Source organism: Rana temporaria, chromosome 6, assembly GCF_905171775.1.
Source record: "Rana temporaria chromosome 6, aRanTem1.1, whole genome shotgun sequence".
NCBI lineage: Eukaryota > Metazoa > Chordata > Amphibia > Anura > Ranidae > Rana > Rana temporaria.
This window is the reverse complement of record NC_053494.1, coordinates 90182717-90254805: the sequence shown is the minus strand read 5'-3', so window position 1 is coordinate 90254805 and position 72089 is coordinate 90182717.

The window sequence follows — 72089 nt, the reverse complement described above, 5'->3', positions numbered from 1 at the left end:
AAAAAACGTATGACAGAAAGGTCGTATCGATGGTATAGTCCCACGTGACGTCCAACTGTGGTTAATTTACCTACATCGGAGTCGTATAGGTGATCACCCATCCGTTGCCGAAGTTCCCTAAAAGTCTTCCCCACATAGAAGGCTCCACAGATACAGCTCATGAGGTAAATAATACCCTTAGTGTCGCAGTTGGCAGAAAAGGGGGGGTAAAATTCCCGACCATTCGGCAACAGAAAATGTTGTCCCTCCATCACCCAGGGGCATCTTGGGCAATTGCCACATTTGTAGGTGCCTCGGGGTGATGTGTCGGTCGTGTGTTGTGTGGTATAGTGACTTTGAGTCAGTCGATCCCTCAATGAACTGGCTCGACGAAACACCATCTCAGGTTTTTGTTTAACATATTTCTTTAGGATATTATCCTCGGCAATAATATGCCAATGGGTTTGTAATATATTACGCAGTTCATTGTGGTTGGCCGAATAGGTTGTAATGAATCGTACTGACTCGTGAGAACCTTTTTTAATATTCTTGGAAGGATCATATAGCAGGGAATGCCTAGATCGAAGGCATGCCCTGTTATAGGCCTTCTTTAGATTAGTGTGGGTGTAGCCACGGGCTAGGAGACGGTCGCGTAGTTCATCTGCCTGTCTCTTAAAATCCATTGACAATGTGCAATTTCTACGTAGCCGCAAATATTGGGCAAAGGGGATGCTTCGAATAAGCGGTTTTGGGTGGGCACTGGAAGCGTATAATAAGGTGTTACCCGCTGTAGGTTTTCTATATAAATCTGTGTAGAGTATGCCATTGGCCTGTTTAATGACAGTCAGGTCCAAAAAGGGGACCCGACTCTCATCAAACACAACCGTAAATTTCAAGTTAAAGTCGTTTACATTAAGCGTCTGTACAAATTCAAGTAATAGTTCACTTGAACCTGTCCAAATAATGAACAGGTCGTCTATGAATCGATACCATAACAAGATCTTGTCCATAAACCTGCTATGCATATCGCTAGCATTGAGGAATCGCTCCCATGCACCTAAGTATAGATTAGCGTAGGCTGGGGCACAGGAGGTGCCCATCGCCACGCCTTGAGTTTGTAAAAACAGTTCGTCATTAAAAGTAAAATGATTTTTGGTCAGTATAAATAATAATAGCTGTAAGACAAAGTCCATCAGGGGCCAAGAGGTATTATCCTGTTCATGAAGGAATGAGCCAGCCATCCTGACACCCTGCTCGTGGGGGATGCTGGAGTAGAGAGCCTCCACATCCGTTGTAGCCACGCCCTGACGCGTTTCGTCACTTCCGACTTCAACAGAGGGCGTGGCTACACAGCGCAATCACTGTCCCTTTGTACTCTGTCAACGGCAGGCTATTGGATGAGTTTACCCGCCCCCGGTCCTGATTGGTGCTGCTCCGACCGGATGACCAGGCTAAGCTCAGCCTCGTTGTATAGAGTTCAGAAAAGGGGAAAGTGAAAACGGGGTAATCGAGACATACTGCTTTTTAATATGATCAAAGAGATCGAATAGTGTACATAGAACCACTTGTCCCCACGGGGTCAAGGATCGTTTGTAAACGATCTTTGCAAACGGAAATCTATAAAACTATATTTAATGAGATAACTGTTAAAAGTCACTAATAAAAGAGACGGATGAAGGGGGTGTGTTTTAAAACACAGGCGACAAATCATCCAATCACATCGTGGTGTGGGCGTATCCCAGCTGCATATCAAACCACTGGAAGGTAAATGTGGTGATTGTTGCAAAAGATTTCAAAACACACTATGGAGAAAACAATTGCTTTACAGTGTGATTTAAAGTTAGATGTTTATGCACACATAAATAAACGGTGTCTGTGAATCAGATACATTTTCGACACATGTGTATTATAGTGTGTCAAACATTAGTAGTGAAAGATGCACAGCAACGCACAACGCCCAGGTGAAGCGCAAGCATATGCGATGACACTTAGATGTATTCAGGAAAAGATAAATATGTATATAATTTATAGTCAACAATGGACTGTATAGTGACATATGTGTATATGATACACGGCATCTATAGATAAAATTATATTAAATACTGGATCATTCGCTCATCACTAAAAAAGATGCTAAAGTGCATCTTTCTGCGAGGCAGCGCATGTTTATGCGATGGCGTAGGTAAGTAATTAGGAATATTCTTAAAGGAGACTAGAGTATAAACAATGGTATATATGTGTGTAATCATGTACTCTATGTGAAGTACATAGATGAGTATAAGCTGATTAAAATAAAAATTTATAGGTAATCAAGGTATATATCAAAATATATTAAACACAACTAATATAAGTGTATATTCTTCAAAGAAAACCGTACACTCCAAGGGGTAGTTGGAGTGATGAAGAAGACTGATATAGTGTGAGGGACCACAAAGCTCATTATGCAGTGCATAGTGGTGTCTGGATATGACCAGAAATATGGATCTTAGGAGGAGGTGCAGCAAAACACTAGATCCATAAGTAGACTAATGTATCCATAAAAAAAATGATAAAAAGGAGGACTCAGCGACAGGAGGCATCAATTAAAAAGCACTAAAGGGAGTGAGTGACTAATGGAGGTACTGTTAAAAAATGATAAAATAGCCAGTAAAAAGGAACATAAAAAGGTAAAACTGATAAAAAATGGCTTTTGAGTAAAGATTACTACCACAAGCAAATGATCAGTATGCTCTCTGATATAAATACATATACTAGATTGACAAGGGATCCTTCCTCCCAGTATGGAAAAAACGTAAGTACTCTAGTACAGTTAGGATATCGCTCACATGCAATATCCACCAAAGAGAGGAAATATTTAAACCCTAGTAGTAATAGAATTCCGACTATCTATACATTACCCAAGATACATAAAGATGTACAAAACCCACCTGCCAGACCAATAGTAAACGGCATAGGTTCTGTGACATCCCGTGTTGGTGAATTCCTTGATCACTACCTCCAAAAAAGCGTTACTAACACCAAGGCATACTTGAGGGATACTAAAGACTTACTGATCCAATTAGAAGGAATACACTTATCTGGACTTAGTGACATGTACTTGGTGACTGCTGATGTCTCATCATTGTATACAATAATACAACATGATGATGCGCTTTTAGCTCTAAATTGGGCACTTTCCAAGAGAGACGACATCACGCATACCCTCAAAGTTTTTTTACGTAATTGCCTGGATTTCTGCCTAAGTCACAATTTTTTCTGGTATAACGATTGTTTTTATTTACAGAATAAAGGTGTTGCCATGGGGGCCAAGTTTGCTCCCAGTATAGCAAACCTTTTTATGGCAGAATGGGAGGATAAGACAATTTTTAATATACCACGGGAGGAACTTTTATTTTATCGCCGTTATATTGATGACTTGTTTTTTATTTGGGCTGGACCGCTTTTAACATTAGAATCCTTTTTAAATGATCTTAATACAAATACATGCAATATCCAACTCACCAGTGAATACAATCAGCAAAGTGTACATTTCCTCGATCTCAATATTTTTAGAGAAGGAAATAAGCTCGGCACTAATGTCTATTTTAAACCGACTGATTGTAATAGCTATTTACCAATGCAAAGTGGCCACCACCCAATGTGGTTAAGAAATATTCCTAAGGGCCAATTGATGAGAGTTAAGAGGAATTGCAGTAATGTTGTAGATTTTAGATCACAGGCCAATCTCCTGAAAGATAAATTTGTAGAAAAAGGCTACGACAACAACCAACTCGTCCGAATTATAGACGAACTGGCAGAAGTACCACGATCTGACTGCCTATCCACAACCCAAGCACCCCCTAGGAGAAATATACATGAATGGAGTTTTATATCAGGTTACCACAGTCAGTATAAAGAAGTTGAGATGATTTTTAAAAATCACTGGCATATTCTTTTTCTGGATAAAATTCTATGTACTGTCCTACCGAAAAAAACAGGATTCATATATAGGAAGGCGGCTAACTTTGGAGATAAAGTTGTCAAAAAAGTCTTGGACCCCCCAAAGAAACCACCATCAATGTGGAATAAGGATGCGTTTTTCCCATGCAAGAAATGTCTTCCCTGCAAAGAGGCGGACAGATCAAGAGGCCCCGTAGAGTCCTTTATATCCACATCTAATGGCACTGAATTTAAGGTAAAATCTTTCATCACATGCAATACAACACACGTTGTGTACATGTTAGAATGTCCGTGCAAACTGATGTATATCGGCCATACTAAAAGAAAATTAAGAATCAGAATTGCCGAGCATGTGGCCAACATCAAATTAGGATACAAGGACCATAATGTCTCCCTCCATTTTAAATTGCATCATGATAAGTGTTGCGGTACCTCTCTTCATACACCGTCCTTAGTGGCCAGTAACCCAATCCCCTCCAGTAACGAGACCAAGCTCCATTATGAGGGTAAAACACGAACTCATTTACTGTGGGCTACCCGCCCGTATTTATGCAGGTCTCCCACCTGGTGGACACTCCCCTAGGGGACCAGATGGGAGACTGAAATAACAGACATTAAAATCTATAACTTTATAACTGCCGAACATTTTATATTCATATAACGTATCCCCAGATAGCCTGGAACTGAGGGCATATTATTTATGCAGGTCTCCCACCTGGTGGACACTCCCCTAGGGGACCAGATGGGAGACTGAAATAACAGACATTAAAATCTATAACTTTATAACTGCCGAACATTTTATATTCATATAACGTATCCCCAGATAGCCTGGAACTGAGGGCATATTATTGGGGAATAGCGCCCAGATCCCATCCGCATAGTCCGATCGCCTCGTGGTCGACATACGAATGGGCGACTTCATGTAAAACGGCAAAGCAGACGAACACAATATGTCCAGCATATGGATGGGTCCGTCACATGGCTCCCTCCTTGTGGAACACTCCGGCAGACCCGGCTTGACCCTTTGGCGGGTCAACTTAGGGATGACCGGACGGAGAAGGCGTAGAGACGTCTGTTTGCCGAGATAATCCATCCGCATTCCCATTCTGCTTACCGGGTCGGTAGCTGATGGTGAAATTGTAAGGCTGTAGTGCCAGACTCCACCTCAGCAGTTTGCCATTGTCTCCTGAGACCCGGTTAAGCCAAACTAGGGGGTTGTGGTCCGTAATGAGGGAAAATTCTTGTCCGTATAAATAAGGACTCAATTTCTTTAGTGCCCAGACCAGGGCTAAACACTCCTTCTCCACTGCCGCATAACTCACTTCCCTGGGTAGTAGTTTTCTGCTGAGATACGCGACAGGGTGCTCCCCTCCATCTTCCCCGACCTGGCTTAGCACAGCCCCCAGTCCATACATGGAAGCATCTGTATGGACGAGAAAACGTTTGTTAGGCACTGGGGCAGCCAGGACAGGGGCATTCACTAGAGCTTGCTTCAGGGCCCGAAACTTGCTTCAGGGCCCCCTTAGCTGGCTCTGGTCGCTGGGTCCCACATCCTACCCTGTGACCCAAGTACTGCACTTCTGCCATGCCTAAATGGCACTTATCTGGCTTCAAGGTCAGGCCGGCGGCCCGAATCTTGTCCAGCACCACCCCCACGTGGACTAAATGGTCTTCCCAAGTCTCGCTGTAGACCGCAATGTCATCCAGGTACGCACACGCGAAGTCCTGGAAGCCATCGAGGAGTCTATCCACCATACACTGAAAGGTAGCCGGAGCATTCTTCATTCCAAATGGCATAACCTTAAACTGGAATAGGCCAAATGGGGTGACGAAGGCCGACTTAGGGATAGCATCCTCGGCCAGGGGGATCTGCCAATAACCCTTGCACAGGTCAATGGTGGTCAGGTAGCGCCCCCTGGCAATGCGGTCTAATAATTCGTCTACCCGGGGCATCGGGTACGCGTCAGTGGTGGTCCGTTCGTTGAGCCGCCTGTAATCTACGCAGAACCGGGTGGTCCAATCTTTCTTAGGCACCAGGACTACAGGCGAGGCCCAAGGGCTGTCTGACGGCTCGATAACCCCCAGCCGAGTCATCTCCTGTATCTCCGTCCGCATTTCCTCTCGGACTGCTTCAGGGATACGGTATGGGGGTTGTCGTAGGGGGTTCTGTCCGGGCGTCTCGACTTTGTGCATAGCTAGTGTGGTGTACCCGGGTTCTTGGGAGAACGTCGCCTGCTTCTCCCACAGAAGCTGTCTTGCCTGTACCTTCTTTGCTGGGTTTAACCGGTCTCCTAGCTGCACAAGGCTCGTAAGGTCCGTCTGGGGATTCCTCTCTAACAAGTCGGGTAAAGGTAAGTTCTCGGGGTCATCCGTAGCTGGGGCACAGACTGCCGCAACATCTTCTGGTCGCTCCTGATACTCCTTTAACATGTTCACATGAAAGGATTCATCTGAACAGCTGGCTATAAGGTAGGTAGTATCACATATCTGCGCTAATACTTTATACGGGCCCTGCCAAGATGCTTGCATCTTGTTTGCCTTCACAGGTTTGAGCACTAGAACCTTCTGCCCAACCTGGAAGACCCGCTGTCGGGCGCCCCGATCGTACCACCGCTTCTGTCTCCCCTGGGCCGCCTGGAGATTTTCCCTTACCATCAGGGATAGTTTCTCCATGCGGTCCCGGAGTTCCAGGACATATGGTACTATGGGGGTCCCTTCTTGCTCTGTCTCCCCCTCCCAGTGTCCTCTAATGAGATCTAGGGGTCCTCGGACTCTTCTCCCATAGAGTAACTCAAAGGGGGAGAACCCAGTAGATTCCTGGGGCACCTCTCTGTATGCAAATAGCAGATGAGGCAGGAATCGCTCCCAGTCTCTGCAAGTGTCAGTAAAGGTCCTCAGCATCTGTTTGAGGGTACCATTAAATCACTCGCAGAGGCCGTTAGTCTGTGGGTGATACGGTGAGCTAAGCAGCGGTTTAATGCCGCACACCTTCCACAGTTGCTGGGTGAGCACAGCGGTAAACTGAGTTCCCTGATCAGAGAGAATCTCCTGAGGGAACCCGACCCTAGTGAATATCTTAACCAGGGCATCAGCTACTGTCTCTGCCTCGATATTAGACAGCGCTACTGCCTCTGGGTAACGTGTGGCATAGTCCACCACGGTAAGAATGTACTTCTTACCGGAGGGGCTAGCCCTGGCCAGTGGACCTACAAGGTCAACGGCTATGCGGGAAAAGGGCTCCCCAATGATAGGCATCGACTGAAGCCTAGCTTTTGGGTGATCTCCCCGCTTTCCTACCCGTTGACAGGTGTCGCACGTGCTACAATACTTCCTCACGTCTCGGTTCAAATTGGGCCAGAAAAAGTTTTGTGTGATCCTATGAGCTGTGCGGTGGGAGCCTAGATGGCCCGCTAACGGCACATCGTGCCCAATCCGTAAAATCTCCTGCCGGTACTTGGCAGGTACCACTAGCTGTCGCTTGTGCGGAGGGGTGCTCGGTTTTTGGGACGGTCTCGGGATCCTGTACAGCCTATCCCCCACCCACTCGTAGTGCTCCCCATCTACTCCTTCCTCCCCTGAGTCGGCCCTGGCCCTGTACTTCGCTAACGTCGGGTCTTCCCTAGTCTCCCTTCCGTACATCTCTGGGGTATCCCAGCCTAAAGCGGCCGGATCTAACATACACGTCGGGGTAGAGGGTCTTACCTGGGTCGCAGCAGCAGGTGGGCCGGCTTCGGTGGCACGGGTCTGGGCCCCGGTCGTGACAGCGTCTACTGCAGCGGGGCCCATGGGAGTATAGGCTGAAAGGAGGTGGGCCAAGTCATTGCCAAGGAGGACATCGGCGGGTAAGTCTTTCATAACCCCCACGTTCACTTGTCTAGCGCCCACTCCCCAATCCAAATGTACCCGGGCAACGGGTAGTCGGAACACGGCACCTCCGGCTACTCGTACTGCGACCGTGTCACCGGTATGTTGGTTCTCGGATACTAGGTGCTTCTGGAGTAAAGTCATGGTCGCACCGGTATCCCGTAGGCCACTGACCTCCTTCCCGTTCACCTTGACACACTGTCTGTGGTGCTGCCTGTTATCTTGGTGGGCCGCCTGAACGGGGTCGGCCTCATGCAGAATACCCCAGCATTCCTCTTCCTCCACACAGTGAGTTGCGGGGAGAGGTGGTCGTGGATTGGCCCCTGGGGGTCTCTTCCAGGACTGACTTTGGTTGGCATTGTTCATCGGGCACTCCGGTCGCTTGTGTCCCAGCTGATTGCATAGGTAGCACCGACTGGGTTGGGAGTATTCCCGAGAGTTAAACCGGGGTGAGCGGGGATACTGGGTCGACGGAGGGGGTGCTGAGGGCCGATTCATAGGGGGTTGGTAAATAGTAGCTGCTGGCTTGTATTCCACCCTGGCGGGAGCCTTGGTGGCTGAATTGTCCAATTTTCGGGCATCCGTATACTCATCCGCCAGGCGAGCTGCTTCATGGAGAGTGGAGGGTTTACGGTCCCTTACCCACTCTCTGACCCCTGTTGGTAATTTGTCGAAGCAATGTTCCAACAGAAACATCTGTAGCACCTCCTCTCCGGACACAGCCTGGCACCCTGCCATCCAGTGTGCGGCGGTGCGGTGCACCTTACATGCCCATTCAACGTAGGAGTCCCCAGTCGTTTTTACAGTGTCCCGGAACCTCCTTCGGTATGCCTCGGGTGTAACGGCATACCGGGAGAGTAGAGCTTCCCTGACGGCCACATAATCCCCGATCTCCTCGTCAGGGATGGCCCGAAAAGCCTCACTGGCCCGGCCGGATAACTTGCCGGACAATATAGGGATCCAGTCCTCCAGGGGTACCTTGTGCAGGGCACATTGCCGCTCAAAATCGGCAAGGTACCCATCGATCTCTCCTTCTGTCTCACTGAAGGCTTTAAATGCTGCAAACGGCACCTTCTTTCTTTCCCCCGTGTCTGCTGTGACTGGGGCTGCTGCAGTGCCACTTTGGCGTAGCAGGTTGGCCTCCACAGCGGCTTGGACTTGGGCGATAATTTCCGCCGATGGGTTGGGACCATAATGGGCCAGCCTAATTCTTACCGCCCGGTCAAATCTCTCTTCTTCGGGGGTTCTGTCGTCTGGGCTGAGTCCATTGGTTCCCTCTGCTGCTGGTACTCCATCCATTTCCAGCAATAATGTGATAATGTCCCCCTTTTTGAGGTTACTGGCCTGTCCGCCTCTTTGCTCTAATAAATCCTTTAAGGTAGCTCTTCTCAGGTTTTGGTATTGCAATTCCATTTGGTCCTGGTTGTAGTGGTTTCTTTGGGCGCTGAGGTTCATCCCGTCGCTTGCCACCAGTTGTTGCGGTACCTCTCTTCATACACCGTCCTTAGTGGCCAGTAACCCAATCCCCTCCAGTAACGAGACCAAGCTCCATTATGAGGGTAAAACACAAACTCATTTACTGTGGGCTACCCGCCCATATTTATGCAGGTCTCCCACCTGGTGGACACTCCCCTAGGGGACCAGATGGGAGACTGAAATAACAGACATTAAAATCTATAACTTTATAACTGCCGAACATTTTATATTCATATAACGTATCCCCAGATAGCCTGGAACTGAGGGCATATTATTTATGCAGGTCTCCCACCTGGTGGACATTCCCCTAGGGGACCAGATGGGAGACTGAAATAACAGACATTAAAATCTATAACTTTATAACTGCCGAACATTTTATATTCATATAACGTATCCCCAGATAGCCTGGAACTGGGGGCATATTATTGGGGAATAGCGCCCAGATCCCATCCGCATAGTCCGATCGCCTCGTGGTCGACATACGAATGGGCGACTTCATGTAAAACGGCAAAGCAGACAAACACAATATGTCCAGCATACGGATGGGTCTGTCACAATAAGAATCCTGCAGGCCTAAAGTTCTGGGGTGTTGAACATGCGGAAGCCTCCTGGAGAGGTAGTAATCACATAAGGGAACTCTCCAAACGGGAAACTGAATGGATTTTTATGGCTGGCACGTTGGTGCCGAAAGGGTTGAACGTGGACCTTGATATTAACTGTTTTATCAGTGATTTTTGACTCCAATATGTCACTATCGACACACCCTTGACTCATTTTTTATCACTAACAGTTTAAGTCTTAACCCCTTTTTTTAAGCCATTTTTTATCAGTTTTACCTTTTTATGTTCCTTTTTACTGGCTATTTTATCATTTTTTAGCAGTACCTCCATCAGTCACTCACTCCCTTTAGTGCTTTTTAATTGATGCCTCCTGTCGCTGAGTCCTCCTTTTTATCAGTTTTTTTATGGATACATTAGTCTACTTATGGATCTAGTGTTTTGCTGCACCTCCTCCTAAGATCCCTGGGCCATATCCTCAAAAGGGATACGCCAGCGTACGCCGTCGTATCCCTGGTTCTAACTTTGGAACTGATCCACAGAATCAGTTTTCCAAAGTTAGGCAGAAGATCCGACATGTGTAAGGGACTTACACTGTCAGATCTTAGGATGCAGTACCGCATCCGCCGCTGGGGGTATTTCGAGTCGAAATGCCGCTTCGGGTATGCAAATTAGCACTTACGGCGATCCACAAAGCTTTTCAGCTTCGTTTTTTCGCCGTAAGTGTAAAATTAGGGCTGCTTTTACAAAGTGTAAAGTTAGTAACACCATTCAAGCGAGCGTGTCATAGAGGTGACGGGGATCCGACTTGGATTCCCGCCAATTCTAGCGTCGGTATTTGGTATGCATTCCTGAGGGAGAACTCCACGGCAATTTGTAAAATCAAAACCGGCATGGGTTCCCCCCCAGGGGCATACCAGGTGTGTTCGTGTGTTAGCTCAATTACTAGCAGGCAGCCACCACGTGGGTACCTACCGGAGCATGATGGGACGGTGAGGCCTATATAAATCGGATGCAATTCCATCATTGAAGCGAAAAGAGGCATCGGGTCAACGTCGGAAGAAGGGAGAATAAGAGAAGAGAAGAAGATGACGTCACAGAAGACCGTGCTGGCTGCCTGCTAGTAATTGAGCTAACACACGAACATAGCAGGCAGCCAGCGCTGAAGGAGAAGGCACCGGACAGCTGGAGAAGAACCGGGGTGCGCCGAGTCAACAGCGGAGAGCGGCGAAGATAGAAGAAGACCCCCGGAGAGCGGAGAAGACCCCCCTGGAGAGGGGAAGAAGAAGCCCCCCCCGGAGAGCAGAGAAGACCCCCCCGGAGAGCGGAAGAAGAAGCCCCCCCTGGTATTAGAGCTAAAGAAGACAGGGGGGGCCTCCGGAGCAGACTAATAAATGATTTTAAAAACCCTTGTGTCGTGTGTTTAATAACTATCACTTTGCCTCCAGGTGAATGGGTAGGGGTACAATGTACCCCAAATCTATTCACTTAGGGTGGGGGGCCGGTATCTGGGGCCCCCTTATTTGAGGGGACTCCCAGATTCCGATAAGCCCCCGCCCGCAGACCCTGACAACCAACGGCCAGGGTTGTCGGGAAGAGGTCCTGTCCTCATCAACATGGGGACAGGGTGCTCTGGGGTGGGGGGGCCCGCAGTGCGCCCCCCTGCCCCAGAGCACCCAACCCCCCCATGTTGAGGGCATGCGGCCTGGTACGGCTCAGGAGGGGGGGGGGCGCTCGCTCGTCCCCACTCCCATTCCTGGCCGGCCGGGTAGCGTGGTTTGGATACGGGTCTGGTATGGACCCCCTACGTCGATTTTTCGGCGTAGGGGGGGTCTCCTTATAAACCCATACCAGACCTAAGGGCCTGATATGCTCCTGGGGGGGAACCCATGCCGGTTTTTTCTTTGAAAATTGGCATGGAGTTCTCCCTCAGGAATGCGTCAATTTTTTTTTTTTTTTTTTCGACGCAACTTTTTTTTTACCCGGCGCGATCCACAAAACTCGGCGTAACGTAACTTCGCGCATGCGCAGTACGGCCGGCGCGGGAGCGCGCCTCATTTAAATGGGAATCGCCCCCTGATGAAGAGGAACGCCTTACGCCGGCCGGATTTAAGTTACACAGCCTGAAATTTCTAGGTAAGTGCTTTGTGGATCGGGCACTTAGGTAGAAATTTTAAGGCAGTGTAACTTAAATGGGATTTTTTAAGTTGCGCCGGCTTTTTGTGGATATGCCCCCCTATTTCTGGTCATATCCAGACACCACTATGCACTGCATAATGAGCTTTGTGGTCCCTCACACTATATCAGTCTTCTTCATCACTCCAACTACCCCTTGGAGTGTACGGTTTTCTTTGAAGAATATACACTTATATTAGTTGTGTTTAATATATTTTGATATATACCTTGATTACCTATAAATTTTTATTTTAATCAGCTTATACTCATCTATGTACTTCACATAGAGTACATGATTACACACATATATACCATTGTATATACTCTAGTCTCCTTTAAGAATATTCCTAATTACTTACCTACGCCATCGCATAAACATGCGCTGCCTCGCAGAAAGATGCACTTTAGCATCTTTTTTAGTGATGAGCGAATGATCCAGTATTTAATATAATTTTATCTATAGATGCCGTGTATCATATACACATGTCACTATACAGTCCATTGTTGACTATAAATTATATACATATTTATCTTTTCCTGAATACATCTATGTGTCATCGCATATGCTTGCGCTTCACCTGGGCGTTGTGCGTTGCTGTGCATCTTTCACTACTAATGTTTGACACACTATAATACACATGTGTCGAAAATGTATCTGATTCACAGACACCGTTTATTTATGTGTGCATAAACATCTAACTTTAAATCACACTGTAAAGCAATTGTTTTCTCCATAGTGTGTTTTGAAATCTTTTGCAACAATCACCACATTTACCTTCCAGTGGTTTGATATGCAGCTGGGATACGCCCACACCACGATGTGATTGGATGATTTGTCGCCTGTGTTTTAAAACACACCCCCTTCATCCGTCTCTTTTATTAGTGACTTTTAACAGTTATCTCATTAAATATAGTTTTATAGATTTCCGTTTGCAAAGATCGTTTACAAACGATCCTTGACCCCGTGGGGACAAGTGGTTCTATGTACACTATTCGATCTCTTTGATCATATTAAAAAGCAGTATGTCTCGATTAACCCGTTTTCACTTTCCCCTTTTCTGAACTCTATACAACGAGGCTGAGCTTAGCCTGGTCATCCGGTCGGAGCAGCACCAATCAGGACCGGGGGCGGGTAAACTCATCCAATAGCCTGCCGTTGACAGAGTACAAAGGGACAGTGATTGCGCTGTGTAGCCACGCCCTCTGTTGAAGTCGGAAGTGACGAAACGCGTCAGGGCGTGGCTACAACGGCGCTACACACGGATACAGACTGCGTTCCACCTGCGCTCCACCTACTACCAACCATAATCCAGCACTTGCTACAGCAGTTCCTGCATAGCACGCGTGCGGCCCCTGGAGGATAGAAAACGGCGGTGACAGCGGTGAAACCTTTACTGTTTATATGCTTACTTAACAGTGTTATATTGTACGGGCATTCACCTTAGGTCAATTTACTTATCTGAGCCAGTTTCATCTAGACAATATTGCACTATCATCTGTACCTTTTATTTCTCTTACATGACACTTTGCTGAGACGTGCTCTGCCTTATCAATACCTGGGGGACCAGATGGTGTAACTGCAGAGCTTTAATCTTGCTGTGCTGTGGTAGGCTTACACCCCTGGTGGGTGAGTTTAACCGCTTATATAGGTATCTTTCTTTGAGCTGTTTTTGGTGCACTTACACTTATGATCTGATCACATTTTACACCAACTGTGTCCACTAGCTTTTATTCTCTGAATTAATTTAACAATTCAATAGCGCTGTTTATCTTTTGAACTTTAGTTCACGTTTATTAGATACTTGTTTACACATCTTTTAAATGGGTTTTCCCGTTTTTATTTAAATAGCTGCTTTTTAGATAACACCATTTTCACTTTTGTGGTGTTCTCTTATTTATCTCTGGTATTCTTTATTCCACTTTTACACTGAGTCACTCTAAGGTGTTTTTGCAACACTAAGCGCCGGCAGTGCAATATTAGGCCTTTTTTGCACTTTTCTTCACTATATTGGATGTATTATGTCTAAAAAACCTTAGTTTACCCTTCCTACATATTTTCTTTTCACCCTCCTCTACCCCTTATTCTAGCCTGCTAATTCTACGTCGGCCTAATAGCCGCTTCAGCTCCGTCTCCAGAGATTCTATCTTGCGTCAACCGCAGTGTTGCCAGGCCTGGGGTATCCAACCAGGGGCCCCATATGTTCTCGAACTTCCCCAATTTGCCCCGGTGTTTATACGCAAGTTGTTCCCTGACGAGAGAATCATTTACCGATATTATCCACTCTGTGTGTTGGGGCCGTTACAGACAGCCATTTCCTAGCAATAAGCTTCCTGGCCTGAAATAGGGTCCTTAAAATAGCAGTAGAGGTATCTGGCATGTACATTTCTTCATCCAACCACCCCAGCAAACAACTTTTATTGTCCATAGGAAGTTGAAGTTTCCATATGCTATTGACGGTGTCCACCACCGCCCCCCAATAGCGATGCAGTTTCGGACACCTCCAAAGCATATGAACAAGGGTCCCATTGTCCACAAGACAGCGGGGGCAAAATGGATTGTCCCTTCTATGCCATTTATACAGCTTTTCAGGTGTACGATATGTACGATGAATGATAAAAAGCTGGGTTAGCTGCTGAGTTGATGACAATGTCACCTTGAGAACGTTACCTAGTATTATATTCCATTCATCATCAGCAATATATCCTATGTCCTCCCCCCAGCCATCTCTACACTTCAAAGTCATCGCCGTAGAAACGTGACCAAGAAGGGTGCTATACAAGGACGAGATTTGTCCTTTCCTGGAGGGTGCCATAGTTAGCTTCATAAGCATTATCGGTCTGGTGAGCTCCCATGTGGATGTTTTGGCCTGCACTAGAATAGCATGTCGCAATTGGAGGTATTGAAAAAAAAAATTATTAGGCAGTTCAAATTCCGCACGTAGGGACTGGAACTCCCTGAGTACTCCTCCATCATATAGCTGTGAAATGTACTTTACTCCCCACCTCTCCCAGTCAATGAAACCTTGTAATTTGTTAAGTTCGGGATAGTTACTGTTCCTCCATATACGCGACCAACTATTATATCCTATATATTGCAGCAGTTGTTTAGTTTTATTCCAAATCTTATCTATGAGTATAAATGTGGGGTACTGGTCCATAGCCCCCAGTTCCCCCGCCTCTATACATTCCACCAGGTTATCTCCGGTTACCTGGGCTCCCACCATATTTCTAGTGGGGTCCGAGGGTTCCGGACATAACCATCCTGCCAGGTGTTGTAACTGTGCCGCGACAAAATAAAAAAATGGGTTCGGTACTGCCAAGCCTCCCAAATCCTTCCTCTCCTGTAATGTTTCTAATTTAATTCTTGGGACCAGTTTCCTCCATATTAGTGCTCGGTATATAGTGTTGCATTTCTTAAACACTTGGGCGGAGATCCAGATAGGAGCATTATGGAGCACGTAGAGTAACTGAGGATTCCAGATCATTTTGATCAAGTTACAGCGCCCGACAACGGACAGCGGCAACTTGATCCAGCTCCTTGTATTTTCCTGAAATTTTTTAAGAACGGGTTCCACATTCAGTTTAATATATTGATCTAACTTAGGGTGGACCATAATGCCTAAATATTTAAATTTATCCACAACTTTAATCTGGTCAGCAATCTGCGGCAAAAGTTCCGAGAGCGGATCCAGTGGAAGAAGGGTAGACTTATCCCAATTAATTTTGAAACCAGAGAAGGTTCCTAAAGTATGTACCAATTCCATAAGATGGATCAGAGATGCAGACGTGTCACCCAAAAACAACAGCGCATCATCTGCATATAATGCCAATTTGTCCTCTAGTTCTCCCCGCCTGAATCCCTGTATTTCTGGATTCCCCCTTATAGCCGCCGCCAAAGGCTCTATGGCCAAGGCGAAAAGCAAGGGGGATAGGGGGCAACCCTGCCTCGTTCCCCTATGTAGATCAAAGGGGGGTGAAAGGGTGTTAATTATTCGAATACACGCTTTTGGTGCTTTATACAATAGCTTAATCCAGGAGATGATATCCTCGCCCAGTTTAAACTTCTCCAGTACTTTCCACAAATATTCCCTCTCCACACTATCAAAAGCCCTAGCGGCATCCAGCGAAAGTATCGCTCTATGTCCATGATTGTCAGTGGGGATCTGCATATTAAGGAAAAGTCGTCGCAGGTTATTTGCCGTAGATCTGTTTGGTATGAAACCGGACTGGTCCGGATGCACCAGTGCAGTCACCACCGCCGAGAGTCGCATGGCAATTTCTTTTGTGAGGATTTTCAAGTCCGTTTTCAACAATGAAATAGGTCTGTATGAATCAGTTTTTTCTGGGTCCTTCCCTGGTTTCAATATTACTACCACTACAGCTTCATACATAGATCTAGGTAAAGAACCCAAGTCAAATGCATTTTTAAGCGTATGGAGTAGCTCCGGTAGGAGCACTCCGCAAAACTTTTTGTATAGTTCAATTGGCAGTCCATCGTTTCCTGGAGCTTTTGAGTTTGGAAAGGTGACCAGCGCAGTCTGGAATTCTTCAAGGGAGAAAGGTGCGTTAAGGCGCTCCCTATCCCTCTCCTCAAGACAGGGGAGTGTGATGGAATCCAAAAAACGCACCAAGTCATCCATTGGATATATCACCTTAGAGGAGTATAAGTCTTGATAGAAGGAGTAAAACTGCTTCAATATAGAGGGCGTATCCGTAACCGTCTATTGGATTGATGTCCTAATACTGTGTACCAATTGGGATGGCTGTTGGGACCTAGCTATCATAGCTAACATATGACCAGGTTTTTCCCCTTCCTTAAAAATGTTTGGGAGGTGAAGAATCTCTTGTTATCAGCTTGTTGTAGTACGATAAAGCTTTTGTGCATCCTTCCACCTCCCTTCATATTCAGGCGTAGGGTCCCGCAAATACTACTCCTCTGCTTTTTCCACCGCCTTTTCAGCCTCATGAGCCCACTGCCTATTCCTTGTTTTAATAAGACTGATTTATTTGATACACATCCCCCTGATAAAAGCTTTTAGCGTGTCCCATACCACTCCGGGCGCAGCTGATAATTTATTATCATCCAAAAAATATTGCATCTGTGTCCGCATGCTCCCCAAATCGGTAAATAGCTGAAACCAAAAAGGGTTCAATTTCCAATGCATAGGAAGAGATGTCTTACGCAGATCCAAAGAGAGCTGCACCGGGGAGTGGTCAGACAAGCCCCTAGCCAAGTATGTTACCGCTGGGTCGAAAGAAAGCGTTAAGTCATTACCCAGGGCAAAATCTATGTGAGAGAGCATGGAATGGGTCAGGGAATGACAAGAAAACTGGGCGTGAAGGGGGTATTTACATCTCCACAGATCTACCAATCCCAGTTCAGTTACAAATCTAGAGAGTGAGGTGTACTCCCTAGGGCCCTGTGGAGAAAACTTTTTATATATATCCAGAGAGGTATCCATTGCGCTATTAAGATCTCCGAGGACATATACAGGTAGCTGAGGGTGCTTGGCCAGAAACCTGGCCAGACATTGCAGTACTGTCAGCGTGAAAGGTGGCGGTACATATATATTGGCAATAACACATAAACAAGATTCCCATTTCCCCATTAAAAAAATAAACCTGCCCTAAGGATCTACTAGCGCATCTTGTTTAATAAATGCCGTATTTCTAGAAAACAATATACTAACCCCCCTAGAATATCTAGTATGGACCGAATGGTATTGCACAGGGTATTTAGTCATACTTAGCAGTCGGGTGGTATCAACAGTAAGGTGAGATTCCTGCAAGCATATAATTGTGAGATTTTGTTGCAAAAAAAAAGTAAATAAGGCAGTCCTTTTTCTGGAATCGTGCAAGCCCCTAACATTCCAGGATAGAATTGTATCTACCTGCCTACCCATAGGAAAAGATGGTTAATTGTACATGACGTCCCAGGTCTTATCTGCATTATTCTATTCTGCTTTCATTTGTAACATTAAACGTTCTATAGACCATGGTATATATAGACAACTAATAGCCTTTAGAAAATGGGGTAATTCCCTCTTACACCACTTAGTGCCCCTAGTATACACATTTATCTCTGTACACGTATTCATATCTATACATATATATCTATATATTCACATCCACATTATACCCATACATACATATCTATTTTCTATCTCTTTCCCTGAGTGTGCTGTTTTTCCCTGTTTACTATTTCGTTTATCTATGTGCTCTATCATTATTTTATGTGACATCTTTATATGGTCCTGTTAGATCTATTGGCTGTGTCAATTTACCTTTTACCAGTAATTGTATCATTTGTGTATGTGCATATTTTCCTCTCAGTGTAGTCAAACCCTTCTGTTTTCCCCCATGTATCCCCTTTAGATACCCCCCTCCCTTCTACTCTCCCCCCCAGCTCCTCTTCCCTCCCCACACCCCCTAGGTAATCCCTGAGGGCTTTTATTGTGACCAGTTCATCAATACTCACACCCCCATCCCTCCCCCCCTGCCCCCCCCATACTACCCCTACTCTAAATCTCATTGTGATACACTCAATTCTCATTCTGTGTCCCCTACATTGTGTGTATCTCCCACTGTCCAATCCTTTTAAAGTGCTTTTTATTCCTGAAATTCCCCTAATCTATTTTTTTTAAGCTAAGTATTTCATCATTTTAGTACAAGCTGATCTTTTTTGTCCTCCAGCCATGTCATCGCATCCTCTGCGGATTAAAAAAAAAAGTCCCATCTGGTGCTACCACTCGCAAGCTCGCTGGATATAATAAAGCATATGTTAATTTGAACTTTTGCATTTTACGCTTGACTTCGTTAAAGCTGGCCCTCCGCTTCTGCAGGAGAGGTGAAAAATCGGGATACAGTGAAACCTTCGATCCTTCCCACAGAATGTTCCCCATCTCTCTACTTCTTCTAAGTAACATTACTTTGTCCTTAAAATTCAAAAATGTCATTAATATTGATCGTGGGCGTCCCCCTGATGGAGGAGGTTTAGCAGGGACTCTGTGCGCTCTTTCTATTGAAAACTGTGGTGAAAAAGATTCTCTTTCAAAAATCTTTGAAAACCAACTTTCCAAGAACTCTGTTGGATTAGTCCCTTCACACTTCTCCGGTAGTCCCACCAGTCTCACATTATCCCTACAGTTCCTATTTTCCATTTCATCCAGCTTCTCCTCAAACTTGCTCATTTGTTCTTTCATTGTTTTAACCTCTTGTTTTACTGGATACAAGTCATCCTCTATTTGAGATATTCTGCCCTCAGCCTCGGTTATCCGTTCATTTGTTTTTTGAAGTTCTTGTCGCACAAGACCCAGCTCTTTTTTAATGCCCTTCATCTGATCGCACATCTCCCCCAAAGTCTGTTTGCATACATTGACCACCGAGAATACATCTTTTAATGTAGGATCCCCTTCCACCGTGGGGACTAACATCAAACCTGTCTCAGTCCCTTTATCAACTGTGGGTATATTCTTGTTAATAACATTTTTACCAGGCCCTACCGGTGGTCCTTGGCTTTTCCTGTCAGTTATTTTAGTCTGGATTAGTGACCCTCCTTTGACTGGAGTATGATCTGTTGTATGCACGTGTTTCTCCAATTTAGCTTCTGCATTAACTGACCCGCTTTTATCTTTTTCCTTATCCTTAGCAGAGCGTAGTGATTGTGGGCCTGACATGACTGTTTTTTTTCTTGATAGTAGCAGGAAATTACCCAGGCGTGGGGAAGTGGCACTTACTGAACACTCAAGTTTCTATTTGTCTACGGTCTTCAGTATAAACAGCAATGTGATAGCATTAATAATTATAGCAGGCGGAAAGAAAAAGTGGACAACAGATGAACCTTCCGGTAGTCAGCGTAACCTTTGACCTTTAAGTTCCCCCTATACTCTTGGGTCACTGTTTACTTTGGAAGTATAATTTTACACATCCATACACCCCATATGCCCCTCTTCCAGAGTTTTTGCAGTCAAATACCTTCAAGGTAGCATATAACATGGGGGATTTAGCAAATGACTGTAGCAAACAGCAGCAATGGCAAACAGCAGACCACAAGCAACAATTAGCAGCAAGTAACAACAATGACTTTTCCAGCAGCCAGCCTGATATTTAAAGGTTATTCCAGCGTTTCCCAAGGAGTACTAAGGAGTACTAGATACTTTGTACTTTGTATTTATCTGCAGTACAATCCGTAAAAAATGGCAGCAGTGGCAGTAGCAATTTTATCAGAGGAAGAAAGTAAGAAAAAACTGCTAATAATAGAGAGTTTTTCAATCAAAGGAGGAAGCAACTCTCTGTCTCCCACTTCTTTATGCTGTGAGAGGAAGGGATACAGTGCAAAGTGCAGATTGTTGTGCAGAGCTATAGTTCAGTTCAATTAATTAAGATGTTACTCGGTCACTGATGCATACACAATAGCGTGTGTTACTCACTCCGTCCTTTTGGTTTTTCCTCTCGCAGGCTACACCGTTCACATTGGCCACGGCTGCACAGAGCCAGGGCAGGGATCCCCCTCCTCACACTCCACCCTGCCAAGTCCAGAGCGCCCCTCCGCTCTCCACAGCAAGAGGGTGAGAGGCGACGAGATAGAGCCTCCAGGCAGCACACAGAGGGTTCTCCGGGATTCGCTGGAGTGGTCACGTGTTCCCACGTCAGCTGACCGTCCTCCACCAATCACTCGTTCCTGCGTATGATTCTGTAGCCCCGGGATACGGGGGTCCCGCACAGCCTCCGCACAGTCTCCACAGTACAGGCAAGTGTACTAAAGCTTCCAAAGTTATTCCTTCTCTCTCCAGAGAAAATGAGTTTTGGCAGCAGGGATCAGCAGGCTTAGAAGCGATCGATCAGACCGCGATGTGAGCAGAGGATTTAAGCTGCATAGTTAGGGCAGACAGACCATGGGAGACACACATCTCTCACCACTTCTCACATGCTGCTCTCACACCGCACACCTCCACACCTACGTCCGGTCACGCCCCAACTATCCTTTCCGATATTGACATATCTTGTGTGGGTGTAGAAGGGACTCCCAGAACCAACCCGTTGACCCACCCCCTACAAATTGGAAAGTACCCAGACCTTTTAGCTCGATTTGTTGCCTCTTCCACCTGTCCACTTAATCTCTTGGGAGCAGATGTACTGTCCAGGCTTCAGGCTTCCACTGTCTTTTCTGAACATGGGTCTATTACTGTCTCTTCCCCACTGGGACTTGAAAACACTTCTGCACTTCTGCACCATCCCTCTGCTAATGTCTATAGAATAATCACATACTACTGCTATTCCACCAGAGGTGATGGACAGAATTCTGGATTGCCTATGGTCCACAGGAGCTGAGGATGTAGGACACTTGCAGGTGCCACCAGTCATATTGCATTTGAAACCCGGAGCTCCCCTACCCCGGAAACCACAATACCCCCTAAAGTTAGCCCAATCGGCAGCTATTTCAAAGCATGCCAAGGCCCTCATGTCAAATGAAGCCCTGATACCCTGTACATCCCCATGCAACACACCTCTGTTCCCTGTGAAGTAGAGAACCCCTAAGGGAGAATCAGACAAGTACAGAATGGTCCAGGACCTCCGAGCAGTTAATGAGGCCACAGTTCTGGATACACCAAAGTAAACCCTCACACTCTGCTAGCAGGAGTACCTTTTCATTCACCCACGAGGGCCAGCAATATACCTGGACAGTTATGCCACAAGGGGTGCAATATTCCCTGAGCCAGTTTGCAAAGACCACGGCTACCATACTGGATACCTGCCAGAAAGAACACCCAGAAGTAGTTCTCCAGTATGTAGACAACATCCTACTCTGTGCCGATGATTGACCTACTGCTGAAACCACCTTAGAAAGTCTACTGTGCTACCTGGCACATGAAGGGTGCAAGGCCTCCAAGCCAAAACTTCATGGTGCTTAACATCTGTCATTTTTCTTGGCCATTGTTTGTCCCATGGGACAAGACATCTCACTGAAGACTGAGTGAAAGCAATCTCTGACATCCCACTGCCACAAGGCCAGAAGCCCCTTCATGCCTTCCTCTGACTAATTTCCCACTGCAGAGCATGAATTACAGAAGCCTCCCTACTGATGCAACCTTTGTATAATGATCTGAAATCAGACATTCAAGCTCTTTGTATCCAAACATCTGGGACATGCTGCAGGTGTACTCACCCAACCACACGGCAATCACCTATGCCCCATAGGATATTATTCCTGTTAATTGGATGCAGTAGCAAGAGGAGGCCCATTGTGTCTGAGCCGTATTTGCTGCACAAGCCTTGCTTGACAAAACTCCAGACTTGGTTATTGGACACTGCCTCGTTCTGCTTGCTCCCCATGACATTGCTGCCATACTCAACCAGGTCCAGCCGAAACATCTGTCCACTGCCAAACACTTGAGGCTACAATTTTCTCTCATACCAGACCATATTACTCTCTTAAATTGTCAAACATTGAACCCACTTCCCGAGGGGGGCATGGAGGAGGATCCGAGTCCTGACTTTTCACCCCATGACTGCTTTGAACTAATGCAGCTGGAGACCACGCATCTCCCAACCGTGAGTGAAATACTTCTGCAGAATCCGGACCTAACAATTTTTGTTGATGGCTCCTGTGATTTTCTGATGAACGAGGCAAATACCACACAGGATACGCAGTCACTAGGGATGAGCTTTGTATTCGAGTTAAACTCATGTTTGACTCGAACATCGTTCGATCGTTCGTCGAATTGCGAATGCTTTGGGCCGTTCGCGCCAAATTCGAGTTTCATTTCACAGACCATAATTCACTGTGGCATCGCAGTGCATTGCTGGCTGATGATTGGCCAAGCATGCACTATGACCCGCATGCTTGGTCAATCACAGCTTGCAAAAAACGGAGAGCCATAATTGGCCAAAGACAGGGTGGCTTTGGCCAATTATGGCTCAGGGGGTTTAGTACACGCCCCACACTATAAAAGTCTGCCTGCAGGTGGGCCTTGTGTAGTGTGTTGCGGTGGTTAAGAGAGAACAGAGAGAGTGTCATTTTTTTGCAGGTAGATAGAGCAGGCAGGCAGGCAAGTCAGTTAATGTTACAGTGTGTAGAGGATATATATACATCCCAGGTGTTGTACATATATTTATACACTGTATAGTTTAGCTAGATCAGTTTTTCCTAATTTACTGGCAGGCAGGTGATTGTGCTAGCTGCAGTATTCTTACGTGGTTTATTGCCTGTGTCCTCTGTAGTTTGCACCTAAAGCTACTTGGTGTGTACTGGTCGTGTGCTCTGTAGTTTGCACCTGAAGCTACTTGGTGTGTACTGGCCGTGTGCTCTGTAGTTTGCACCTAAAGCTACTTGGTGTGTACTGGCCGTGTGCTCTGTAGTTTGCACCGAAAGCTACGTGGTGTGTACTGGCCGTGTGCTCTGTAGTTTGCACCTAAAGCTACGTGGTGTGTTTACTCTCTGTGTCTGTGCTATTTTTCTCAATGATTTTCATCCATATAGCAGGGACCAGGCATTACATTAAAGCCGCAAGCAGTTTTAAATTACTTTTTTCTTATAGTAATCTCATTTTAAGCAGGGACAGTTCTAAACACGTGCCACTTCACAAGCATACTATAGACACCCAGCAGGTACAATATTTAAAGGAATGTTTCATTTTTTTATTTTTTTTATTTAAGCATCACTAAAATCACTGCTCCAGGAGCAGTGATTTTAATGATGCTTAAATACAAAAATAAAAAAAATCCTTTAAATATTGTACCTGCTGGGTGTCTATAGTATGTCTGTGAAAACGTCTTTGAGAACCCAGGTCTTGCCCGAGAGAACATGTATCAATGGAAAAAAAGTTTTAAAAACGTTTTTTTTTTTCAGGAAAAAAAAAAAACAGTTTTTAAAACTTTTTTTCCATTGATACATGTTCCCTGGGGCAAGACCCGGGTTCTCAAAGATGTTTTCACAGGCATGCTATAGACACCCAGCAGCAGGTACAATATTTAACCACTTAACGCCCGCCGCACGACTATTTACGTCCGCAAAATGGCACGGACAGGCAGAAGGGCGTATATATACTTCCTTGCCTTCTAGCGGGTGGGGGGTCCGATCGGGTCCCCCCCGCTGCGTGCGGCGGGCGGATTCCCTCGGGGAGCAATCCGGGACGACGGCGCGGCTATTCGTTTATAGTCGCTTCTGTCGCGATCGCTCCCCGGAGCTGGTTAACTCCCAAACTGCAACTGTCATTTTCACAATAAAGAATGCAATTTAAATGCATTTTTTGCTGTGAAAATGACAATGGTCCCAAAAATGTGTCAAAATTGTTCGAAGTGTCCGCCATAATGTCGCAGTCACGAAAAAAATTGCTGATTGCCGCCATTAGTAGTAAAAAAATGTTTTTTTATAAAAATGCAATAAAAATATCCCCTATTTTGTAAACGCTATAAATTTTGCGCAAACCAATCGATAAACGCTTATTGCGATTTTTTTTACCAAAAATAGGTAGAAGAATACGTATCGGCCTAAACTGAGGGAAAAAAATGTTTATATATGTTTTTGGGGGATATTTATTACAGCAAAAAGTAAAAAAATATTGAATTTTTTTCAAAATTGTCGCTCTATTTTTGTTTATAGCGCAAAAAATAAAAACCGCAGAGGTGATCAAATACCACCAAAAGAAGGCTCTATTTGTGGGGAAAAAAGGACGCCAATTTTGTTTGGGAGCCACGTCGCACAAGTGCGCAATTGTCTGTTAAAGCGACGCAGTGCAGAATTGTAAAAACGCCTTTGGGCATTTAGCAGCATATTGGTCCGGGGCTTAAGTGGTTAAAGGAATTTTTTAAAAATTTTTTTTATTTAAGCATCATTAAAATCACTGCTCCTGAAAAACAACCGTTTTTAAAACTTTTTTCCATTGATACATGTTCCCTGGGGCAAGACCCAGGTTCTCAAAGACGTTTTATGACAATAACTTGCATATTAGGCTTTAAAATTAGCACTTTTGAATTCGAACGTTCGAGTCCCATAGACGTCAATGGGGTTCAAAAAGTTTGCGCGAACTGTCGGTCCGTTCGAAGGTTCTGGTGCGAACCAAACGGGGGGGGGGGTGTTCGGCTCACCCCTTGCGGTCACCACTGAAAACACGGTTCTACAAGCTGAAGCCTTACCACCAGTGATGTCTGCACAGAAGGCAGAGCTGCAAGCACTTACTACAACATTTAAATTGGCAAAAGAGCCAGAGGGAAAATAAGGGAAAAAGAGCCAACATTCATACAGACTTAATATATGCTTTCGACATTGCCCATGACTTTGGTGTTATCTGGAAGGCCAGAGGATTCCTGACAGCTGCAGGAACACCTGTGAAACACAGCTCAGCTATCAAAGATCTGATGGACGCCTTGCTCCTCCCAACCCAAGTGGGTATTCTGAAAGTAAAAGGACACAGCAAACTGAACTCAAAGGAAGCCTGAGGCAATCTAGCCGATTTTGCTGCCAAACAAGCAGCCAGTGATATACAGGAAGTGGAAAGCAGGGTGGTAGAAGAAGAACATTATTCCGTGGTTATCCTACATATTGTCCCAGTGGACAGAGTTTATCTGAAGGAACTACAGGAAGCAGCAAGTTCGCATGAGAAGAAAAGCTGGAAGCGGAGGGGAGAAACCCTCAAGGATGGACTATTCGAGTGCAACAAGGAGCCTTGTCTACCCAGGAGTATGTACCCAGCTGTAGTGCAATGGGCACATGGAGCTGCCCACTTGTCAAGGACTCTTGAACTCTCTTATCAAGAAGTACTATGTAGCACCAGGAATTACTCCACTGACCAACAACTTCTGCAGATCATGCACTATCTGCGCCAAATGTAACCCAGGACTCACAGAAAAGGCACCACAAAAGCAACTGCAAAAGCCCTATATACTTCTTCCAGAGGATACAAATTGATCACATCCAAATGTCAAGAAGTGGCCGATTTGAATACGCCCTAGTGGTGGTTGACATATTTTTCGGATGGCCAGAAGCTTATCCGGTCACCAATATGACTGCCAGGACCACTGCTAAGAAACTCCTTACTGAAATAATATGCAGATATGGGGTCCCAGAGGTTATAGAGAGTGACCAAGGCCCACCTTTACAGCCTCAGTGACCAAGGAAGTCTGGACTGCACTGGGGGTTACCCTAGCTTTCCACACACCCTACCACCCCCAGAGTAGCGGGAAGGTCGAGGGAATGTACCTTAAAGACCCACATGTTAAAAATGGCCCAAGAGACTGGTATGCATTGGCCAGACAGCCTTCCCATTGACCTATTCAGCGTCAGATACACACCTAAGGGAGAAAACTCCCTATCCCCCTACGAGATTTTGTTTGGTTCAGCCCCTAGACTTGGTTGTTACTTTTCACAACAGTTATAGTTGCAATCTGATGTGTTGACTAATTATTATGTAACCGCATTATCACAAGACACACCAGACATGTTCGGTCGTGTGTACGAGGCCTAATAGATCCAATGGCAACAGTGAGGACTTATGCCAATTAATGGCAAATCCTGAGTGCTGCCCAAATTTATCAATAAGCTGCATAATGGCTTCCAGAGACCAGACTGTGTCCCCCAGGTATATCAAGATGTCATTGGCGTAGAGGTAAAGTTTATCTACCTCCCTCCTCTAGGGAACCCCACTATGTCAAGGGATGCTCTCACCATAGCCTCCAGAGGTTCCTGCGCCAGGGCAAAGCGCAATGGGGACAATGGACAACCCTGCCTTGTCCCACAATGTAAGGGAAAGGCCTAAGAGAGTACCCTATCAATGCAAATTCGTGTGCTGGGAGCCACATAGAGGAATTGTATCCAGGCAAGATAGGATTTACCAACTCTAAATTTACGCAGGACAGCCCACAGATATCTCTACTCAACGCTGTAAGCCTCTTCCGGCTATCGCCTTATGAAATGTCTACCCTTTCCTTTATGATCCTTTTGTGAGACCCTCCCCCTCCTTCCCAGATGTATACTGAATGGTACCTCTTAGACTTAAATTGTTACTACCAGTATAACCTTAGTTAACATTGATATCCATGTATGACCTCTATTCTACCTCTTATTTTGCATATGAGTTGTTCTTGCCTCTCCATGTGCTGTGCTGTGCAGTCCACTCCTGTGTTCTGTATGTGTGAACATTTCTTTTGTAGTATCTTATTTTTATATCACAATTCGTCATGTTTATATTGCAACTTTGTTTTATCTTGAAAAATTACAATAAAAATATAATTATAAAAAAAATCTTTAGGAATAGGGTTAGTGGGCGGGAAGTGATTAAACCAGAAGGGGTAACCTTCCATAGTTTGGAACCAGAGGCACCGGAAATGGAGACTTGAATTCTCGGGGGCGAGTGATCAGAAATACTTTGTGAGACATATTCAGCCATATGTACCATAAGAAGCGCCACTGAGTTAGTTAAGCACAAATCTATACAGGACAGTACCCTGTGTGAAGCAGAATAGCAAGAAAAACACTTTGTATTCCTCCACACGTCTCTCAACCCCAATTCCGGGACTAATGGAGTGGGACCTGCAGAGCCTGTAGGTCTGTCCCGAGTCAGTACAAATTTGTCCTTACTTTTATCCAGGAGGTTATTAACCAATTCCCGTCTGGCCTATAGCAAAATGACAGCTGGGCAGTGGTTCAGTAATTCGTCTTTCAGGATAACTGCCGGCATGCTACCTTTGAGGCGTGCATCGCGGCGATCTGTGGTGCGGCATGTCAGTCTGACACACCACTACACCGATCCCAGTAAAGAGCCTATATGAAGGCTCTTTACCACATGATCAGCCATGTCCAATCATGGCTGACCACAGTGTAACAGGAAAAGCCATGTATCGGCTTTTCCTCACTCGCGTCTGACAGACGCGAGTAGAGGAGAGCTGATCAGCAAGTCTCCTGACAGGGGGGCGTGCACTTATTTATTATCAGCACAGCCCTCCTGTGGATGCCCACACTGGACCACCAGGAATGCCACCAGGACCACCAGGGATGGTATCCACGGATGGGTGACTAGGTATGCCACCCATGGCAACCAAGGATGCCACACAGTGCCCAAAATATGGGAAGCAGTGCCCACAAATGGTGCCAGTCAGTGCCCATTACTAATGCCTGCCAAATGTTTCCTTATCAGTGATGCCCACCAGTGCCATCTATCAGTGTCCATCAGTGCCACCCATCTGTTCCCATCAGTGCCACCTATCAGTGCCCATTCGTGCCCATCAGTGCCCACCTATCAATGGCAATCAGTGTCCATCCAAGTCACCTATCAGTGCCACCCATAAGTACTCATCAGTGCAGCCTTTCAGTACCCATCAGTGCTGCCTATCAGTGCTGCCTATAAGTGCCCATCAGTGCCGCCTATCAATGCCCATCAGTGCTGAATATCAGTGCCGCCTATCAGTGCCTAACATCAGTGTCCATCAGTGCCACCTCATCAGTGCCAACTCATTGGTGCCACCTCATCAGTGCCCATCAGTGCCAACTCATTGGTGCCACCTTATCAGTGCCCATCAGTGAGGGAGAACTTATTTTGTATTTTTTAATTTTTTTTACCACCAAAAGAAAGCTCTATTTGTGGAAAAAATATATAAAACATTTGTTTGGGTATAGTATAGTGTAGCATGACCGCACAATTGTTATTCAAAGTGCAACAGAGCTGAAAGCTGAAAATTGGCCTGGGCAGGAAGGGGATGTAAGTGCCTGGTATTGAAGTGTTTAAAATCTCCCAATACCCAAATGGGTACATTGGAATGTGGAGCCATAAATTGGGTTAGACATTTTAGACACTCCGGAGAGAAGGGTGGAAGAATAAAAATATTTGCCACAATACATACTACCCCAGCAATTTTACACAGTAAGAAAATATATCTACCTTGGTCATCCACACAGGATTGGAGCAAATCAAATGAAAACAAGAATGCCGACTCCTCTGGAATAGGAGGTGTGAATGAAAAGAAACTGTGTCAAAAAGCTTTGATGTTGAAGCAATGATAAGTAGGGTTGAGCGAACCCGAACTGTAAAGTTCGGGTTCGGTACGGACTTTGGGTTTTTCCCGAACCCGGACCCGAACCCGAATAATTGAAAAAAGTTCGGGTCCGGGATCGGAGTTTGGGAAAAAAAATGTGCGGAGGTCCCCGCAAATTCAATAACCAGACCCTTTAGGTCTGGTATGGATATTCAGGGGAACCCCGCTGTCAATTTAAAACAAAAATGACGTGCGGTTCCCCCTAAATATCCATAACCAGACCCTTCGGGTCTGGTATGGATATTCAGGGGAACCCCGTTGTCAATTTAAAACAAAAATGACATGCGGTTCCCCCTAAATATCCATAACCAGACCCGTTATCCGAGCACGTTGACCTGGCCGGCCACAGAAAAGAGGGGGGGACAGAGTGCGGCCCCCCCTCTCCTGAACCGCACCAGGCCACATGCCCTCAACATGGGGAGGATGTCCCTATGTTGATGGGGACAAGGGTCTCATCCCCACAACCCTTGCCCGGTGGTTGTGGGGGTATGCGGGCGGGAGGTTTATCAGAATCTGGAAGACCCCTTTAACAAAGGGGACCCCCAGATCCTGACCCCCCCCTGTGTGAAATGGTAATGGGGTACACTGTACCCCTACCATTTCACGAAGGAAGTGTAAAGTATTGTAAAAAAACACACTGACACCATTGAATAAAGTCCATAAAATCTATCTCATGAAGTGTAAGGCCCTGTACACACGACCGGATCTGTCCGCTGGGATTTATCTGCGGATCAGTTCCAGCGGACAGATCCGGTCGTGTGTAGGCCCGAGCGGACATTTTCCAGTGGACATTTGTCCAGCCGACGGTTTTCCAGCGGATAAAAATTTCTTAGCATGCCAAGAAATCTATCCGCTGGAAACCTGTTCTTCGGACTTATCTGGTCGTCTGTACAGACTCACCGGATAAGTCCGTCCGATCCCCATCCCTCGCATGCGTCGAAATGATTTGACACATGCGTGTAAGTATTTACCTTCCAGGGTCGCGCACGTCGCCGCGTCATCGTCGCGGCGACGGCGCGGCCACGTCACCGCGGATGTTTTCCGTGGGGATTTTGATCTGATGGTGTGTACAGCCATCAGATCAAAATCCGCCAGCGGACATATCCGATGGAAATGGTCCGGCGGACCGTTTTCATCGGATATCCGCCCGTGTGTACAGGGTCTAACTGTGGGGCCTTTTATGTAGGCAAAACTAAAAGAAATGTATTTAGTAAAATACGGGATCATGTACTAGCTGTCTCCAAAAAACTGATGGAGACACCTATCAGTCGACACATTGGTTTGTTCTATAACCATTAACCATAATCGTGCTATGATGGGATTCTTTGCCCTAGCGCATACCCTGCTTAACGAAAGAGGTGGCGACGCTCATAAACGCCTCTTACAAATTGAGGCTAAATTAATCTATACGCTACGAGCCACTCAACATCCCAGCTTGAACGAAAATATCAGTTACAAGCCCTTCTTATAGATTCATTAGTCACTTGAGATATATACCATCTTCTCCTTGTGACCTGGCCACTATTTCTTCGTTTGGACCAACCATTGTGTGCCCTTTCGTAATAAATTCCAATTGCAATGTGAGGTCTATTGGTTTATCAGATCAAGACATTTATCAACCTGTCTGGTTTTAGCGTTTTGTGTTTTTTTGTTTTCTGACATGTGTCCCATCTCGCCACTTGTCGGTGGTCACCCCTGCCCCTCAGGGACTGCATTTACCTCCCCTCATGTCTTCCCCAGTTCTTCGTTATTTTATATAACACTTTTTGGACTATGCACTTCCAGCTAGTCGAGTATTGGTACTACTGGCAGAGATAAAGCAAAACACATGTCACAATCGGGGTCAATACAGCCATGGGGTCCGCACCAGAGGACCAACACTTTTATGTGCTCTATGGCAGTATGTCCTCGGTATGTCATTATTATGTTTAAGTATTATATTTATGAAATTGTTCATTATTCCATGTCTACTTCTGGACCGTAATTATGTAAATTATTTCAACACCCACTTTCCCAATGTTTTGCCTTATTTGTATGATATTAGATGTTATTATCTTTGGTTGTCTTTTTTGCCCAGTGGATTGTGCTTGTAATCTGTGGATGTGGACACTATTCATACATGCCTGGAGCGGCTATTGGTGTGTTAACTGTATATGCGCACCGTGTATGGCATTTGTTTCCTGTGCGGCCATCTGCAGGTTAACTGATATGGACACAGACAGTTCATCCCTTATGCAGCCTACGTGGGCGGTTAGGGGCCTGGACCGATGCTGCAATTGGCAGCACCGAACTCGAGCGGAGGCTCGGCTGTCTGCCCAGGTCCGGTCAGCAACGTCTGCCATTGGCTGGGTATCATGCCCTCCCTCCAGCGGGCTATCCCGGCTACTCCCCCACAGTCTGAGTCCATCCCCGCGCCACTGTGTCATCATGCACGCGCGTCATGGACGTCTCGGACCTGGGAGACTCCGTGACGTATGTCGCATCCTTCCGCCCACTGACGTCAGGCACACCGCCCACCTCACAGGTGATGCGGTGTAAGCCTGACAGAGAGAGCTATATTAGAGCCTCACCAGCTGACAATGTTCAGCGTGAGCTCTTGAAGAGACAATAGACTGGATCTCTCTGCGGACACAGACCGATACAGGTAAAGCACGGGATATCTCCCAACAAGCCTAACATCAGATGCAGCACTTTGGACACACAGCGATCCTACATGCTCTGATTCTCCTTTTTTCATCTCTCAGACACTTGCGTTGCAGCAGCACTTAAATTGGTCTAGCTTCAGATGGAAACCCCAATACCATTTGACCAAGGTAAAATAGACTTTGTACTTATGGCTGTTTGGCACGCATGTGTGTGCAATTAAAGCCTTTCTTTTTCCACACACCTTGATATTTACCAAGAATGTGTGCAAGTAACCTACCTTTTGGAACAACAATATATAAATATTTTTTGTGTATTTTTTGCCTTATTTTCTGCTCCCCAGAATAGACAGATCAGAATATGACTTAAGCCAGAGTGGGAATACCCCGTATGCGCTTGAACACAATATGTGCATCAACCATTTTTCTCTGTGCCTGACGATATTAAAATCAGCGCCAGCACGTAAGTAATGGTGCTTAGCCTTTTCTGATACTAGCGCTTTTTGCGTATTGCTTGTTACCCTCCCCCTGTATTCCCCTTGAGGCATAGCCCATCTCTCTCTCTCACCAGGCCTGCATACGGGACTCTGTCTGGCTATTTGTTCCAATCTATTTAACACAGCTCATCCTGCTAGCCGGGACCATCCCATCCAGTGAACTGTGCTCTCATGGTCGCTTCATTACGGTCTCCCGCCCTGCTCATCTGAGGTAAGAGGTGTGTCCTATTCCACACCAATCACATAGACTATATCCATTGCTACATAACATAAGAATGAAACCTTAACACTAATCAATAAGTGGTTATTTGTTATGTTTAAAGTTTAATATGATGTACAGTATCTACTGTTTACATACATTGTATCTATTATGAGACCTTTTTTTTTTGCCAATTCATTATGAACTTTTTATTTGTATAGATCACCCGCCCACCGTGGGTTCCTGAAGAAGCCCATACAGGGCGAAACTAGTTGAACCTTTAACACGAGTGGCATGAAGAAGACTAGTTGCAATCTTTTGCATATACAGTACTTTTTCTATTCATCCATTTAAAATATTGTATAAATAAATCTTTTTTATTTTTATATCCAAATATCTATACACTGCAAAGGGCCACATATAGTTCCAGTGTAGCTATACATAGCTCATCCAGTGGGGGGAGTAGTTCAACCAAATCATAACTTGGAGCTATAGTCCCCACAAAAACTTGGGAGAAAAAAAAAACGAATAGTCCTCACAGGACAGATGTAGATGGGAGCCCCAACATCTCTGCATAGTCCAGTAATCCGAAGGAGCATGCAGTTCCACTAACAGTGGCAGTAAGCTGAACAGAGAGTCCTTTACCACCTTAAAGGAGTGAAGGCCAATGATGCAAACAAGGAAGGTATCCATTTCATTGAAGCATCTCAATTGGGCACGAAAATGAATGTATTCTGGTCGCAGCTCTTATGTTATTCCTTCTTAGTCTATTCTCTGTATATCTAGTCTTGCTGCGTGGGTTGTTGTTAATGATTGGGTGTGGCGCACTTCACGCTATAATGGTGCCATATCATCCTCAACAGTGCTCATGCTACCCCAACTTCTGCATATTCTGACTGACTAGGGTTAATTCCAGTTTTACCCTTTTGATTTCAGATGTCTGGGTATTTAACGTGAGATTGCAAGAGGGGACTGCAGCCAGGATTTCCTGGAGTGTGGGCTCAGGTTCCTCCGTGCCTGCCATGCTGAGCTTATGGTCAGAATCCAGGATGGCTGGGGTACTCACTGTGTCCCACATGGCAGACTCCTCAGGGTCCTCAGGATTTGGCTCCTCCACATCTGGTACATCAACCGCCATTGCAGGTAGCAAGGGGGTCAGTGTGGCAGAAGTGTCTTTACAGTTTCTGAGCTGCTTCCTTGGCTGAGCGTGGCAGACAGGCGCCATCTTGGGCCGCATGCTAGAGAGTCTTTAGCCCATCTAGAGTTGTCGGCAGCAGACGAGACTGACACCGGAGCAAAGTCAGAGTCGTGCTGTATACCTGGGAGGTATATAGGTCGTAGGTGCGATGCAGTATATTAAGGCAATCAGGATACAATACAGAAGTTTCGGCAGAGAGAGCAGTTAGCATGTCTTACTCCATGTGCCACAAGCCACACCCATTTAGCCCACCATGCCTTTTAATAAATACTTTGTACTGTCTACTTTACAAAAGGGGGTCATTTGGGGTATATATCTCCTAGAAATTTGGGGCCTTAAGATATGACATAGGAAGTCAGTAAATCAGGATTGATTAATTTTCAAATATACAGTAACTATATAACTTTCACACAGACTAAATAATATAAACTGATTTGGCTTAGATTTATGAGAAAATATTTTTATAACTTATGCCCCGTACACACCATCACTTTATGTGATGAAAAAAAACGACGTTTTTAAAAACGTCACTTTAATTGACCGTGTGTGGGGGAAAACGTTGTTTTATGTCTTGTAAAAAACGACCAAAAAAAATTGAAGCATGCTTCAATTTTATGTGTCGTTTTTCCAAACGTCGTTTTTTACTTCACAGAAATTGACCGTGTGTAGCAAAAAACATTGTTTAAAAATAAGTTTTTACACCCGCGCATGCCCAGAAGCTACTTATGAAGCAAGCTTCAATGGAAAAACGTGGTGGAACGTAACCTCGCTTTGCTAGAACATTGTGAGAAAAACAATGGTGTGTAGGCAACTTCGTCTTTGAAAATTGAAGTTTCAAAAATGTAATTTTTTACTTCACAGAAAATGTCGTTTTTTTTCATCACATAAAGTGATGGTGTGTATGGGGCATTAGACCTTTATACAATGTTCAGTCATTTTCCTTTTATATACCAAAAAAATAAATAATAATAAAGCATTGTCTAAAAAAATTATATAAAATACATGTTGGTACTTTGGAGTTGCATGACTGAGTAATTGTCATTCAAACTGTGACAGTGATGAAAACTGAAAAATGGACAGCAGGAAAGGGGTGAAAGAGTGCGGTCTTGATGTAATTAATTAAATGTGTTTTCTTAAAAAAAGGAATTTGGTTTTCACATACCCACACAAAATTTCACCTGTTTATGTCTATAAGTCAGGCAGGCTGGTAGGCGTGTTATATTCCTCACAAAGAATGCAGCACTCATGCCTTGTTTGAGAACACTTATAAAGGATGAATATGAGCTAAAAATAGCTTTTATGTTCTGGAAATAGACACAGGTGTCTGTGTTTTAGCCAAGAAGAAAAGTTTACATCTAAGAACAACACATTATTATACTTTTTATTTAAAATGTAGAAATATGTACTTTGTAAAACCCTATGCTAAATAATTTACTCGAGTCACATCATAATCAAGCAAGTTTAATTTAGGAGGCAGTTTTTCAAACTACTTTTGATTGCTAAACAGGAAGTAAATAGCTAGTTCTTGATAGGTTGCAAACCATATCAACAAGGATTATTTTGATTATGACTTTGTGCTCTATGAGTTACATAAGTCATTTCAAAATGAGAGTTTCTTTTGATAAGAAATTAATATTACATGAAATCCAAATTGCTTTTGAAACCAAGCAAAAGTTAAGGCATAATCATTTTGACAGAAAATGTTCTTTCAAAAGGTCTGCATGATATACAACACATCCGAAAACTGATATACTAACAACATGTTTCCAGCATCTTCTGTGTGATAAAATCATTCACTTTTTTATGCAAGCAAGTGACAAGTGTGGAAATAAATGGAGTTTGAAAACTCTACAGGAAATACTCTGTCTTTTTTCTTGAAGTGTAATCAACTCTGTATATCACTTTCCACAGTGAATGTGCAGGATATCCCAACTTGATTTATGTAATATAAAGAGCAAAAAAATATAGTATTTCTTGTGTTTCACGTTACAAATGGAACTCATACAACAGAACAATTAAACACCCACAATTATTACACACAAAAAAGTCAGTAATGAAAAGAAAAATAAGGTGTCCGTTTTGGTAGACAATTATGCAAAACCATATTTTAGATTTGTTTCCTATGTGAATGACTGAAGTTTGCATGAATGTATGTCTGCTAGTCATTATTTGTCCAAGGTTGTCTAATCAGGGCAATTTTTGCAGCAAGAATTAGATATATATATAATGCTAGAAACATTCGGGAAAAATAAAAGAATCAGGAAATGCATTGTTGTTATGATATCCTGCCATATGTTCTTGTGGTAAAATGGGGTTCATGTATTAGAGGAATAAAAAATGTTTATTAGCAAAGTATATTTGAATGTTAATAAATAAGGTGACCCTGAGTTCTATTAGGAATAACAGAGTATTTCAATCTTTTAAATATATATTTTACCAACATCACTTTCTTCACATCAAAAGTTGACTCCAAGAGAATCTGCACTTGTTTCATTTCAGTAAGTTTTGCTTAAATCCAAACGCTATTGAAGTCTATAGGAGGTTAATTTTGTATTTGTTTCCTGGCCATTTTCAAGGCTAATAGGCAAGCTATCTTACAAAAAAAAACAGCCTGGAGAGCTAAGCACTGCCATGGGGGCATACACCAATGCAACATTTTATTTTTAAATACCCTACAGCAGTGAGAAAGGTTGTTTGCTTGTTGCTCAAAGAGCAACATTAAAAATGCACACATTGTTTAATTAAAATGCTTGGGGGCCATAAAGTGGTATTAAACCCCAAACTAAAAATGTAGGGGCAGATCCTCAAAGAAATTACGCCAGCGTATCTCTTGATACGCCGCGTAATTTCAAATTTTGCGCGTCGTATCTTTGTTTTGGTATCCACAAAACAAGATGCGACGGCATCTCGGCTAGATCCGACAGGCGTACATCTTAGTACACCGTCGGATCTAAGCTGCAATTTTACGGCGGCCGCTAGGTGGCGTTCCTGTCGAATTCCGCGTCGAGTATGCAAATTAGCTAGTTACGACAATCCACGAACGTACGTCCGGCCGGCGCATTTTTTTATGTCGTTTGCGTTCGGCTTTTTCCGGCGTATAGTTAAAGCTGCTGTTCTGAGGCGTACTCAATGTTAAGTATGGCCGTCGTACAATTTTTAATTTTTTACGTTGTTTGCGTAAGTCGTTCGCGAATAGGAATTTGCATAGAATGACGTCACCGTCGTAAGCATTGGCTGGTTCCGGTTTAATTTCAAGCATGCGCACTGGGATACCCCCACGGACAGCGCATGCACAGTTAAAAAAAAACATTGTTTACGTCGGGTCACAACGTATTTACATAAAACACGCCCCCATTACATCCATTTGAATTCCGCGCCCTTACGCCGCCAGAGATACACTACGCCGTCGTAGCTTACGGCGCAAATTCTTTCAGGATTCGAAATAAAATAAAATAAATAAGTTACGGTGGCGTAGTGTATATTAGATACGCTGCGCCCGGCGCAAAGGTACGTGGATCTGCCCCGTAATATATTGCAGCTTGCCAATCATTAGATATGGTGGCTACATTTGTTTGTTTTTTTTGGACATTTCTCCTCTGTTTTCACCTGGTGATGTGGCTAGTAACACACTTCCTCTATTAGCATGCCCCAACTCTGGGTGAAGGAGCACAGGAACATGTTTGGACATGTTGCCTTGGGTGAATCGTTAATGTGTAATCGCCATAATTGCACATAGATATAAATATATATTACGATAATGATAAGATGTATAGTGTAAAGGATGGATTCCAGGAACGGGTTAAACTAGACTCAGATTCTCGTTTGTAAAAAAATCTATTCAACACCCTACGTTTGATATGCATGAAGGCAAATGGATAATGTCGCAAGAGACGGCCCATCCACCTCACCTTTGTGATATACAAACAACCCAGGAAGAGAAAACAGCAGGAGGCTAGATTACAGGGAGACACCGTGAATGACTCTTCCTGTACATGAATGGCCATTGAAGGGATGTTAATGAAATCATGAGTTAATTAACTTGTCTTCAAATCTATTTCATTCCTAAATTTAAGGTGGAAGGAAGCTGTGACCATATTAGGAAAGGATAGTAATGTCCAATCAGAGTGGGCCCCAGGGATATAAAGTTAAGGTGGGAGGAAGCTGTGACCATATTAGGAAAGGATAGTAATGTCCAATCAGAATGGGCCCCAGGGATATAAATTAAGACCTTGCAGTCTAGTTAGATAGAAGGAGAAATTAGAACAGATCCTGGGCCCAGGGGAAAAACCGTTCTGAAGGTAATATCAAGGAATCTTCTCCTCACGCACTTACCATAGCTTAATCATAATTTGTTAGATGTGATATTTTTGTGTGATGTACTTACTTTATATTTGCAAACTAACTTTTACTCCCTTAGTTTAAATACTGTAACTGTATGCAGTGTATTAGATAGCTAATATCTTTTCTCTAAATAAATGTGTTATATTAAACCTTTCACTCTAGTCAAAGAACTCTCTTATTTTTAACCACATATCATATATGTGAGTTATTAAATCTTAAATATAAAGTTACTTATTAACAGTTGGCGTCCACGGAATATGTACAGACTGAAAGTATTTAATATAATAGCAAATATTTAGGGAACATTTAGGCAAATATTTTGTTGTTGGTTTTTGTTTATTTTTTGTTTTTTTAAGGTTAGTAGGAGTTCAAACTGAGTCAGTTTATCCTATCCTAGCTAGGGAACATATATGTTAATATTTTCTAAGGTTATTTGATTCTTTTTTTTTGTTTGTTTCATTAATATCCCAAAATCATAATTGATAACGTATCTTGGATGTACCATTATAACCGGTCAATGTAATGGGGAGGAGAGAAGGGATGAAACATTTTTGTTTTAATTATCATTTATATTGACACACTGAAAGGGTTGTCAATTGGTTTTTGTGGGAAAAAATAAATGTTTATTGTTTTTTGCAAATTACACAATTTTGTTGGTGTTAAGATTAAAAAAAAAATTTAGTATTAGTTTTAGCTTTTATTTTTATGGATTATTTTTATTTATTCTTTATTTTATTTTTTTGCTGACACAGAAACATGCTGGTTTTCTGTTGTCTGTAGAAAGTCACTGGAAAAGGTGTCTGGACTTTTGTTGTTCAAAGAGATCAACAAGTTTTTGTTAGTGGATTGTATGTCCACTAACATTGAAACCAAATCTACAAAAGAGTTGGTTCTAATTGTATGTTGTTTTATTTGATTTTTTTTTTTTTTTTTGTGTGTGAGAAAATTTTACAAGTAGTAAGATTCTTATTATTGTTAGTTCAGTACAAAACGCTGGATTTTTATTACTGAAAGTGATATCTTGCATTTTTTGGTTTATTTTTATTTTTTTTATTTGATTTTTGGGTTAGTTCAGTTTTTACTGAATTGAGTGTTACACAGTGTAAACACTCATTTATTTACCTTTGCTATTGAAAGCTTAGAGGTGTTCATCCTAATTGATACTTGGGGGCTTCTATTGTTTCCTGTCTATTATTCAGACAAGGAAAACACAATGCTTTGTGAAGGATAATTAGTTTTCCACTCTAATCTAAAAAAAAAAAAGACAGTGTTAGGGACAGCTGAAAATATTGTTTTTTTTTAAACTGTATTTTTGGGGAATATATTTTATTTGGTTGTTTTTTCTCTCGGCTTTTTTCTCCTTTACTGTAAATGACTTTATAGTAGAAGGGAACAATTAATTTAATTCAGCTCACAAATTGTGCATACTAGCTGTTCGTAATGGATTCCTGGCTAGAAAGTTTTGTAGCAACGTTTACTCATAAACATGAGAACAATGATTTTGCCTGTGATACTAAAGTATTGGAAGAGCAAGCAAAAGCAACCAAAAATAACAAAAAACTTAAAAATATAGCATTAGCAGGCATGTTTGCGGCTTGCATGTCTATGCATACTAAAATAAAGAAATTGGAAGGTATAGTCTGTAATAAAAATATTACAATTTCTGAAAGAGAAAATGAGAATCCAGCTTTAAAAAGCCAAGTACAATCCTTATCTACCCTTAATCAAATACTTAATGCCTCACAGGAGGAAAATTTAAAAAAGTACAAATTGTCCCAAAAAGACGTGGTACAATATAAAAGCATGCTAACTAAAGTTGAAACTGATCTGGACCATGTAACTATTGCATACAAAGTGTTGCAAGATCTGTTACATGAACCTAAGAAAGGAAAATTTAAAGGACAGGCTGTGGCTAGCATACGAGAACACAGTAATACCTGTGCCTTTGAAATTGAGGAAGATATGGATCCTAGTTCTACTTTGCCTGTGGCGATGGGAGAAATCGCAAAGCCACAGGAAAATCGAGAAGGTCCCATTGTCATAGACTCACCAGACCATGGGGACCAGCTATACAGAAATGAGGAGAAGGACAAGCTCCCCAGCATGGGTACTCCCCAGATCTTATCTTCCAATGAAGGAAATCAAACATTTTTAGGGTTTGATAGTGAAGGGAATGAGATGATTTCCAATGTATACCCAATTCAACCGGTAAAAATCATTATGAGTATGGCTGATGTCATTGGCAAAATTAGATCTCGTGAACACAGTACGTCACATGTAACCATGAGAGATATTTTAACTGATTTTTTGTCTACTAAGAATCTTTTTCAGGACAATGACAATTTGCTTATAGCCACATGCGACAAAGAAAAGCATTTGCTGCTATTGGAGGAACTCCGACGAATCCTAGGAAAAACGGGACAGACGTGTAACCCCATTAACGCACAATTGTCACAGAAATCTGTGTCTTTTCTGGGGATTACAGTGGCAGCAAACGGTAGTAAGATAGCCATGGAGAAGGTAACAATCATCCTACAATTCCCTCTAACAGTGAGTATGCCCACTCTCAGATCTTTCCGAGGAGTGGTAAATTATTTGTGGGATATCATCCCTGATGGGGCGCATAAGTCCGCACCACTGTATGTTTGGGGGAAAAAGGAGCAACACACCAATCCAGTGCAGAAGCTTAAAGAAGCGTTGGCACAAGCGCCAGTATTAGCCAACCCAGAGTACCAACTGCCCTTTCACATTGAGACTGCCATATCAGAGACAGCCCTGTCAGCTGTTCTGGCACAGGAAATCCATGGGCAACAAAAACCCATATTATATGCTTCTAAAGCATTATCTTCTGTGGAAACGAAGTACTCTCTATGTGAAAAACACCTTCTTGTCACGCTGTGGGCAGCAAAATACTACACATACATCATAAGACTTAACACAGTCATTCTGCACACGCCCACTAAGTTTCTACTCACAGACAGAGTGGAAGATGGCAATGTATTCAAGGCCAGACAGGCCCATTGGGCTCTGTTGCTCCAAAATCAAGACATTAAAGTCAAACAAACAAATATTCGTTCCACTATTGCCCATGGCCTCCTTTTCCAAGGAACACCACATGAATGTGCTATCACCCCACAATCAGCGGCACAACATTTCTCTAGACCTTTGTCAGCAAATGAAAAGGTCCCGGAAAAGGCAGTCTCAATTTTCACAGATGGATCATGTTTTTACGTGGAGGGTTCCCCACATGCAGGATTTGAAATATACATTATCGATCCGCATGCAAAGACCCAAACATCAATCTTTCGGTCATGTCAAATCAGCAAAATTCACTGAGATGGCTGCGATTGCTCATGCCCTAGAAATGATGAAAGGGGATCAAGAAATAGTTTTATACACAGATTCTGTGTGGGTCTGTAAGGCTCTTACAGAATTGCTACTCTTCTGGTACACCCACCAGTACATGTCCTCAGATGGGTCTCCACGTAAACACGTATTCCTGGTGAAATATATTGTAACATTGGTGCAAAAGTTGCCAGTCAAAACATGGGGGTGCAAAGTAAAAGGTCATATAGGCACTGCCCCATACTGGGAACAAAATGACGTAGCAGATTGCTTGGCCAAACAAGGAGCACAAGGGGGGGAGATCTGGGAAATTCCTTTGAATTTACTGGGCTCAGTTTTGTGCCCCATTGTTTGTGCCTTCACAAAATTCTGCAACTAAAATGTTTTGCTTTCTTCCCTTTTAGAGCCATGAAGTCGATGTGGATTGTGATCCTGCTCTGATCAGACATACCAAGGGAGAGAAGACTGGACCGCTCATCAGCGTGATCGTTGACCAGAATACGGTCTACTGTCTAGAGGGGGAATCCGTCTTATTGCCTGTGGCCATTGTAGGGACTGTAGGGAAGCAAGTTTATTGGTGGAGTCCCATTGATAATCATCTAGTTTGGATGAATGGCGTTGCTGGGAAGATCACGGACTACCAGAACAGAGCCATGAGCTTTCACAACGGATCTTTATTGTTTATTGATTCAAGAGACACGGTTGAGGGATGCACAGACAAAATTCTCACCGCTCCAGGTGAGCCTCGTAGACAATCAAGGGCTGTTGAACCACCAGGGTGCTGGCAATGCTGATGATAGCAAAAATAAAAGGACGAAAGCTGGACAGCCGCACTCCAAAATTTCTTAAAAAAGAGATGTCTTTTATTTTCAACTGTGCATACAGTCACTGCAAACCCACAACAAACAGTATGGCCAACGCGTTTCGCACTGGCAATCAGTGCTTAGTCATGGCTGAGGGATGCCGGAGAGTGGAAATATTCTTTCGTTATCTCCATCCCCTTGTCCAGCAACACTCATGCATCCACTTTTCAGTACGTCCCAGGGAAAATTACCTTGCAGGTGTCCCCAAAGACTAACACCCCTACTCCTACAACTTTGTCCAAAAATACAGCTGCAATCCCCTATTACAAACCAACCTCCTTGGAATGCCAAACACTGCAAGAGGAACCACCTAGTGGCCTAACGGAAAACTCAATCCCGGGAATAATGTTTAATAACGTTAAGTTTATTCATGTGCATGTGGTACTTAATTTGTCCCAGTGGAACATGGCCGAATTCGGCTCATGTGCCTGGACAAATGTATCTTTGTTTTACTCTTCCTTGCTAGTAGATTTGTATTACCTCCCAGGCAAGCAATCTCAGGATCCATTGGCAGAACCACAGGGGCATTTTCAGATCCAGAAAGTTAAAGGGCACGGACAGCATACTAGCATCCATCCCAGAACTTTTTGAAACTGACATGTCAATTTGGAACCAAGCCGATATGACAGCGATTCGCCGGCATATCGGAAATGGTGAATAAAAAGGTTCGGCAAGTGCTGAAACCAGTTCTGCAGGGTGTTGAGGGGCTTGCAGGGGAGGAAAGGTTTTTGTTATTTTTTTTTTTTTTTAACGGTTTATAACATAAAGCTAGAGAGGATGGTATGGGCCAAGAGGTAATATGCACCGCTTATGGAAATTTTATCTTAAAAGACACAGATCTTACACAATGGTATTGTACTCACACTAATACTAGTGGTGGAATGAATGTACATTTTGGAGACAAGTGCAAACCTTTGCCAGTTTCCACAATTCGAAGCATAGGGATAGTGACACCACACCCAAATAGAGGGCCATTTGCTTGCAAGAAAAGCCAGGTCACTGTGCACCTACCGTGACCCAATGTACATATCCTTCACAATGTCGCTGTCCGTGTTCCATCCACAAGAGGACTACTTTTAACACAATGGCGTCCATACACTTCCTCTGATACCTCGAGAATGACGTGTACAAGGAAAGGCTGCACCTCCCCGAAATGCTCATTCAAGTTCAAGGGCGATGGAAAGCACTGCACACTGCCTGCTGCACTGTCAAAAACAATAGATACGTATGCCGTTGTGATGTGTTTGAAACTGACACTCCAGTCTGTGGTCTAAACAATGACCCGGATCCCACAGCCAACGTAGCAAGGGACCCCCAACTGGAAAGGCCACGCCAACCACCTCAAGAAACCATTCCAAGTGAAATGGAGGCTAACTGCCCAGTGAAGTTGTCAAAATGGAGAACACCAAGCACAAGGGTCACCTACCACATGGATGGACTGTACTGTGTTGTTACCAATCACCAGACATTTCTCTATGGGGGTCAGTCGTGTCCAAATACCCTATCCAAATTTTTGCTTCATTCCACATGAGTACAGTACTATTGGGCAAACTATAGAAACCCCATACCAGTGTTGACATAAGACTATATCATTGAGAGTACCCCTGAGGTCCCAGATCCTAACACATACATACCCCATGTTGATGTAAAAATGTATACTTTGTCAGTAAACCTCCACAATCAAATTAGTAATGATATGGTGAAAACCGAGGAAAGGTTAAATGAACTTTTACATGATGGGGATGTTAGCTTAGTCACCACTAGGGCCTGGATGGAAATGGGATGAAAAGGTTTTCTCATATTGCAATGTGGGGTATTGATTTTCATGACGGGCATGGTGATATATCTTGGCCGACTTCTAAAAATGGAAGAGGGAGAAACTTAACATTCTAATGGAGATTAGACATGAACGATTACTCACTTAAAGTGTGGCCTAGTCTCATCTGTCTCAACTGGCCACAAGGGGTCATCTGTTGCCTTGGGTGAATCGTTAATGTGTAATCGCCATAATTGTACATAGATATAAATATATATTACGATAATGATAAGATGTATAGTGTAAAGGATGGATTCCAGGAACGGGTTAAACTAGACTCAGATTCTCGTTTGTAAAAAAATCTATTCAACACCCTACGTTTGATATGCATGAAGGCAAATGGATAATGTCGCAAGAGACGGCCCATCCACCTCACCTTTGTGATATACAAACAACCCAGGAAGAGAAAACAGCAGGAGGCTAGATTACAGGGAGACACCGTGAATGACTCTTCCTGTACATGAATGGCCATTGAAGGGATGTTAATTAACTTGTCTTCAAATCTATTTCATTCCTAAATTTAAGGTGGAAGGAAGCTGTGAGCATATTAGGAAAGGATAGTAATGTCCAATCAGAGTGGGCCCCAGGGATATAAAGTTAAGGTGGGAGGAAGCTGTGACCATATTAGGAAAGGATAGTAATGTCCAATCAGAATGGGCCCCAGGGATATAAATTAAGACCTTGCAGTCTAGTTAGATAGAAGGAGAAATTAGAACAGATCCTGGGCCCAGGGGAAAAACCATTCTGAAGGTAATATCAAGGAATCTTCTCCTCACGCACTTACCATAGCTTAATCATAATTTGTTAGATGTGATATTTTTGTGTGATGTACTTACTTTATATTTGCAAACTAACTTGTACTCCCTTAGTTTAAATACTGTAACTGTATGCAGTGTATTAGATAGCTAATATCTTTTCCCTAAATAAATGTGTTATATTAAACCTTTCACTCTAGTCAAAAAACTCTCTTATTTTTAACCACATATCATATATGTGAGTTATTAAATCTTAAATATAAAGTTACTTGTTAACAGACAGCAGCATTGTATTTCTGGTGGGAGGGGAATGCTAGTAGATTTTTCCCTTTAAATAAAGGTTTTACATAAATATATAAAATCAAATCTTTGTAAGCACCCCTGTCAGGGGTAAATGGTTAGTCCTAACCTTCTATCACATTTACAGAGAGCGTATTCTTGTTCTTCAGAGACACTGAAGAGGGACAGATATGAGGATAGTGATCTCAAAAAATGTGACATAATGAATTGACCAATTGGACACCCTGACCCCAAAAGTGTTAAACACAGATTACTATTTAATACCTTTATATTATTATTTTTTAGAGATTGGATATGGTTTATGGTGTGATCTTGTGCAGTGAGAGTTAATGCTGGTGGGGCACTATAGCAACAGACAGCAGTAGTGGAATGGGATAAGAGCATGTATTAATGATATTAAGAGACCTAAATATTGCTGGCAGTAAATATATGTAGGTACGGGTTTCCCATTATGGCCATTCTGGGTGTATTGAGTGGTATTTGCTGCATATAAATAGGTGTAGAATGATGGCTGGAAGTTCCTAGCTCTGGATGACATAATTTCCTATGATGAAATGCATTGGTCGGTAACTTCCTGTTTGACTTCACTATCTGCACCGGAAATACATGGCAGCCATCATTAAATTGAGGATTTTTCTAAGGCTAACATTGCTTACGAATGTGTAAGTGCATTTCTTTCATATTTTTAATACACAAAAAATACTTTCACTATATTGGATATTGTTGGATACTAGAGTTTGACTCAACACCCCCCAGGTTTGGTTTGAGCAAGAACTTTTGAACATTGCAAAAGTTTGGACCTGAACTGCGAACCCTATTAAAGGCTATGGGACTTGAAAAATTAAAAGTGTCAATTTTGAAGGCTTATATGCAAATTATTGGCCATAAAAAGGTGTGGGTGGCTAGGTACTGCCCTGGATGACATGTATCAATGCAAACTTCTTTTTTAAAGATGGTTTTTAAAGGAGCAGTGATTTTAAAGATGCTTAAAGTGAAACAATACAAATGGAAAAATCATTTTAAATATAGTGCCTGGGGAGTCCCCTTAGTTTTCCTGTAAAATGGGGCATCTTTACAATGTATAGAACCTGCTGCAGCAAAACTGACATTTATAAAGAAAATAAAATTTAATTTAGATAGATTTTCCCTTCAAGCTTTTTTTATTTTGTAAACAGTGGCTCGGGGAGCCAGTCTGTATGATGAGGCCTCAATTTATTACACTCGGAACAAGATTTTTGCACCAATGTGAGCAAGCCTTATGTGAAGAAGCCACATTATAGTACACTCAGGCCAAGATTTTTTTTATTTTTTTAGATAAAGTCTGGTGTCTCTTTTGCAGACTTTGGATAGAAATAACAGGTGTGGAAAAATTGGGCTTTGGGTGTTGGTGGTGCCTTTACACCATAAACCCTATAGAGGTACTGAAAAAAAATATGTTTATTTTTCTTAACAAACATACACAGACAATGTCCAACAAGAACATCAAAAGAGAAGTTTCAAAATAAATGTACAAAACTAATTTGGAAATTGCTTTGTTCTCTCATCTCTCCATCTTCTTCCTCCTATTCTACTCCTCGTATATAAAATGAACACTTGATTTACTAGGGATAAGCCTAACATCCACCCCCCCCCCCCCCCGGTTCAGTTTGCACCAAAATATGCAAACAGACAAAAAAATTGTGCAAACATGCAAACACTGTTAAAGTCTATGGGACATGAACGTGAAAAATCAAGTGTTCATTTTAAAAGGCTTATATGCAAGTTATTGCCATAAAAAGAATTTGGTTACCCGGGTACTGCCCCAGGGATATGTATCAATGCAAAACAAGTTTTTAAAAGGGCTGTTTTTTTAGGAGCAGTGGTTTTAATGATGTTTAAAGTGAAACAAAAAAAAATATTCCTTTAAATATCATGTCTGGGGGTCCCCATAGTCTGTCTGTAAAGTGGCACATATTTCTCATGTGTTTTACTGGCCACAGCAAAATGACATTTCCAAAGGAAATTTTTTTATTTAAAATTGCTTGTGGCTGTAATGTATTGCTGGATCCCTACCCATTCACCCAAAAAAGTGTCAAAGTAAACACGACAGGAGAGAGTTTTTGACAATTCCTTTATTTAAAAAAAAGTGTCTTGCGATGTCTATCCAACGTCAATCACGGCGGCCGAACCTGAAAAAAAAAGCTCCACCTCGATGGAAGGCGTCCTGTTGACTGCTTTCTCTTAGCTTTGACAGCTGTTACATAGGCAAGGGCGGGGCCACCTGGTGACATACGCAGGTGACCTCAGAAGTGATGTCAGAAGTTAGGGAAGCCCAGCCCAGGGTGCTGAGGACTAAAATATTTTTTAAATGCATTACTTAGGCGGCCCCCTTTTCCACCACTCCTCCTTTGACCTTTTTAGGGCAGGATGAGTTCCCGAGACTAGACATGTGCAGGATGAAAAAATTTGTTTTGTTTCATTTCGATTCGTTATTTAACTAATTTTGTTTGTTAAACTCGTTGCATTCATTACATTCGTTTCGGGATTCATTTCATATTCGAAAAAATTCAACCACATTCGAAAAAACTCTACCGCATTCGAAAATAATTCTACCGCATTCTATCTATTTCGAAAAAAACTATCAAATTTGAAATAATGCTACCACAGTTAAACTAATTCAAAATTCGTATAGAATGAAATCAAATTTGAATAGAAAAGAATCGAAAATACTACAAAAGAGAAAAAAATAGCACAGAACAGAAAAAAATATTTTATATATCTATATATATATATATAGAGATATATATATATATATATTTATATATAACATCTTAAGGAATTCGAATTTTGTATGGAATGAAATCGAATTCCAATAGAAAAGATTAGAAAAGAATAGAAAATAATAGAAAAGAAAAGCATAGAAACACAATAGAACAGAATAGAAAAAATATATAATATATTCTATTCTAATCTTTTCTATTCAAATTCATTCTGTACCAAATTCGAATTTCAGAAGATGGTATATATATATATATATATATATATATATATATATATATATATATATATATATATATATATATATATATATGTAAAACCTCTTCCAAAATTCGAATTTCATATAGAGTAAAAATGAATTTGAATAGAAAAGATTAGAACAGAAAAGAATAGCATAGAAAAACAATAGAACAGAATAGAATAAAGTATAATATATATTATATTTTTGTATTCTGTTCTATTGTTTTTCTAGTCTATTTTTTTCTATTTTTTGTATTCTAATCTTTTCTATTCAAATTCATTCTATACGAAATTTGAATTTTGTTATTTTTTTTATATCTATCTATCTATCTATCTATCTATCTATCTATCTATCTATCTATCTATATATCTATCTATCTATCTATCTATATATATATATATATATATATATATATATATATATATATATATATATATGTTAGGGTTAACCCTAACCCTAATATTTACATATATAATCATTTTCTGAAATTCAAATTTCATATAGAATGATTTTGAAATAGAATAGAAAAGATTAGAATAGAAAATAGAAAATTCGAATTTTGGAAGATGGAATATATTTATTGGGCCAGATTCTCAAAAGAGTTACGACGGTGTATCTCAGAAAACACTGTCGTATCTCTGTTTTTGGCCCGGGTATCTATGTGAGTGATTCCTAGAATCATTTTCGCATAGATACGGCCAAGATCCGACAGGTGTAAGTCACTTACACCGTCGGATCTTAGATGTAATTCGACGCTGGCCGCTAGGTGGCGTTTACGTTCAGTTCTCATTTGACTATGCAAATGGCCTATGTAAATGGCCATACGCCGGGCCATTTACACTACGCCGCCGCAAATTACGGAGCAAGTGCTTGGAGAATACGGCACTTGCTCCAGTAAGTTGCGGTGGCGTGGTGTAAATGGCTTACACTACGCCAACGCCGAATCTTAGAGAATCTGGCCTATTGTGTATATTACATTTTTTTCTAACATTTTCCAAAATTTGAATTTCATACAGAACGAATTTGGATAGAAAAGATTAGGATAGAATCTAAAATAAAAAAAACAATAGAACAGAACTTATAAAAACATCTTCCGAAATTCAAATTTCATATACAATGAATTTGAATTTGAATAGAGAAGATTAGAATAGAGTACAAAAGAATAGACCAGAAAAACAATAGAACAGAATAGAATAAAATATAATATATGTTCTTCTAGTTTATTCTTTTCTACTTTCTATTATATTCTAATCTTTTCTATTCAAATTTTGGAAAATGGTTATATATATATATATATATATATATATATATATATATATATATATATATAATAGGGTTAGGGCTAACCCTAACCCTAATATTTATATACGCAACCATTTTCCGAAATTCGAATTTCGTATAGAATGATTTTGAATTAGAATAGAAAAGATTAGAATAGAATAGAAAATAGAAAAGAATAGAATAGAAAAACAATAGAACAGAATAGAATAAAATATAATATATGTTTTTCTAGTTTATTCTTTTCTATTATTTTTTATACTAATCTTTTGTATTCAAATTTCAATTACATACGAAATTCGAATTTCGTAAGATGTTTTTATATATATATATATATATATATATATATATATATATATATATATATATATATATATATATATATATATATATATATTCGAATTTGAATAGAAAAGATTAGAATAGAGTAGAAAAGAATAGACTAGAAAAACAATAGAATAGAATAAAAAAAAATATGGGCCAAATCCACAAAAAGTGGCGCAAATTTAGTTCTTCAAAACTTATGTCATTTAAGTTACGGCGTCCTAATTTGGTATCGTAAGTGCCGTATCCACAGCGCATTTGCGCCCAAATTTGCGCCAGCGTAACTTAAATTCCGAGGCGTAAGGCGGGGTTATTGCAAGTGGGAAGGAAGTGGGCATGCTTCATTGTAATGAGCCGTGACCCCATGCAAATGAGGCGCCGGCCGTACTGCATATGCGCGCACGAATCTGGACCTCACTGGGCATGTGCAGAACTTGGCTCGGCGCAATCAGTGAGATAGGTAAAAGGCCAAGCATACTTAGTTTGAGGATCGCCCTGTGTATAACAAGCCCCAGTCAAACACACTTCCCTTGCAAAAGTATATCCCAGTGTTTCCCTTCCTAGAGCAAGTTGCTTCTGCTCTGAACGTTTGTTGGTGTTTGTTGGTAAGTTGTTTTTGTGAGAAAAGTTTGTGAGGAGTTGGAGAGTATAGTTGGTGTTTGTTTTTGAGAAGTGTATATTTTTTTTTTGTTTGTGATTGTATTTTCTGATTGTTTTTTTGTGATTGTATTTTTGTATTTTTTTTGCGTGTTTGTTTTTGAATTTATAGAAGCTGTCTGCTTGTGTGTTTAGATTTTTGTTTGTTTTTTCAGTGAGTATTTTTGTTTGTTTGTTGTGTGTGTATTGTTGATTGTTTGGTGTGTGTGTATTGTTGATTGCTTTTTGGGTGAGTTTCTTGTTGCTGGGTGGTGTCTGTGATGGCCCTCAAGTGCAGGAAGCTGAATTTTACCCTGGGAGAGAAGCAAATTCTTGCTCGGGGCATCGTCCGATATGGGCGTTATCTGCATGGCCCTGAGAGCCAGAACACCCCCCCGGCCAGGAGGAAGGAGATACTTAAAAAGATCACGGATCAGGGCGTGGCTTGGTGCGCGGCGAGGATGGCAGCTTGTTGAGACGGCTCTCCGGCACACACGGCCCGCTAGCAACCTATACCTGACCACAAGCTCCCAGATGCCTGGCAAAAAGCTCCACTCTACGCCCTCATCCCGCTTGAAGCGGAATTTGGCGCCTTCATCGGCCAAGAAGATTGCAGAGCTCTTCAAGCCGAGACCAACAGGCCATGGTGCTCCTGCCAGCTCCAAGATGGCGCCGACACACCATGAAGAGGACTATAGCGATGACTCAGTCTGCTCCTGAGGGCTCCGTACACAGTAAGTCCTCCCCCGATCACCCACTGACCTTGGCAGACATGTCAGTGATTGCTGCCGACATCAAAGCCACCCTCTCAGCGGCCCTTACCGATTTGAAAACGAGCATGATAGTGCTCAATGAGAAAATGGCGGCCACGGAATCGGCGGGGAAGCGCAGAGATAGAGCGATACATAAGATAGAAAGGGTCACTATGGTCCATGCCCAACACCTGATAGACATGAACCGTCACATAGAAGACCTCGACAATAGAGGACGGAGGTGTAATGTGCGCGTGAGGGGCATCCCAGAATCAGTGGACCCGGACCAAATCGTTATTACATTGAGAAGTGTTTTTAACAGTCTACTGGAGAGACAAGAGGACACTGAGATAGGCTTTGTAAGGGCACACAGGGCGCTACGGCCTAGAGGCCCTGACACAGCACCGCCGAGAGACATAATCTGTTGCTTGGAGAGCTATGCCCTCAAAAAGGACATTATGCACAAGGCCAGAAGGAACGACAACATCGTCTTTAACGGCTCTACCATCATGTTATTTCAAGACCTTTCACAGATAACACTGTGCAACAGGAGAGCTCTACGCCCCCTGCTGGAGAAGCTAAGGGAGAAGGAACTCAGATACATGTGGCGCTTTCCTTTTGCCTTGAATGTCTCCCATAATGGAAGACAGTACACACTCCACACTCCGGCTGAGCTCCCCGAGTTCTGCGAGGCCCTTAACTTAGGTCAGACTGACCTGCCCGACTGGTATGCGGATTTCCTGCTACCGCCAGTAACACGCAGCCCACCGGACTCGCCGCTCTCCACTCCTGACAAGAGACCGACGAAGCGGCCAAAACAAGCCCGCAATGGAGGCCCGAGGAACGACACCCCGAATCGCCCTGCTGACGCGCCCGGGAGACGAGCCGAGGACTGACCGTGAGTTTTGACTGTATACTTTTCACATCTTTTTTTTGTTTTTTTCTTTTTGCCTCTTATGCCGGGAACATAACCCCCCAAAGGACTACCCCGCACAACTGATGTTCCCTTGCGCCCCACCCTGCTTCCCGCAGTTGACCACTGTGAACACTCTCAGCCATTGACTCCCTTCCCCTTGCCCAAACACCCTCCTTGACTAAAGTCCTGTGTTCCTAACCCTCTACAGCGAGATACGGGCTGACAAGTCGGATACTTAGGAACCCTCACGGTCACCATCGTCACTCGCGGTGGTTGTGCGGTGAGGACTTTTAGCTCAGTCTTGTACCCTGCCCTGGATGTGGCTCTCTTCTGGGTACGAGAACACATCTCCATGTCAAGATCTGTCTATCACCCGATCGCACGAGAGGGATCCCACACGTTCAACGTGATGTATTGTATGCAACGATGGGGGGCCAGTAACCCTGGATGTTCCTTGTTCTTTTTGTTAACTGGTCAATGGGGCAGTCAAAGCCGTTTAGTGCCTAAGTTCATTTCATGTTTACTTAATATTTCTCATTCAATATAAGGCAGGCTAATGTTGATATGATGGAGGGTGGGGAAGGGCCGTTCTACAGTTTCTACCATCAATCGTGCTGAGTTGGGGTTTGTGATATAGCTTTTTATAATAATTCTTTCATACCGGCCCGGCAGACTAGTTCACACTTAGGTTGGGTATCCGTTTAATAACCTGCATGTTTGATCATTTTGATCTATAGGGCTGTGTGTGCTGCCCGTGGTTTGGCAATATCTGTCTGAAATTTTACAGCTTTGGTTTTGTTTTTCTCTTTTTTTTTTATTTCCTGTATGTTCAGACAGTTACTTGCCTGAGGTACTGACATTCCGCTGTCGCCGCCTCCCTAACACCCCATAAAGTGTCCTGACCTCCTCCTGGAGGGAGGGCACAATATTCACTACAAACAGACTCTCCCTAGCGGAACCGATTTCGGATTCGTGGGGGAGACCCTCTGTCAGGTGATCTTCTCCTGACTCAATTGTCACTACATTTCCTACTAATCTTCTCTCCCTTATCTGCACTATTCCCTGACCTCTCCCACACCCCCCCTCCTGTCCCGCACCTTTAAAGTGTATTAATCTATCTGCTGCACTGTGACACTGATAGGCTCCAAGGTATTATTGCTAACTTGTCTACTGCAGTTGTATCCTACCAGGTTATCCTACCGACCGACCACGCCGCCTGAGACGATCAACATGGCCTACTCCTCTTTGGGGAACAGCCCTCTGGTGATCTCACACAATGTCAGGGGACTGAATGTACCAGAGCGTCGTTCAACCCTACTAAGAGAATTAAAAAAACTTTGTATTCCTCCAGGAGACCCATTTTAGAACCAACCATGTTCCTAGACTCTCCAATGCTCACTTTCCAAGTGTATTCCACTCAACCAATAGCGAGTCAAAATCAAAAGGCGTGACAATACTGATTAGTAAGGATGCACCTTTTCAACTCACAGACCAATTGAGCGACCCAGGGGGTAGATTTCTTTTTGTTAAGGGCACATATGGAGGATCACCAATGACCCTAGCGAACATATACTTCCCGAACAAGGCTCATGGCACCTTCTGCCGGAGAATTGTTGGGGAACTTGCTGGGTTTGCCAGTGGATGTATTATCCTAGGAGGGGACTTCAATGTACCCTTGAATCCCCTGGAGGACACCTCTAATGGGAAGTCGTGCATCACCTATCGACTCCTAAAACGACTCAAGGTGATGCTACAATCTCTTCACCTAATCGATACCTGGCGTTTCTCGCACCCAGAGGGACGGGACTTTACCCATTTTTCGGTCCCTCATGCGAGATATGCCAGATTGGATTATCTCTTCATCACACAACGTGACCTTACGAGACTGACGGGTGTGCACATAGGCATACAGACATTCTCTGACCACGCCCCGGTGTCGCTTTCCCGAGATGCGACACACCCTTCTGGACACTCACCCTCATGGAGGCTTAACGTATCCCTACTGACCGACTCGACTACGCTCTCCTCTCTGACCAAATCCTTGAAAGATTTTTTTATGCTGAACGCCATCCCGGGATCAGATCCGCTTGCGGTCTGGGAGGCGCACAAATGTACGATCAGAGGAGTCCTGATAGGTATCGGGTCAAAACGTAAAAGGGAAAAGGAGGCCTTACTGCTTAAATTGTCCGCCCAAATTAACAAACTGGAGACTCTCCATAAACAGTCACTCTCCATTGACTCAGCCAAACAGCTGCTTGAATTGAGATGCAAATTACAGCAGATCCTGGACTCTTCGGCCAGGCGTATGTTGTTCTTCAAAAAACGACTCTACTACGAAGCGGGCGACAAGTCTGGTAGATACCTGGCGAGAGCACTTCGTGAGTGCTCCTCCGCCAACAATATCGCTGCCATAAAACGGGAAGACGGGGGACTAGACGTGACAACTGAAAAAATTGCAAATCACTTTCACAGTTTCTATACAAAACTCTATAACCTTCCACCTCAACATAGACAACCCCACATGATAGGCGATAGACCTCAGCTTATAAGGGACTACCTGGTCAGGAGTGGCATTCCAACGCTCTCAGACCCTGATATTGCAATCCTGGAAAAACCAATTACAGTTGAAGAGATAGGAGTAGCGATAGGGCAGCTGAAAACCAATAAAAGTCCGGGACCGGACGGGTATTCAGCTATTTACTATAAGACCTTTACTGAAAGCCTTGTAAACCCCCTTAAAAATGCCTTGAACTCATTGTCTGCACCCAGAAAGGTGACCCCAGATTTTCTATCGGCCCACGTGGCGGTCATACCAAAGCCCGGTAAGGATCCCACTTCATGCTCGAGCTACCGTCCCATTTCGCTTCTCAATCTAGACGTGAAGCTATTCGCCAAAATACTTGCCACTAGACTCAGCCCACTGCTCCCCGGGTTGATTGGACTTGAACAAGCAGGGTTTATGCCGAACCGGGAAGCTAAAGACAATGTTACTAAAGCCCTGTTGTTGACTCATGCGGCGAGGGTGCGGAAGATCGAGGGCCTTCTCCTCTCTACGGATGCGGAGACTGCCTTCGATCGAGTGGCGTGGGACTTCATGACGGCGGTGTGCAATAGAGTGGGATTCGGCCCCTGTATGATGGCGTGGGTGGCTGCGCTCTATCAACACCCATCGGCTCGTCTAAAAATTATTGGCAACCTCTCCGAAAAAGTGGAAATCGCTAATGGGACAAGGCAGGGATGTCCGTTGTCGCCCCTGCTCTTCATCCTTACGCTCGAACCTTTTATCAGGTTGGTTAAGTTAAACTCGGCTGTGAATGGGTTTTGTGTAGGGGACAGTGAGTTCAAGGTCGCGGCTTATGCCGATGACCTCCTTTTTCTTGTCTTGCCCCCACGTATCGCTCCCCAACTTAATGAAGGAATTCGCCCAATACGGTTACATGTCAAATTTAAAAATAAACTACACAAAATCGGAAGCACTTAACATCTCGCTGCCAGATAGATTATTATCCCTGACCAAAGCAAACTCGCCGTTTCGTTGGGTAGGAGGCGCTCTCAGATACCTGGGGGTGTGGCTAACCCCGCATCTCCGAGACACATTTGATCAAAATTTTTCGCCGCTCCTTAAGGATTGTGAGGAGGCACTTGGCAGATGGGGCCTGAGAAATTTCTCCTGGTTCGGTCGCGCGGCCATAGTTAAGATGGTTATATTGCCCAGATTTTTATACCTGACACGCACGCTCCCGATTGCGATCCCGCGTCGTTTTTTAACTTCTTTGAACTCAATGCTACTACGATTCCTCTGGAGCGGGAAGAAGCCCAGAATCAAGCTACTTAGTTTGACACAATCTAAAGACCAGGGAGGGCTCGGCTTCCCTGATTTCAAACAATATTACCAAGCTTCCCACCTAGCAAGGATCATAGACTGGCACTGCCATGGCCACTCAAAAGATTGGATAGCGCTAGAGAATGAACTTAGCCCCGTGACCCTCCTGTACTCGCCGTGGATATCATGGCCCAAATGTCCACTTCCCCTTCGTAAAAACCCTATTACGGGAACTACTTTGGGGATTTTTCACTCACTCTCCAAGTTGAAGAAACTCTCCACCTTCCCTAGCCCGCTCACCCCTCTGGCTGATAACCCTGAATTTACGCCCGGTGTTGACACTCCGACTTTCAGATCGCCTCACACCAATGGCCCGCTGCTGGCTGGGGATTGCTATGTGGGGAACAAACTCAAATCCTGGCCCTCACTCAAACTAGACAATGTTCTCCCCAACATGAAACAATCGGCATACTTCCAACTGCAAAGCTACCTGAACGGGTTCGGGAGCTCGTCTGATCTGTCTAGACCACAGACGGTTCTGGAATCTACCTGTCACACGCAGAAACCAGTGGCCAAAGCCACCTCAGTGGCTTATTCATGGCTGAAGTGCACAAATGAGGAAAGTCTAGACAAACAGAGGCAGGGCTGGTCGGAGGATCTAAACCTAGCCATTACAGACAAGCAGTGGCAAAAGGCCTGCACACTGGCACACAAGTGCTCCATCAGCACAAAACTGCAGGAGACAAGTTACAAATTGTTATCCAGATGGTACAACACACCAGAGAGGCTCCATAAATGGGACCCTTCGAAACCAGACACATGTTGGAGATGTAAGGCTGCAGTGGGATCACTGCTCCACATTTGGTGGACCTGCCCCATGATCTCTACCTTTTGGCAGGAGGTTTGTGATACAATCAAACGGATCACTGAGACGTCCATGGAATTGTCTGCTGCGTGCTGCCTGCTACACTTGTCCTCTTTCTCGCTTCCTCGCTACAAGAATTCACTGACTAAGCACCTGCTGAATGCAGCTAAGTCTCTTATCCCCCTCTACTGGCTATCCACTAGGGTGCCTACGGCCAGAGAATGGCTTCGCAAGGTGGCGGAGGTCCGCGAGATGGAGGACACGTTGGCTCAAGACAGGGGGACGGCCGAGAAATTTCTTGACACCTGGCGGCCATGGTCAGCTTTTAGGTTCTCGCAGGATTATGAGTCTATGATGAATTAAATTCACGCTGGAGACTATACCGAGCCTTAGTAGCTTCGTAACTGTGCTTGTGGTATCCACACTGATGGCCGATTGGATAACAAAATCACAGGTAGCGCCACCACCATACCCCACCTTCCCCCCCCCCACCCCCCTTCCTCTCCCTTTCTTTTTCTCGCTCTTTATACTTTTTTCGCCTACGACATCCCCTTTGATATCTGTTATTGTTTGTGGCTCCCTGATTAAACTTAGGAGAAATTCCTATGTACTGATACATTATTGACATGAATACTTATTGAATACATAATACATTTGTTATATCATTTATTCTTGCAGTATCAATGACTCCAAGTATACACCTGCATTCTTACCTGTATCTCATTTATGGTTCCAGGCTATGGAGTTGCTTACTGGTATATGTATCAGGCATGATATACACACAGTTGCATCTGTGTTGAGCCTTCATTTGTACTTGTCTTGTTTCTTTTGGATTTCAATAAACAAAACTTTTGAATGAGAAAAAAAAAAGATCACGGATCAGATCAATGCGGCGGAGGGGGGAGACCAGGACCCCCGCTGGCATACAAAAGAAGATAAATGATCTGAGGAGCGTGGTCCGGAACAAGATGGCAAGGATCAATGCCCATGCCACGGGCACTGGAGGAGGGGGACCCTGCCCCGTCAGGCTGACTGAGGAGGAATGGGCAGTGGCCCAGTGTTTCCACCCACAGCAGGTGGTGGGCCTGCCTGGCTATCAATCTGATGTTCCTGTGAGGACAGGTAAGTTTTTGTTTTTTCTCTCTGGTGATTAGCATGTGTGGGTGGGGGAAGGGAAGATGTGCCAAGTGTGTGGATCCTCAAACCTGTGATTGTTTTGTGTCCTCCACAGATGGCCAGGAGGTTGCAGGCCCATCAGCCCAGGAGGTTGCAGGCCCATCAGCCCAGGAGGTTGCTGGCCCATCAGGCCAGGCTGCTGCACCACCACCAAGACAGGCTGATGATGAGTCCCAAGAAAGGCAGGATTCCCCAGGGGAGGGGAGTGGCCAAACCTCCCCTCATGAGGAGGTTGAGGGGGAGGAGGTTGATGGGGAGGAGGATGAGGGGGAGGAGGATGAGGGGGTGGAGGAAGAAGATCTGCAGCTTGGCAGGGAAATCCTGTTGGCCTCCGATATGATGACCTTTGAGGCTTCCCCTGAGGCTACCCCAGAGGCTGGCAGCAGTCAGGCCACCATCATGGGTAGCCCCTCCCACTCCTCCCCCAACAGGCCACAACCCACAAGGGTCACTCCCTCCCCTCCTCCAGGGCCACAAGCCTCAGGGGCAGGCAGGATGGTGACCCAGGACACCAGGGGGGTGGCCGAGCGTCTGCCGGTCAGTCTGCTGAGGGACAATGCCCGGCAGACCCACACTCTGGCTGAAATGAAACAAAAAATGACCCAGATGGAGCACAGCCTGGATGTAATGAAGGAGGCACTCGGTGATGTGGCCACCAACTCAGTGGCGGTCATCACATGCTTGAATGACCTGCAGACCGCCACAACAGGCGTGGCCCAGGAGATGAGTGCCCTGACCCAAGCTGTGCAGGACAATACCAGGTCTGGCCAGGCCAATGCGGCTGCCCTCACAATGTGTCTCACAAGGATAGCAGTGGCCTTGGAGGGCAGGCCAGCAGGAGGACAGTCACCAGGGGAGGCTCCTCCTTCCCGTGCTCACCCACCCCCCCATGAAGATACTCCCTCCCCTGCTCACACCCCCCCCCATGAAGATACTCCCTCCCCTGCTCACAACCCCCCCAATGAAGATCCTCCGGTTGGCCGTGGCCGTGCCCATGCCCGTGCCCTTGCCCGTGGCCAGCCCAGGCGTAGCACTCGCCGCCACAACTAACTTAGCAGGGATACTTTTGTTTTTTTGTTTTTATGATTTTATTTTTTATTTGTATTATTTATTTTGGTATACTGTATTTATGATTTGATTTATGTGTGTGAATGATGTGTGAATGTGGGGGGGTGGCATTCCTGATAAAATAAGGGTGTCACCCTCAGTTTTGGTGTAGAAGGGATCCCCAGGACCAGGGAGAAGTGATTTACTGTGATGAAAAACATTCTCAATGTGACATTATTAATGTGCGTTTACTGTGATAAAAAACAAGACCGGTTATAGTTGGTTAGGGGGGGATCGTAATTTGCACACAGAAAAGCGCCGGCGTAATTATTTTAGGTAGGACGGAAAAACATGATTTTAAGGCGTATCTCGTTTTGAGGATCAGGCATAAAGATACGCGCCGTGTGAATTTAGAAATCTCGAGTTAAGTCGGCACATCTGCTTTGTGGATTTGGCCCTATATATATATATATATATATATATATATATATATATATATATATATATATATATATAAATAGAGTTGAGCGGACACCTGGATGTTTGGGTTCGGACCCGAACCCGAACTTTGAAAAAAAAGTTTGGGTTCGGGACCCGAACCCGACCCGAACTTTTACCCGAACCCCATTGAAGTCAATGGGGACCCGGACTTTTGACTACAAAAATGTCTCTAAAAAAACTAAGGGAAAGGGCTGGAGGGCTGCAAATGGCAGCAAAATGTCAGGAAGAGCATGGCAAGTACTCTGAAAATAAATGTGGATAGGGAAATAACTCAAAATAACATAAAATAACATACAAAAAAATAAAAATAACAAACAAAATCATTTTGACCTAGGAGGACGAGGTCCATATGTATTAGTAGGTTGAGGTGGATGTGGCGGTGTAGGTGGAAGCGGCGGTGGAGGAGGAGGTAGCCAACACAGCAGGTTTTGGTTTTTAATATATGTATTTTTTAAATTAGGGTAAACCCCAAAAGAGTGAGAAAGATCTAGGGTTGCTACCTCATCCCTTTAAACCAGAAAACAGAGTAATTACACAGGTTCTGGGGCTAATTTACTGTCGATAAGGCACCAAGTGAGTTTAATTAGCAGCAACTTAATCAGCCAGAGAACCTGTGTAATTAATATGTTTTTGGTTTTAAAGGGATGAGATGGCAACCCTAGAAAGATCAGAAAAAAAGCAATGGCTGGGTAAGGCCGGCCCGGTGTCTATTCTGCACAAGGTACGGACAAGTCCTGTGGGATCCATGCCTGGTTCATTTTAATGAACGTGAGCTTGTCCACATTGGCTTTGGACAGGCGGCTGCGCTTGTCTGTGATAACGCCCCCTGCCGTGATAAATACACGTTCAGACAATACACTGGCCGCAGGGCAGGCCAGCACCTCCAAGGCGTAAAGGGCAAGCTCAGGCCATGTGCCCAATTTGGAGACCCAGAAGTTTAAGGGGGCATAGCCGTCATTCAGTACGTGTAGGCGTGTGCACACATACTGCTCCACCATGTTGCTGAAATGCTGCCTCCTGCTAAAACGTTCCATATCAGCTGGTGGTGCTGTTTGTTGTGGCGTGCTGACAAAGCTTTTCCACATTTAGGCCATGCTAACCCTGCCTTCTGAGGTGCTGGCGGTGCCCCTGCTGCCTTGGCGACCTCTTCCTCCTCCTCTGCCTTCGCCTTCTGCTTCCACTGTGCCCCCGCTGCCAGGTGAGAATTGTACCAGCAGTGCATCTACCAGCGTGCGCTTGTACTCGCGCATCTTGCGTTCACGCTCCAGTGAGGGAATTAAGGACGGTACATTGTCCTTGTAACGGGGATCCAGCAGCGTGGCCACCCAGTAATCAGCACCTGTTATAATGTGCGAAACACGCCGGTCGTTGCGGAGACACTGCAGCATGTAATTGCTCATGTGTGCCAGGCTGCCCAGAGGCAACAAAAAGCTGTCCTCTGTGGTAGGTGTATCATCTGTGTCCTCTGTATCCCCCCAGCCACGCACGAGTGATGGCCATGAGCTGGTCTGGATGCCATCCTGCTGTGAACATGGTTCCTCCTCCTCCATGTCTTCCTCCTCCTCATCCTCCACCGCGTCATACTCCAGAACTGTGCCCTTGCTAGACAATTGTGTACCTGGCCTTTGTTGGTGCACGAACCCACCCTTGGAGCCACTTGTGAATTACTGCCCTGAAAGCCTTGGAAATGATCCCGATTCCTCCTCCTACTCCTCCTCCTCCTGTGCCACCTCCTCTTCCATCATCGCCGTAGCGTTTTTTCAAGGATGCATAGAACTGGAATAGTCACGCTGAGAGCGGCGTCATCGGCACTGGCCATGTTGGTAGAGTATGCGAAACAGCGCAACAAGGCACACAGGTCTCGCATGGAGGCCCAGTTATTGGTGGTGAAGTGGTTCTGTTCCGCAGAGCGACTCACGCGTGTGTGCTGCAGCTGAAACTCCACTATCGCCAGCATGTGCAAGGTGGAGTTCCACCTTGTGGGCACATCACATATGAGGCGGTGAGCGGGAAGGCCAAAGTTACGCTGCAGCGCTGACAGGCGAGCAGCAGCATTGTGAGAACGCCGAAAGTGCGCACAGACGGCCCGCACATTCTGCAGCAGCTGTGGCATATCGGGGTAAGTTTTCAGGAAACTCTGCACCACCAAATTCAGCACATGTGCCAAGCAAGGGATGTGCGTCAAACCAGCTAGGCCCAGAGCTGCTACGAGATTTCGCCCATTATCGCACACCACCAGGCCCGGCTTGAGGCTCACTGACGCCAACCACTCATCGGTCTGTTGTTCCATGTCCCTCCACAACTCCTGCGCGGTGTGTGGTTTTCCCCCAAACAGGAAAGTTTTAAAACTACGTGCTGGCGTTTACCCAAGGCTGTGCTGAAGTTGGTGGTGAATTTGTTACGCTGACTGGATGAGGAGGCGGTAGAGGATGAGGAAGCGGAGTAGGAAGAGTTAGGAACAGGAGGCAAACTGAAGCGCCCTGCAATCCTCGGTGGTGGAAGGACATGCGCCAAACTGCTATCCGCCTCAGGCCCAGCCGCCACTGCATTTACCCAATGCGCTGTTAGGGAGATATAACATCCCTGACCGTGCCTCCTGGTCCACGTATCCGTAGTTAGGTGTACCTTGGCACAGATGGCGTTGCGCAGTGCACACCTGATTTTGTCCCCCACTTGGTTGTGCAGGGAAGGGATGGCTCGCCTGGAAAAGTAGTGGCGGCTGGGCACGACGTACTGTGGGACAGCCAATGCCATCAGGCTTTTAAAACTCTGCGTCTCCACCAGACGGAATGGCAGCATTTCAAAGGCCAGGAATTTTGAAATGCTGGCATTCAGGGCCAGGGATCGCGAGTGGGTAGGGGGGTACTTCCTCTTCCGCTCCAGTGTTTGGGAGATAGAGAGCTGAATGCTTCCATGGGACATTGTGGAGATGTTTGGTGACCCAGTTGGTAGTGTTGCTTGCTGGTCCTCTTATTGAGGGGTGGCAGGTGGCACTGTCACTACAGAGGTGGATGAAGTGGCAGAGAGGCCCGAGACTGATGCAGAAGAGGAAGCAGGAGGAGCCAGAAACCTTTCTTGGTTTTTGAGTTGTCTACTCCACTGCAGCTCATGCTTTGCACTTAGATGCCTGGTCATGCAGGTTGTACTCAGGTTGAGAACGTTTATGCCTCGCTTCAGGCTCTGATTGCACAACGTGTAAACCACTCGTGTCTTGTCATCAGCACATTGTGTGAAGAACTGCCATGCTAGGGAACTCCTTGGACCTGGCTTTGGTGTGCTCGGTCCCTTGCTGCGTTGGGCAGTAGCAGGCGTACTGTCTAGGGGATGGACACTCTGCTTTGGCACCCTGCTCCCTCTTCTGCTGTGCTGGTGGCTCTGTGCGACCACCGCCTCTTCCTCCGAACTACATGGGTCACCTGCATGAGGTTGATTCCATGTGGGGTCGAGGACCTCATCGTCCTCCACATCTTCCACCCAGTCTTCACCACTGCCCTCCTTGTCGGTCTGCACAATTGCAAAAGCAACTGCGTTTCATCATCATCCAAGACGTGCTGTGATGGTACCCCCATGTACTCATCTTGAAATATAAGTGGTTGGGCATCGTTGCACTCAATCTCTTCCACTTCTGTGGCTGGGCTAGGTGGATGGCCCTGGCAACACATGCTAACAGACTCATCAAAAAGAAGAAGAGACTGCTGCATGATTTGGGGCTCAGACTGCTTGGCTGATTTGCAAGGGGGTCAGGTGAAAGACTGATGGTGGACATCGGCTGCAGGCACCAACTCTGAACTTTCAGCACAAGACTGGTTAGGAGACAATGTAAAGGAACTGGAGGCACTGCCAGCAACCCAATCTACTACCGCCTTTTATGCTCCTGGCCTCAACATTCGTAGAGCTGGATTAGGCCCGACCAAATACCACTGCAGGCTCTGTCACCTACTCACACCTGAGAAAGGTGTTTCACTTGTGCCTGCAGCTGGCACAGATCTACCACGTCCTCTCCTTGTAACAGGAGCTCCACCAGCAGCACCACGACCGCGGCCATGTCCCTTATTTGATGTTTTCCTCATATTTCTCAAATGTAGGATCTTGCCCTAAACGGATGTTTTTTAAATACAACAATAGTGTAATGTGGTGTAATATGCAGAGATTCACCTATATAATTATTTCCCTATAGCAAGAAGCAGGAACCTAGCCCTAAACAATGTACTGCACAAGAAAAAAGATTGTAGTTGCGCTAAAAGGTGAAGATTGAAATTGATAATCAATATTGACAAGACCAAGCTATAAAGTTCATAGATTCCAAAGTCCTCAAATAGCTTGGAGTATAATGGTGATGAAAACAAAATTGCAGTGAACCAAAAATATAACCACCACCAGTGATGAAACTATGTAGGGTGTGCGCTTACCAAAAGGCAAGCATAATAAGCTTGCGGCTGAACCCCAGCCAGGGTCTTTAAACTAGAACCGCCATCGACATCAGGGATGATGATCCTCCAGATTGGCGAAGATGGTATAAGAATCCCAAAAAGAGAAAGGCTCACAATAGTGATGTACCGTAATAATTAAAACATAGACCATATGACACACTGGAGAGAAGAGGACCACCACCGATAGAGAATACCGTATAAAATGCACGCTTACCAGACAGATGAGCTTTATTGGCTTGCGGCTGAACCCCAGCCAGGGCCTTTAAACAGGACTGTCTCCAACCTTGCAACCTCAGGGCTCTCACAGTGTCCGCAGCAATGGTAAAACCACCGAAAAAAATTGAATCCACAATAGTGATGTACCGTAAAAACTATTTGCATTTAATAAAAAATATATTGCACTTACAGGAATAACATTCAAGAAGTCTAAAAAAGATGAGCCGGCCGGCTTCCACGAACGCCCGTCCTCATGGACCGTAACGCTACACGTCAGAGCGTCTCCTACCCGATGTATGTTTCGTCAAATGACGTCGTCTGGGGAACGGGCGACGCACTGACGTATCGCGTAATATAGGGAAAAAAAAAAACCAAGCCTCGCTATGAGTCGCGGTCTCCGAGTGACAAACTGTCACATGATATAAACGGAGCCAAGCCTCATTCCAAGACCAGGAATCGATGTAAACCTCTACGGTGGCCCTTAGGGTTCCGTCAGATCGCATACAAATTATGTAAAGGGAGAAGGAAAACCTTGACTTGAGTCAAAAAATCGGGCCTCAAACTGTCCCATCATATATATGAAAAAAAGGGGAGAACTAAAACAAATATACATCCCACGGGGATGCATATTGACATAAAAAAATTCTAACTTTTAATTATATCAATATCAAGTTAAAATATCACCAGAGCTAATAGGTAGTTAACCATATAGTCTTAATGACCATACATTATTACATTACAATCTAAATCAGTACAATAATTGAAATTGTTGATAATGCAATGTAAATGTATAGAGAAATGTATTGAAAAATTGAAAATGAAAAAAATTGTATTATATGTATAATAAAATGTATGAAATAAAAATTAAAAAAATTAAACAAATTACATTAAAAAATGACCATTGGAACAACTGTTGGATTAGAAACCATTGTACACAGGAGGCAGAAAATCACATCGTAACCAGGTACAAAGGAAGCAGGAATCCAAGTGGAAAAAAATGGAAATAATTACAGACATATATGTCAATGATGGACAAAAGGAACATAATGGTGGGCCTAAGATTCCATATGTTCTCACCCCATTTGAGTCCTATAGTAATCTGATGCCCAACCTTGACTCAACTCAAGTTCACATAGGTAAAGGAGACAAAAAATATTTTAGGAATTGTCTATAAAAAGCATTTACATCAACCTCGATGTTAAGTCCGTGAGGAGTGTAACACTTTACCCGGTGTATCCAGGCCATCTCAAGTTTGGAGATACTTCTCACCAAAGAGCTACCCCGCCAGTGTGAGGTGTATTTGTCAATCCCAAGGAAGATGGTCTTAGAGGGATTTTTGTTATGGGCCAGAAGGTAGTGCTTTGAAACCGAGTGGTTAGTAAATCCCGCTAGTATATTAGTAATGTGTTCATTTAAACAAACTGAAAGGGGTCTCTTGGTTCTACCAATATACTGAAGCCCACAAGGGCATTGGAGTAAGTAGACCACCCCTTCAGTAGAGCAGGTGATAAAAGGTTTCATTTTGAATTCTTGTGATGTGGAAGTGGACACAAAACTGTGTGTGCGTCTATGCGTGCATCCATTAAGAGAACAGACCCGACAATTCCTACACTGGTAGAAACCAGTGAAGGAGTTGAGGAACGTCATTCTAGCAGGAGGTGCTTCCAAAACATTAGGAGCTAACCTGTGTCTCAATGCTGAGGCCCCTCTGAAAATCACCTGAGGTACAGAGGGCAAAGTGGAACCAAGTACAGGATCATTTTTCAGGATATGCTAATGCTTTTTGACAAGGTTCCTAATATTAGAATGTTGGGCCGAATAGGTCGTTAGAAAGGGGACCATTGATAAGTTCTTATCATTACGGGGCCTGCTAACAAGGAGGTCAGCTCTATTTATCTTTTTCACTTCTTCAAGTGTGGTCATAAGTGAGCTAACTTCGTACCCTTTCTCCAAAAATCTGGGAGTATGGATTATTAACTGGGTCCCATAACTGTCACTAGGTCCATCCTTATCCCGAAGCGGATAAAAACGGTTTTTGGTGTCAACCTGATAGGAAAATTCCTTTTCCTGGAAGCTGGGAGGTTCAAAATGGCTGGGCCCCATATTATAACCATAATGAGGTGGCTGAAAATATGGTGGGCCCTGAGAGGGAGGAAAAAATGGAGGTGGTCCCTTTATAATCCTTCGGGTACTATGGCTCCTTCCATAAAAGTTTTCAGGGATGTCCTCCTTAGAGACTCAGGCCCCATACACACGAGAGGATCCATCCGCTGAAAAATCTCAGCGGATCGGTTTCAGCGGATAGATCCCCTGGTGTGTACGTTCCAGCGGATATTTATCCGCGGATATTTCCGATTTCCAGCAGATAAAAATTTGTAGACATGCTAACAAATCTATCTGCTGGAATCGGCTCCAGCGGATCGATCCGGTGGTCTGTACAGACTCACCGGATCGATCCGTCCGAACCCATCCCTCACATGCGTCGTAATGATTCGACGCATGCGTGGATATCCTTATATGACAGCGTCGAGCACGTCACCGCGTCATCATCGCGATGGGAATTCAGCACGGATTTTGATCCGATGGTGTGTACACTCCATCGGATCAAAATCCTCAGAGGATTTATCTGCGGATACGGTCCGGCGGACCGTATCCGCGGATCAATCCTATCGTGTGTACCAGGCCTCAGAGAAACTCCCTATCAAAAGAACTAGAATGGACTGTGATCTTCAGGCGGGCCTCAATTCCCTTTATGACAATAAGGAAATTGTTATTAGGCCTGCTGATAAGGGGGGTGGAATAGTCATTCTTAATAGGAGTGACTATTTGGCTGAAATAATGAGAATTTTGGGGGACAGAGATACTTATACCCCTTTGAGATCTGACCCCAGAAAAACTTATCTTGACCAGTTGGAACGTATGGGTTAGGGGTTTTAAAGAAGGGATTATCAACAAAAAAGAGAAGGCCTATCTTATCCCTTCTGCCCCTAGGACACCAATAATTTATTATCTCCCTAAAGTCCATAAAAATCAGACCTACCCCCCGGGACGCTCCATAGTGAGTGGGATCGATTTCCTCACTTCCCGGGTGGGCAGGTAAATAGACTTTTTCCTTCAACCTTTAGTGGCTACTATGCCATCACATCTCAAAGATTCTCGACATGTAATAAATATTTTGTCAGATCTTAAACCTACCCCTGATATATGGCTTGTCACTGCGGATGTGACATCGTTATATACAATAATTCCACATGATCTTGGTTTGTTTGCCGTAGAATATCATCTACGACGAGATTCTGGTTTATTTGACGAACAGATCTGTTTAATTTTGGAGTTATTACACTTTGCTGCCTTAAGGAACTATTTTTGGTTCCAAAATCAGTTTTACCGCCAAGATAGAGGCGTCGCAATGGGGGCCAAATACGCCCCCAGTTTGGCTAACCTCTTCATGGCTTTGTGGGAGGAGGATGTCGTCTATGTTAGCCAGAAACCCCAGCTCAAGCTGTGGGTGAGGTACATTGACGACATCCTCCTCCTATGGGAGGGGTCCTTGGAGGATCTACAGTCCTTCATGGAGTTTTTGAATAACAACCCTAGAGGTATACATCTAGATTTTGAGGCTAGTCAGTCTAGTATCAATTTTCTTGACTTAAAAATTTCCATTTCTCAGAATTCATTTATTACCTCGACCCACTTCAAAAGCACGGATCGGAATTCTTATATACTGGTTGATAGCTGCCACCATAAATCTTGGTTGGAATCTGTGCCAAAAAGCCAGTACTTGAGAATTAAACGCAATTGCACTAGTGCAAAGGAATTTCTTGACCAATCTACTATCCTAACTCAAAGATTTTTGGAGAAAGGGTACGAAGTTAGCTCACTTATGACCACACTTGAAGAAGTGAAAAAGATAAATACTGTACAGCTGACCTCCTTGTTAGCAGGCCCCGTAATGATAAGAACTTATCAATGGTCCCCTTTCTAACAACCTATTCGGCCCAACATTCTAATATTAGGAACCTTGTCAAAAAGCATTGGCATATTTGCCCTCTGTACCTCAGATGATTTTCAGAGGGGCCTCAGCATTGAGACACAGGTTAGCTCCTAATGTTTTGGAAGCACCTCCTGCTAGAATGACGTTCCTCAACTCCTCTACCAGTGTAGGAATTGTCGGGTCTGTTCTCTTAATGGATGCACGCATAGACGCACACACAGTTTTGTGTCCACTTCCACATCACAAGAATTCAAAATGAAACCTTTTATCACCTGCTCTACTGAAGGGGTGGTCTACTTACTCCAATGCCCTTGTGGGCTTCAGTATATTGGTAGAACCAAGAGACCCCTTTCAGTTCGTTTAAATGAACACATTACTAATATACTAGCGGGATTTACTAACCACTCGGTTTCAAAGCACTACCTTCTGGCCCATAAAAAAAATCCCTCTAAGACCATCTTCCTTGGGATTGACAAATACACCTCACACTGGCGGGATAGCTCTTTGGTGAGAAGTATCTCCAAACTTGAGATGGCCTGGATACACCGGGTAAAGTGTTACACTCCTCACGGACTTAACATCGAGGTTGATGTAAACGCTTTTATAGACAATTCCTAAAATATTTTTTTGTCTCCTTTACCCATGTGAACTTGAGTTGAGTCAAGGTTGGGCATCAGATTACTATAGGACTCAAATGGGGTGAGAACATATGGAATCTTAGGCCCACCATTATGTTCCTTTTGTCCATCATTGACATATATGTCTGTAATTATTTCAATTTTTTTCCACTTGGATTCCTGCTTCCTTTGTACCTGGTTACGATGTGATTTTCTGCCTCCTGTGTACAATGGTTTCTAATCCAACAGTTGTTCTAATGGTCATTTTTTTATGTAATTTTTTTAATTTTTTTAATTTTTATTTCATTATTTTTATTATACATATAATATTTTTTTTTCATTTTTTTCATTTTCAACTTTTCAATACATTTCTCTATACATTTACATTGCATTATCAACAATTTCAATTATTGTACTGATTTAGATTGTAATGTAATAATGTATGGTCATTAAGACTATATGGTTAACTACCTATTAGCTCTGGTGATATTTTAACTTGATATTGATATAATTAAAAGTTAGCCATTTTTATGTCAATATGCATCCCCGTGGGGTGTATTTATTTGTCTTAGTTCTCCCCTTTTTTTCATATATATGATGGGACAGTTTGAGGCCCGATTTTTTGACTCAAGTCGAGGTTTTCCTTCTCACTTTACATAATTTGTATGCGATCTGACGTAGATGTTTACATCGATACCTGGTCTTGGAATGAGGCTTGGATTCGTTTATACCATGTGACAGTTTGTCACTCGGAGACCGCGACTCATAGCGAGGCTTGGTCTTGGTTTTTTCCTACATTACGCGATACGTCAGTGTGTCGCTCGTTCCCCAGACGACGTCATTATTTGACGAAACATACGTCGGGTAGGAGACGCTCTGACGTGTAGCGTTACGGTTCATGAGGACGGGCGTTCGTGGAAGCCAGCCGGCTCATATTTTTTAGACTTCTTGAATGTTATTCCTGTAAGTGCAATATATTTTTTTTTTTTTTTTTTTTTTTTTTCCGTTTAAATGTTTTTATTGAGATTTTTCAAAAGCACAACATGTCAGTTAACATTGGTACATGTTTATGAAGCGACAGTTCCATCTCACATATACATGTCGGGAGATAATCTCCCCTATCCCTAAACAAAAACATATTCAATGTACTCTTCAAGAGCGTGCAGCCCACATTGTTAACTCAGGTAGTGTGAGCATCAATTCAGGGTGCCTCCTGATACATTAGTACCGCCCAGTTCCCGTAGCCCCTGGCACACCGCACGCCCCTACAAGGGATCATGCAATATATTTTTTATTAAATGCAAATAGTTTTTACGGTACATCACTATTGTGGATTCAATTTTTTTCGGTGGTTTTACCATTGCTGCGAACACTGTGAGAGCCCTGAGGTTGCAAGGTTGGAGACAGTCCTGTTTAAAGGCCCTGGCTGGGGTTCAGCCGCAAGCCAATAAAGCTTATCTGTCTGTAAGCGTGCATTTTATACGGTGTTCTCTATTGGTGGTGGTCCTCTTCTCTCCAGCGTGTCATATGGTCTATGTTTTAACTATTACGGTACATCACTACTGTGAGCCTCTCTCTTTTTGGGATTCTTATACCATCTTCGCCAATATGGAGGATCATCATCCCTAAAGTCGATGGCGGTTCTAGTTTAAAGACCATGGCTGGGGTTCAGCCGCAAGCTTATTATGCTTGCCTTTTGGTAAGCGCACACCCTACATAGTTTCATCACTGGTGGTGGTTATATTTTTGGTTCACTGCAATTTTGTTTTTATCACCATTATACTCCAAGCTATTTGAGGACTTTGGAATCTATGAACTTTATAGCTTGGTCTTGTCAATATTGGCCCAGATTCAAGAAGCACTTGCGCCCGCGCAACCATAGGTTGCGCGGCGCAAGTGCTTACTTGCTCCGGTGTAACGAGTGCTCCTGATTCAGGAACCTCGTTACACCGAATGCAGCCTAGGATGTGACAAACATAAGCCTCCTTATGCCTTCACATCCCAGGCTGCATTCTTGCGTTGGCCGCTAGGGGGCGCGGCCTTTGTGATCGGCGTGTAGTATGCAAATTGCATACTACCACCGATTCACAAAAGTTGCGCAGGCCCTTCTCACGCAAGGTACGGAGTTTCCGTACGGCGCCTTTAGCATAAGGTTGCTCCTGCTATAGCAGGCGCAGCCAATGCTAAAGTATAGCTGCGCCTCCCGCTCGCGACGTTCAAATTTCACGTCGTTTACGTAAGTGAACCGTGAATGGCGCTGGACGCCATTCACGTTCACTTACAAGCAAATGACGTCCTTGCGACGTCATTTGCCGCAATGCACGTCGGGAAAGTTTCCCGACGGAGCATGCGCTGTTCGCTTGGCGCGGGAGCGCGCCTAATTTAAATGATTCCCGCCCCCGGCGGGATCAATTACATTAGGCAGCCTTGCGCCCGGCTGCTTAGCATATTGCCCGCGCAATTTACGGAGCAACTGCTCCGTGAATCGCGGGCAAAGCGCAATATTTGCGTGGGCGCAGAGAAAAAAAATTGCTCTTTGCCCACGCAAATATTGCGCGATTCTACTTGAATCTGGGCCATTGATTATCAATTTCAATCTTCACCTTTTAGCGCAACTACAATCTTTTTTCTTATGTATTTTTGTGTGTATATCACTTTTGTGTTGCAGCTCACCTTTATTTAGTTATACTATTTTCAGCGCGGTATTATCTTTTTGTTTATAATGTACTGCACAGACAGTACCTCACAACTGAACTATGTACTGGACACACACAGTAGATCACAGGAGAGAGTTGCAGTGCTGGTGAAATAGGCAGAGTCACCTATATATTACTGTCCCTATAGAAACAAGCTGGAACCTGTCCCTGAACTATGTACTGGACACACACAGTGGATCAAAGGAGAGAGTTGCAGTGCTGGTGAAATAGGCAGAGTCACCTATATATTACTGTCCCTATAGAAACAAGCTGGACTCTGGGGGCTCGGGGGACCTGCACGTCATATTTTTCAATCTGTTGACTGCCTATGGTAGTCGCCATTTTAGTCATTGTTTGAACCATGTTTTTTCTTTTTGATTTTGCCCTGTTTTTTACTGATGTTTTAGTTCCTGTGCTAATGTTATTTAAGTTATATAGTAAAACAATAGGCTGCTGGTCCCGACGGACCACTGTTCCCCTCATGTGTTGGCACTTGACTAGGACGGCTGTCTTAGTCGTGGTCCCACCCCATTGTGGGCTTCAGCGCCCACGTCATGATGCATCTATGTACCTAGTCTTTGCTCTACTCCGAGCTCTATTTTGCTCTCTTTTGTCTTCTATTTTTTTCTCCCTTTCTTCCGCTTCTTTTTCTTTTCTTTTCTCCCCCTTTCTTCTTTGGTCCCCGGGGTGCGTGAACGGAGTATATTGTAGAGATATTCCCCTGATTCAATGACCCTTCGCTGGTTGTCCCTGAATGTCCAGGGCATGAACTCCCCTCAAAAAAGAGTCAAGGTTTTCAAATACCTTAAACAGCAAAACATTGATATAGCATGTTTACAGGAAACCCAC